The 72,089-nt window shown below is 34.5% G+C and overlaps 4 protein-coding genes across 5 annotated transcripts; 1 reads left to right on the forward strand and 3 right to left on the reverse strand.

The window, feature by feature from the left end:
- Positions 1-29,244: 29,244 nt before the first annotated feature.
- On the reverse strand, positions 29,245-31,717 carry LOC113779029. Of its 2 annotated transcripts, XM_027324437.1 has the most exons (4): positions 31,543-31,717; positions 31,370-31,441; positions 29,565-29,568; positions 29,245-29,480 (listed from the first exon to the last, which is right to left on the reverse strand). In XM_027324437.1, the coding sequence occupies exons 1-4, from the start codon at positions 31,714-31,716 to the stop codon at positions 29,473-29,475; spliced, it is 258 nt and encodes an 85-aa protein (XP_027180238.1). In that variant the 5' UTR covers position 31,717; the 3' UTR covers positions 29,245-29,472. The 2 variants fall into 2 exon arrangements, with proteins under 2 accessions (XP_027180238.1, XP_027180237.1); XM_027324436.1 differs by having other exon boundaries at positions 29,245-29,568.
- Positions 31,718-31,738: 21 nt separating this feature from the next.
- On the reverse strand, positions 31,739-32,448 carry LOC113780198 (protein FAR1-RELATED SEQUENCE 1-like). The gene is made up of 2 exons (XM_027326010.1): positions 31,808-32,448; positions 31,739-31,742 (listed from the first exon to the last, which is right to left on the reverse strand). Exons 1-2 carry the CDS (start codon positions 32,446-32,448, stop codon positions 31,739-31,741), a joined length of 645 nt encoding a protein of 214 aa, XP_027181811.1.
- A 20-nt stretch (positions 32,449-32,468) lies between these two features.
- LOC113780199 (protein FAR1-RELATED SEQUENCE 5-like) lies at positions 32,469-33,644 on the reverse strand. The gene has a single exon (XM_027326011.1). The coding sequence runs from the start codon at positions 33,642-33,644 to the stop codon at positions 32,469-32,471; it is 1,176 nt and encodes a 391-aa protein (XP_027181812.1).
- Positions 33,645-64,742: 31,098 nt separating this feature from the next.
- On the forward strand, positions 64,743-65,633 carry LOC113780200. Its single transcript, XM_027326013.1, has 2 exons — positions 64,743-65,442; positions 65,506-65,633. The coding sequence occupies exons 1-2, from the start codon at positions 64,743-64,745 to the stop codon at positions 65,631-65,633; spliced, it is 828 nt and encodes a 275-aa protein (XP_027181814.1).
- Positions 65,634-72,089: the final 6,456 nt, after the last annotated feature.

Genomic DNA, 72,089 nt, shown 5'->3' on the forward strand with positions numbered 1-72,089 from the left:
CAATTTGGAACCAAATTTATAAGTTAAGGGACCAAATAGACTTTTTCAAAAGCTAAGAGATCAAATAGAAAAATTACTGGTAAAAGTTGAGGAACTATTGAAGCCATTCCCTAGTTTTTTAGAGACCTCTCAAAATTACTGTACAGACCATTTTTTTTAGTGAAAAAGGCAACAATCATGTACCAAACAACTTACATGGATTTTCTCTTCTCGGAAATTTCAAAATCAGTGCAAACCTAAATTAAGAATATGGAACTTTCTTTTTTGCACGCAACAACTTAAAAAAAAAATTTGTTAATGGACGGGTTACTCGAAATACATGTCTTAAGCCTAACTACAGGCTACTGAACCATCGGACAAAGCCAGAGACGAATTTGAAACCCGTCAAGATCAATGAGCAAAGTGCAAAATATATATACATAATAAAACAAGAAAAGCTGGAATTAGCTGAAGAAATGTTCAAAAACAAAAAAAACAGTAGAACCTATACTGCAACCAAACAATTGTTTGATCAACTAGTTAAAAGCACTTGAGCACTTACTTGAGAGGGAATGAATACTCCTGCGAGGCGACAACAGATGCGACAAATATGTAGAAATTCCTTGTATATTGTAAAGCTACGTTCTGAAAACTTTGAATTTAAGCAGAAGAAAATATTTAGATGAATTGAACCAAAGAAAGAAGCTAATTTATATTGGCGAAACCTTTTGCAATGCTGGTGGTCCAGTATACAGGAGAAAGTACTAGTACTACGTAAGGAATCACTATTTATATTGATAAGAAAGCAAAGCTAAGTTCTTGCATTTACTTTCCAGGTTGTGTAGTGCACAAGTATTGAACATTACGTAAAATCAAGCTAACTCCTAGAAGTCTCACAATATATTTTTTTTTTTGAAGGAAAAAATCTCAAAAGTTACAAGCAAAGGATTTGTGACATTCTCCTACAATCTAAACTTGGAATCATTAGGTCCAAATTTTGGCCCACACAACCCTGGATTCTTTTCTTTCCTTTTCAGCCTAAGTGTGAGTAAAAATTGATTCAGTTGATATCGTTAAGACATTTCGTATAAAAAAAAATATTCGAAACCCCCTCTAACAATTATTCCATGGTAGGTAATTCTTTTCAATCTCGTGAAATATCTAACCATCTTAGTTTCAAAACGATATAACTTCTCCTTCTCCATAGCTTTCGACCATTATAGGAAACATGTTTTGCTTAAGAGATTCTCCTATTCTTTCCTACAAAACAAAATAAATTCTTCTTCAGAGAATTTTTTTCCCTTTCCAGAGAAGTTGGATTCACGAGGGAGTTCTAAGACATTAATTAGTTGGATTTTGTCCTCCTAAATTTATTTAATCATCATGCCTTGATTTCATGTTTCTAGTCCTTCGGTCATATTTGGCGGTTAGGTCCTTTATGGAAGTAAAAGGATATAATAAATGTGTACCTTCATAAATATTTATAAAAGAAATGAAAAATCCCTCGCCACAAGCAATCACCCGCAAAGCCTTTAACCGGCTAATGATGCTCACGCACAACTGACACATATGCATTAGAATTGTGAGTTGAGATTTCAAGGTGTAGGATTAATATGGGACTTTGTATATCTTCATCCAGGTGCTGCAGCAAAATTTTTTTTGGCGAAGTGGATTTAGATTTAGAAAAAGTAATTAATTCTGCGACACTAGCTCATCATTATTCTTTCATTATTTTTCTTTCCTCTATTCATTGAATAAATCTATTAGCCCTTATATTTAGTTTATAAATTTCTCAATCTTCAGTCTTTGTTTAAGGAAACTATGCCGCTAATGTCACAAAATGGTTAACTCAAATTACAAAGTAACCATTGGATCCACCATTCATTTTCCCTTCCTTCCACCTTGCAAAGTGACGGGCTTTAAAGCTGGCTCGCGTTCGACATGGTAATTAATCACGCACAGAACTTAGATTCTTATAACTCGTTGGCTCAGACTCATCCCACACAGAGACTTACTGAAAACACTTTCTTGTATAGTTGGAACCATAACTCTTTGGCCCAAACTCATCCCATGCGAAGGGCATGCAAGATTTGCTCTAATACCATCATGCCCAAACTCATCCTATCATTGTATCTCTAAAACTTTTGAAAAAATCTTTTCTTCCTAAACAAACGCCCTCCCCCTTCCTCCAAGGGAAAACGAAAGTTTATAATATAGTTACATTAATGGCCTGCTTTAAACATTAAAAATTCAAAATGAAAATCAAATATTATTTGAATACAAAGGAAAAATTTTAAAATTTTTGATACACAAAAATGAACTTCAGTAGTCTGCACTCGAATTCATATTTCTTGAACTATGATTATCAAGTCCAAAAAACGCTAATCATATCATTGCTTTGACATTTATTGTATGTAAAACTCTTTATGGTTTTGAAAAAATATTGGCATGATCGTCTAATGTGCCAGTTATATATAGTTTTCTGGTACGCTAAAACAGTTCTAGCTCCTGATGCAACCTTCAAAAGTCCATGCCCATGACTAATAGCGTAGAAATATTTTCTATCCTCTTTCTCCTAAAATATCAGGATTGATGGTGCTGTAAGCTTTACATGATAACCGGGAAAACTCATCTATACAGCAAAAATTTACGCAATTTTGTTCCCCTGTAGGAGGTTTATTGGGAGATTTTGCTGTTGGTACCTCCTCTTTGTCATGATCTTAACTGTTATCCTACTGCAGTCGTATCCACTAGACTCATCGTCTACCTCCATGTCAATTGCAATGTACTCTTGTGATGGCCAGTTTGTCTACACGGGATTTTTGGATGGTGAAAGCTTGAGGTTCCAATCTCAGATAGCACCAGCAGCTTATATTGCTTCATCAATTGTCAGGTATCAAATGATGATACTCCTCCTGCTTTCCATTAAAGAAGCTGGTCATGCTTCGTAGTTCTTTTAAGTTTCTGCCATGGTTTGAGTCAGTCAAACAGGTTCAAGATGCACTATGGTCTAAAAATGTCCCTTTGCTAGCGCCCGTATCTCAGTCTGGATCCTTAGTTTGTTGTTTCTAGTGATCCACCCATATGTCTCTGACTAGAAGACTGGAATAAGTCATTCATGAAGTCTGCAGTTGTGTACTTTGAAGACATCCTATTGCATCAAGTATACAACCTGGCATTTCCTGGTCTTTAGAACTATTCTGAATCCCAAAAGTAGAAAGTTAATTGAAAATGTTCATTTTTGACCAATGATTCATTTGTAAAACTTCAATAGTTAATCCTGCTATTTTGCAAAGTCCAATCTCTCTCTCTTCCCCCTAATTCAACTCTTATCTCTTATAATTGGATCTTTCGTTGAGGAAACTTAGGTCACTACCAGAAAGATTAAAAAAAAGAATGTTGACAATGTTGCCATTTCTGCCCCAGGTATTTAAAGACCTTTTTTTTTTAAAAGTTCCTGGTGTCTAAGCCAGTGGAGGAGAAACTACTGAAGTGTTTTTTTTTTTTATACAACTCTTCCTTCCATGATATCAGATAACTTGAAATAATAATTAATTATCATGATAAACCGCAAAGTTCCTCTGTAGATCTGCTCCAAATAAATAACATATTTAAATTCTTGAATCATAAGTCGGTTCTCTTAAGAAATTCAAGGATTAACTATTATTTGTTATGGACCACTCTATGCTAGATATCAGATTAAAAATAATTGATGATTTTTCTTTGAGTAAAGCTATACAATTAATGAAACGCTAGTTTATATATAGTCGTGCAAACATGAAATTTGAAAATGTAAACAATTTTTTGGATGGTCTATGAATTTCATCTAAGATTTTGTTGCTTGAGTTGCATGGAGATATTTGGATGGTCTAATGCAATAATATGGTGAGAAAACATATAACTTTAATCAAACACCAAAAATTTTAGGGATAATTTCGGAAACCTCCCCTGAGGTTTCAGACATTTACACTTACCTCCCCTGTAGTTTGAACAATTACACTGACCTCCCCTGAGGTTACTAATCCTTTACAAATTCAATCCAAATGATTAAAATATTATTTTAGAGAGTGAAATTAGAATTTTGTACCTGATTTGTCCTTTGTACCACATGTCCAATGAATGGCAAAGTATTACAAATTAATTAACAATTAATAAACTTTAACGAGCGTAGTTTATAGGCAAATATGTATTGCCTATTTAAAGTACCAGTTTTTTACATGTATTTTAATTTCAAACATTTACTTTATCACAAATATTATTCTCAAATACAGATTTGTATTTACTCTCAAATATTTAATTTTTGTTAAATACAAAACCTACCAGTTTTTCTTCCATAGAAATATTAATATAACATTTTTTCAATTTTAGTTACAAATATTTATGTATTTAACATAAATTAAATGATTCAGAATAAAATACTCATAAAGAGCTAATACTTTACTCATGTAATGGATGAAAGCCATAAAAAATTAACATTTTATAGGCCATTTCTTTTTTTAAATTTTAATTTATATTAAATAGATAACCTATCGATTTTCTTTTTGCAAGAATATTATTGTAACACCTTTTAATTTTTAATTACAAATATTTATATATTTATTATAAATTAAATAATTAAAAATAAAATACCTGTAAAGAGACGGTACTTTAAATAAGTTATGCGTATTTGCCTATAAACTACACTCCTTACTTAAATCAATAAACTACACTCCTTAACTTAAATCAATAAACTATACTCCTTACTTTAAATAGTGTAGTTTATAGGCAAATATGCATATCCTATTTAAAGTATCGGCTCTTTACAGATATTTTATTTTCAAATATTTAATTTATGATAAATATATTAACATTTGTAATTAAAAATTAAAAGTGTTACAGTAATATTCTTGCAAAAAAAAATCAGTAGGTTATCTATTTAATATAAATTAAATATTTTTTAAAAAATAAATGGCCTCATAAAATATTAATTTTTTATGGCTTTCATTCATTACATGAGTAAAGTATTGGCTCTTTATGGATATTTTATCCTGAATCATTTAATTTATGTTAAATACATAAATATTTATAACTAAAATTGAAAAAGTGTTATATTAATATTTCTACGGAAGAAAAACTGGTAGGTTTTGTGTTTAACAAAAATTAAATATTTGAGAGTAAATACAAATCTGTATTTGAGAATAAATATTTGTAATAAAGTAAATATTTGAAAGTAAAATACCCGTAAAGAGTTGATACTTTAAATATGTAATACGTATTTGCCTATAAACTACGCTTCTTAAAGTTTATTAATTGTTAATTAATTTGTAACACTTTATCATTCATTGGACATGTAACACAAAGCACAAATCAGGTACAAAATTCTAATTTCACTCTCTAAAATAATATTTTAATTATTTGGACTGAATTTGTAAAGGATTAGTAACCTCAGGGGAGGTCAGTGTAATTGTTTAAACCACAGGGGAGGTAAGTGTAAATGTCAGAAACCTCAGGGAGGTTTCTGAAATTATCCCAAAATTTTATTCATCTAATCCATGCTCTTGAAGATGACTAAATTCATACCAAAAAAAAAATTATTGGTGCGAATTTAGTAGGTGAAATTAGGTGTTTTGGGAATATTTATTATTCCTGTATTTAATCGGAGAAGATTCTAATCTTATTTTTCCCCTAGTTCTAGCTATAATAACATGCTTTCTAGAATAGTCAGGCTAGTGAGGTGATATGGCTAGGGTTGTGCATCGAAATCGAAACCAGTAAATCGGAAGTTTGAAATCCGAATGTTTCAAAATTTTGACATGAATTTTTCCGACCGATTTCGATTTCGAAATAGACAATTTCGATTTCGAATTCGATTCCGACCAAATTCCGAATTCACCAAATTCATGGCAACATTAGAGACGAGAGAGGCATATCAATCTTTTCTAGCCAAACCATCAAATAAAGAAAGAAAAAGGGCCAGAAAAACGGATGCTAGGCTGACACATCTTATAACACCTAAACAGTCAAAAACATATAATTTTAGTGCACCCCTTTACATATATCTTTTCTGTACACAAACATGCGTGGATTTGAAGATGCTTCTGATCATTTCCCACCTCCTTTATTCATGCATATAAATAAGATGAGGTTTGACAAGAGAGGCTCATATCAATTCATTCTTTCTCAAAATTTTTAAGATTCCATCTGATTCAAAATGGCCTCAAGCAATCCTCATTATGAACGTACACAGCAAATTCTTGATAGAAATATAGTAAGAAGAATTGTCAATTGTTCATCATATCCTTCCTCTTCTTCTTCTTGTTGGCTCACATATTCGCGTGTCCACTTATGGGAACATCCTACAAGTCCAATTTATCTTCTTTTCATAGAGAGGAAACTCCCCCAACTCTCCTACTCAGAAGCTGTTTGATGAAATGTCTAAGAAAAATAAACCAGAAATATAGATGAAAGCTAAGTAAAATCACTCGCATTCCTCAATTTGTCCTTGAAGATGAAGCTAATGATGGCTTGAAGATCAAGAGTGAAGACTGTCTGTCGGGCTTGAAGATGGCGTGAAGATGAAGGTGAAACCGAGAGTGAGAGAGAGTAAGCTGAGGAAGTAGGAAAGCTGAAGGCAGAATAGTTGAGCTCTTTCTAGTTCTCGGGTCTTGACTCTCGATTGAAGACTGGCAGGCGGTGGAGACACAGGAAGGAAGGTGAGACGGTGAGACAGTGAGACTTGAGTCTTGAGAGACGATGAGGAAGAGGCAGAAGAGTTAACATATTAGGTTTTGCAATTTCAATTTGCAATTTTGCTTTTTTGTCATTTTGGAGGTTGACCGTTGACAGGTTAAATTATATATTACATATATAATATATTGTTAAAAAATATTATATTATATATAAATATTATTAACGAAATCGAAATCATAGTTCCGATTTCGAATTCCTATTTCGAATTCTCCAATTTGAAATCGGTAATTCTAATTTCAAAAATTATATTTTCGAATTCGACCCAATTTCAACCCATTCGAAATCGGAATTACCGAATTCCATTCTGAATTACCGAAATTCCGAATTCGAAATCGGTCAGTAAATTGGAATTTTTCAACGTTGTACACTCTTAGATATGACACTAGAAAATTTTGATTTTATGCCCCTTAATTTGCAGTTATTCATATATACTGTCACATTCACATCCATATTCACGTGTTTTTTGATGGCAGATTGACTTCTAACTCTCGAGTGTTTATAACAGAGGAAAAAAGTTCTTTTTTTTGTTTCATAATAGGAGCCAAATAATAGCATATTTATTCTTCATAAAAATCAATAACATTTTTCATATACATAAAATTGTAGTAAAGAATAGAAAGATCAATCGACCTAAATAGCGTATCCATTAATGGCCAACTTGTCTGAAGCCTTGGAAGATGCCTTATATTTTGCCATTTATAGTTTTACGCCGTGGACCCGTTATTTCCAAATATTGGAGTGTCGAATTTGCTTTATTTTATACCATTCCAGTCCTTCCCTTCGCATCGTGGTCACGGCAGGTTGCAGTCAAATATAATCAACCACTGAGCTTTGATTCAATGGCCACCAAAAAGGGATTAAATCCCTTTTGGATTGAAGGTGGAGGGTTTGAATCCTATCTGCAGTGAAAAAAATTTGAAGTGTTTCGTTTACTTTATCAATTTCCTACATTTGTTGGCATTAATTTTATTTACTCTACTACTCTATTTTTTCTCTTTCTTTAAAATTTCTTTTCCTTGCTCATAAATTCTGTCCACTTAACCGCTCTATTTTTTTAAAAAAATTTTAGAAGTCTACATGTTTGGTTGTGAAGCAACATGTCATCCTTAATAAAAACATGAATTAATAGTTTTCAAGAAGTGGAGAAAACGAAAACAAATTTTTGGAATATTTTAAGTTTTAAGTATCTATTGTATTTTAATTTTTTATTTTATTGGTGATTTTTTAGGGCTGCAGGATTAAACACTTTCATTCTTTTGGACATCTATTATATCGGGGGCCCAGATGGATCTATACTTGGAATTTCTCAAATTTTCTATTTGATCTTGTCAAAATTCATTAGGTTTATTTAAAGCACATATCAAATTCTGTTGTCACTTGGTTTACTAGGTGTTGCTTTTTCCAAGCACATTGTTTAGATATATACCTACAATCCAGCAGGCGACTTGAGACAACACTTGGAAGTATGTTGGTTTTAAACTGTTTGTTGTGTCCGTTTGTGAGTGGTAACTATGCAAATGTCTGGTTGCTGATTACTGGTTGGGTTTTCTAGATTGATGCTCATATCGGTGGAGTAAATGACATTGCTTTTGCTCATCCTAACAAGCAACTGTGTGTAGTGACATGTGGGGATGACAAGATGATCAAGTTGCTAATCTTCCATGAACTAATCTTCCTCTTTTATTTTATGCAAGTCTTTCCTACCAAAAAAAAAACTAATCTTCCATGAACATCTTAGTGTGGTTTTATTTTATCTGTTTTCATGGATCTATCTATGAAAGGTTTGGGATGCAGTTGCTGGTCGCAGGCTGTATATATTTGAAGGCCATGAAGCTCCTCTATATTTTGTCTGCCCTCATTATAAAGAGAATATCTAGGTAACACCTTGAGGTAAGACCTTTTGTAGAAACTTTTTAAAATTCATCATCAATTTGAAAATTTCTCTTGATCCTGGATTTGATGGTAGAGTGGCTCTACAACTGATGCATGTGTGGGTAGCGTCAAAGGTGACGGAAGCCACAGATCACACCGCTGATGCTCTGCACTATATTGGAGTTTTATATCACCTGATTGCGATGTTGTATATAATAGTCATTGCCTCTATCATCTTTTATTTCTGTGGTATAGTCATTGTTGCATTAATACGCAAGTCCTTTGAGTGATGGCTGATGGAGCTTAGACAATTTGATCTGTCTTTACAATGGTTTCTATGTAGACTTGAGACATGGTTTTGGTGTGTTTTTACAGTAGTTTCTATGTAGACCCGAGACATGGTTTTGGTTTAATGTAGTTTTACAAGTTGGATTATTTTGTGAATGTTTTTGATACTCAATCGGTAAAGCGAACCAAAGTGTGATGCCAACCCTATGTCCTGAAATGGCTTTGTTCTTTCTCAATAAAATGATTATCCAAGATGTCGAAATGGATAAGAAAAGATTTTTTTTGTTGAAAGGCTATAGGATTGTGAGTGGAACTGAAATGGGATTATTAGTGCATTGTAAGATTTGGAAAGTGAGTTTTGTGGATGATATGATAGTTAGGAATGCATTGATACATTAGAGAGAGAGGACAGTTGCGAATGCAAAAACAGTTTCCCTTGAGAGTAATGTGAGGGATGTGGTGTCTTGGACCTAGATGAATGGTGGCTCTGTCAGGAAAAATATGGCTGATGAGACCTTGGATTCGTTTTAGAAAATGTGTTCAATTGGTTTTCAGCCTAATGGGGTTACTATTGTCATGGGTCACGTATTTTCCTACAAGCCAACCCCCTATCCAGCACTAGCATCATTCAAGACTTAAGCTATGAACGGTTGGCTAGTTTAGCCTAAACTCAAGTATGAGGAAGTTGTGTGGAAGCATAAGAGTAGTAGGCTAAAATAAAAGTTTTAAGTGGCAGAGGAAAGTTTATATTACACAAAGCTTCTTGTACAAAGGTTGTTACAAATGGCAAGGGGCTTGGCTTATTTATAGGCGAGTCAAAACACTACACATCTCTAGAAATCTCTACCCACTTATGGACACTTGGACTCTAGAAACTTCTACACAAGTCTCATGCTTATCCACAAGATTCAACCTTATCTACAAGGTTCACTCTTATCCAAAAGTGTTCTAGACTGTTCCACATGGCTCTTGAATAGCCTAGAACATCCCACGAGATTCTAGTATCTTCTACACGATTCTAGCTATTTGTGGTATAACCTCCATCCAGTACTTAAGCCTACAAGGTTTGGCACTTGATTGGGGGAGTGGGGTGTGGGGCCTTGTGCCAAGACCACCTAGTGTAGGTTTGTGGAACTTGACCGACGGGGCATAGTCGCGCGCAACTAGGCACGATCAGTTCATGAGTCCCACATCAGACTTTCTGGATGTCATTAGCAAATTACAAGATTATCTGAAGCAAACAATGCTATAACGATTTTTTGCCCATCAGACTTGAATAAATTGGGCATCTATTGCAATGAAAACATTCAGATAGACTCTCAGAAGGTTTGGAAAATGAATCCTGTATTAAAGAATCTCTCTGAGCCTCACTTTCAGAATGATTGTCATTTGAGGCAGCATTCTAGGATATTACCTCTCTATGTTGCTTCCATTCATCTTTCTACTTGTCTAAAACATGATCATACCTTAATTCAACATTCCAAGTATTATTCATCAGCCACCTCTAAGAAAGCAATCGTTCATATCTGGCTCTAATATGAAGGATATCATCAACTAAATAGTTTAAGTATCTAGTGTTTCATGACTTTTTACCTGCTCTTACATGTTGATGTATCTTATTTTAATTGAAAGAGTGTAGTTTTTTAACGTGATGGGCAAACAAGTCATTAAAATTGATAAATACATCTCTTTATCAAATTATGAAAAACTCTATATCCAAGTAGAAAATCTACCTAATATTAATAAATGCTTCAATACATCTCTTTGTCAAACTACAACCATACACTCTATTGCTGGAAATTTTCCATATGGAAGCGGAAATCTACCCAACAAAGACTTCAATTGAAAACCAAAGATATATCATCATTCAACGTATAAAAATTACACTCAGTGCTTGTGGATTTATACAATGTTTTTCTGTTTGTACATATACTACTTCTCACATAGTAATGAGATTGTATAAAATTGATTAAATGATATTAAATTTCTTTGAAGAATACTGTTTTACTCTTGAATTGATCAATTGATTAATCACTGAAAAAAATGTAATGGAAGGATCAAAACAAGAATATAAAATAGGAAAATTTATACTAGTGCTAACCAGTTTTTATCCACTTCCTATCTTCCTCAACTGTTTATCCTTCTGTAAGAATTTTGAATTTTCTTTTCTTTTTCATGTTCCTTATGCTTTTAAGCTAACTATATCCATATGAATGTACTATGTAGCGAAAATCTAAATAAACTTACCTCTAGCCATTGTTGTCAAGCATAAGTTGGTCTTTCCTTGTCTCTTTGACTCCTTCTTTTCTATTCTAAATATATATATATATATATGTAGAAGAAGGAAAAAATAGAAGGAGAATTGATAAGATACGTTTTACGTATTTTAAATGTGTTTTATTAGTTAGTTTTGGTGTATTTTAATTAGTTTTATAACTAATTAACTAAGTTTCTAGTGAAAATATACATTTTGTGATTAAAGTGGTAAAAATTGCATTTCTATGGATTTTAATGGTAAAAACTTCATGTTTTATAGTTTTAATGATTCAATCAACAAATGGTATGAATTGAGAATATATATGGATTATTATTGATGATTTAAAGTAGTTTAAAGAAGACATGAATTGCAAAGATAAAATGCAAGCAAGAACAAAAGAAGCAAGCTTCACAGCTTTAATATATTTTCGTATTTTTGTTGTATCTTGAGCTACAAGTATTGGATTGAGGTGATTCTTGAACCATTTTGAATCAAAAAAATAGATCTACATTCGGTATGGAGACATCAAAATCTAGATCAGTTTTTTTTTTCATTGTCAAAAAGTCGAAATACAGAAGTACAATTCTGTTGTCAAAAGTTAAAACAGAGCTCTAACCAGTCGATGGTATTTTGGTCATATCTCGGTCCACAGAGCTCCAAATTAGATGATTCTTAAGCCATTCGAAAGATACTCAAAGGATTACAATTTTTATGTTTTACACAAGGGCAAGTTCGGCCTCTATCATTAAAAAAAAAAAGACAGTGAAAATAGTGTAGAAGTGAAAATGTAAGATGCCAATACGTGAGTAGAAGTCGCGTATTCTCTTTTGTTTTCTGCAACTTGCTCTACTTTCACATAACTTTTTCAACTCAATTCTAGCTAGCAATTTCGGCTATATCTGATCAAGAAAAGGTTGAAAAGCTGGAGAAACAATTCATAGGAGTTTCAAGAGTCAAAATGACAACTAGAAATAACTCATTTGGCTCTTGAATTCTCTATAAATAGCAGCCTTTGGAGACCATTTTCATAACTTGGAAGTCTAGAGAAACTCACCAAAAATGTAATCTTCACTAGTTTTTCTTAGTTCATTAATATAGCTAGATTAGTATAGTTTTATCCTATTTTGTATCATGCTAAGCAAGGATGAGGATTGAGATTTGAAGATGGAGAAGATATTGCTCACGTGTGACAAGGGGTTCCATCTCTTCAACTTTTTAACTGTTGTATTTGAATCTTATATTTAGTTATAATACAAAATATGGTCTTTTCTTTCTTGTTCTTTATGTTTAGTTAAAGTTTATACCTAAAGTTATGGATAAACTTGTTATATCTTGTTAGTGATGTTTACTTGGTTATTTGATGATATTATTTTGAGCAAGTTATTTATCATTTTTGTTCATCCAATCATGATTAATCGATCATTAATTGTGATTATCTAAAGGTGTTAAGTTTGCAATGAGAATTGAAATTTAACAGTTGACAGGTTATTGAGTCTGTGCAATAATAAAAACCTAACTACCACCAAATGCAGTCAACAATCAATTCCAAGTACTGGAGTAGAGACTCTGGATGTGTAATGGGTTACTTGATTTACCCTGATTCCGAAGAGTTTGCTTAATTCGATATACCAGAATTGATTAACTGACAAAATTACTAACTAGTAGATAGTGGCAAATAGGGTCGAATCCACAAAGATTGGGAATAATTCGTTTCTTCTAGAGTTCAGAGCATGAGGGGTTTTTGGAAAATATAAAATAATTAATTAACCAACTAATAAAACAACTAATAGAAATAAATAGGAATTAATCAATAATCAATACGACTCTAGCCAAAGGTGCAATTTCTCAGACACGGCCTATTCAACTGATCATCGATGCAAAGATAATTCAATTACTCATTAATGGATTGGTTATAATTGTCATACATACGATAAATAACCAGCTTTTCCTTACTTTTTCGATAGTTAAGGTACGACCATTAACTATTTCTCTAACCAAGAATAATCCTAGATATGACCATAGGATTTAATTTCTTGATTGTAATAAGAATTAGAAAAATCTAACTCTAACTACCAAACACGCTACTAGGGTTCGTTTAAATTAGATCATACATTTCTCTGACATGAAACCACTCACGCTAGTCACCACTGGTATCAATCAATTGAACAATTATGGATTCAATCAATTAATCTAATAGTAGATTATTAGGTTAATTCGAATATCGGACCCTTAATATTTAAATAACATAACAAAAAAAATCATAAGAAGTTAAATCAGAAAACATACAAATACCAATGAATAGAAGAAATAAGTAAAATAATTCTATCTCACAAATGTTTGGAACCGCATCTTCAAATTAACCATTGACTAGAAAAGAAACTTAGTTGTGCATGGCCAATTGAAGCAATTCACACCATTTTTCCAAAGCCAGCGGCATAAGTCCTTGATAAGAGAAATACTAGAGAAAAACAAAAGACTCAAAGAAAGAGCCCTGTGGCCCTACTCTTGGTATCCATCCTGCGGGATCCGACCCTCTCTTTTGTTATATGGCCTTGCCGACCAAATTTTCACCGAATCCCCTTCCTGCCAAATCCCTATTTTCTAGAAATAAGTTAACTAATCAATGAATGGTTTTCCTATTATTTTCCTATTATCACTCAATCTCTTCCTCACTAATCGGAAATACTGTCCAATACAAATAGGGAAGTTCTAGCAGCTATAAAACTCGAAATTTGACTTAGATTGGGAAACTCTTGAAAAATCATCTTTTTTATTACTTTTTGCTCCAACTTCCTACAATTGGCACCAAATACTAAATATAAGTAGAATTGATCAATTAATACAATATTTGGCTAGAATAAAAGGAAAAATAATTATAAATTAAATAACAATTTCACACCCTATCAACACTAGTTCAAGAAATTAATAAATCTAGGGAGTACACTTACGAGAGTAGAGGTACATTTATCTGACTTTAATGACTTATTTCATGTAATTTTATTAAAGAAATGAGCTTGTAGTTAATTCAAGAAATGATTTCGAATTCGGAAAAGTATATAAATCCAAGAAAGAGTAATCGTTGTTAGTATTTGTATATACATGATCAATTGGGCTTAATTTATGTTTGTTAACACAAATGCCCATTAGACGCTTGTTAGAAAAATCTTAATTAATAAAATCGATAAAGTAAGGAGATGTTATTTATCAATTTTAATTATTTCAACAATGTATAGCATATAATCAACTAATAGCACGTAATGAGTCTTCTAACGAAGGTGTAGGATATAATCTAACTAATAGCATATTATGAGCTTTTTAAGTGAAATTATTAATCAAAACGTTGTGTTGCTAAACTTGGGTTGGATAGTAGACAATCCATTTCAACCCAAGAATTAGTCCAAATCATTGGTCAAAACTGAAAAAAAAAAATGACAAGAGTTGGTCGAATCTCGACAAGAATATAAAATCAAGAACTCAACTCAACCGGTTCAATTCGAAGCCCATGAGGCCGATAAGAATAGGACTAATTAAACTTGTCGATAAAAGCTCCAAGAGATTAGCCTTAATTGATTATGATTTAGAGCAAGAAAAATAAAAAAAAAAAAGCTAAATTTGATCAAGAAGCAATTAAATAAGATGAAATCCAGGATAACAACTGTATATTCAAAGATTTTGGACAATTCAGTAGTTGCTCTTAGTGGATTAATGACCATATTGAAGATATTAAATTGAACTGTATATAATCATTCATTGACCCTACAAATATTTTACTTGATATGTTGGGAAAAGCAAGAGTGGAAAATCACATTATTGCTCTATTAGGAGAAACGGTGGGTGGCTCAATCTTAAATAATCTTGGGTTTGTTTGCCCATTGCTTGCCTGGTAGGAGGAGGACAATGGTGACAGAAATGGGTTACCTATATTTCTTATACATTTACTCCACAATTAGAACTTCCATTTAGGGGTGTGGGCCTATTTGCCAACGATTTGGTTAAAAGTTTGGCTCGAATTTGATTTGATCGAATTCAAGCTCGAGCTCAAACTACTCATTCTGTGTAATGAGTCGAGTTTGAGCACCAATAGTAACTACTTGAGTACTCAATGAGTTTAACCTAGTATTTATATTATTTATATATTATATAGTTTAATTATGGAATGACTATTATGGGTAGGGGTGTGCAAAATCGAAAAATTCCGATTTACAGACCGAATTCAAATTGAATTCGGAATTTCGAATTCGGTAATTCGGAAAGGAAATCGGAATATCCGATTTCGAATTGATCGAATTCGGGTCGAATTCGGTAATGAGATTTTTCAAATCGAAAATTCCGATTTCAAATTCACAATTCGAAATCGAAATCGGAATCGAAATTCGGAATTCCTATTTCGATTTCAAATATGTTTTTCATATATATATATATAATATAATATAACATTTATATTATAATAATAATTTTTATATTCATGAATTCGGTGAAATCGGAATTCCTATTTCGATTCCAATTTCGTTTTCACACATATATATAATTTTTTTTATATATATGTAATATAATATTTATATAATAATAATAATTTTTATATTCATGAATTCGGTGAAATCGGAATTTACCGAATTCCGAATTGAATTCGGAACGAATTCGAATTCGGTATTGGTGAATTCGAAATCGAAATCGGTCAAAAATTTTGAAAAATTCTGATTTCAAAGTTTCAAATTACCAATTTCGATTTTGATTCACACCCCTAATTATGGGTTCGTATTTTAATAAATTTACATGAAATAATGTTTAGTAAAAAAATGATGGATGACAAAATGGTAGTCTAATAAATCTAAAATGTAAAAAATTAAAAACAAGAACAGAAAAACTCAAACTCAAGTTTGAGCATTTTAAGTTTGATAAGGCTTGCAGTTTATTGGAGTTCACATGAGTCGAGTTCGAGTTTTAATTCCTATTATGTCGAGTTGAATTTAAGCTCAAATTTATATAGTCGTCCAAGTTTGAGTAACACTAATAGCGATCAAGTTTAAACTCGAGCATGGTGCTAATCAAATTCGACTCGATTCAATAACACTCTTACTTCCATTTCCATATTTCCATAGCATTCATTCCCAAGTTTCTACTGGAAGGTATATACTGTTTGATTGTAGGAGTTTAAACTTCTATACACTTGGGGGTTTACGGCAATTTTTGGTTTACCAATTCCATCAGGAAACACTTTGTCAAGTGTCAAACTTGAACTAATCATAAATGCTTTCAGATGGATGAATTGTTCAACCATGAAACTGAAAGCAAATATGCTCCCATATGAAGTAATTTTTTTTTTGTTAGTGCACCATCCCTATGCTTGGCCAAGAAAGATAGAAAAACAAAAATAACTTTTTCAAAGAAGTAAAACGCTTTTATTTTATTCTTTTTCCTTCTTAGACCAGTTGTTTAACAAGAGTCCAATGAAGATGGATTTCAAATGAAAAAGTAAACAATATGGCAAGGATTTGAATGCAAGAAAGTCGAAATATGTCAATATTGTGCATGCATTTAATAAGTAGGTGTGAATTAGATGTACTAATGCTTGTCTACTGAGTCCGATTGGAAAAATACATGATTCTATAGTAAAACGTTCTTAACCTCTTATAAGCATCAAAATTGAAGGATATACTTAAACCTCACAATGAAATGCAAACTTCCCTATTAACAAGATTGTACTATGTGTTACTTCATGATAGATCATGATCATTACATAGAAAATCGACCTGTCTTATCAATGTTTGGTCAGATGAATAAGCTAAATGCCTAGGCCACCTAGAAGTTCCATTCGCATGGATACTAAGGTAGCTTTTGCTAAATGGCACTGAATTGGTTTCCATAGTACAAACTGCAATTATGTGGGATTACTTTTGATCTTTTTCTCTCGGGGCCGATGCTTTCATTTTACTCTGTCCGCAACAATTGGCAACCTTGGTCTGTTCTGGCCATTAGTTGAACAAGGCTGTGTAATTATTGGATTCGTGTACCGAAGGGGAAAACCAAAAAAGGAAAAAAAAAAGAGAAAAAGAAAAAAAGATATGAAAGGAACTAGTTGGGGCAAGAACATCTGATTGAAAGTTTGAATCAGTCCAGAGGCCAAAACTTGCAAGGTTGTGATAGACGAGTTTACCTAATGGTTGTCCAATGAGCAATCGTTAAAATATATCTCAAATATCATATTTTTAAAATATAAAATTAATTAAGAAAAGTAAATAAATACAATGAATAGTAGGTAAGATTAAATGGAGAAAGCATATAAACGCAAAAGAGAATAATAATTGTTATTATATGTATATACATGATAGGTTAGGTGAATTTTAATTGCATCAACGAGTGCTCAATGAATACCCATTAGAAAAAATCATAATGTAAACCAAAAGGAGAGAACATAACATGATAAGGATTTGGTGTATACAGGTTTTGAATGTTATACCATCTCAATCATTTGACGCCAGAGTCAGAAAACATTTGACCCGTTTGGTAAGTTAGTTTTTTGGATATTTGTCAAAAACTTTACTATAGTTTACTATAGAAGTTATGGAAAATTTTTTTAAGTATATAAATTTTTAGATATTTTGAAATATACAATTTAAAAATTTTGAGAAGTTTTGACCGTTGCTAATGTTGTTAAAAAATTTGTCGTAGACAAACTTGGCCAAAAATTTGGTTACCAAACAAGGCCATTAATTAAAAAGGTTCTGTTCACGGAAGTTGTAGTTTTCGCAATTGCAAGAAATTTTTTTTTTTTTGACACTTTAAGTCACTCTTCAAATTTTCATCTTTTGGTGGTGTCATTTTTTGGTGAAAAAGAAACAAGAAACTGGAATCATGAACTTAAAAACACTCAATAATAGTAATTAATAACAATTGTGATGCCTTTTTAAAAAAAAAAATTGAAAGTGAGACATTGATCTAAAGCTTTGAACCATGAATTACGTGGCAGAATGTAACTGGATTTTTTGTTTTATTGTTTTTTGGGTGCGTGGGTGGTTGTCGGCAGTTTCATTGCAGTTGAAACTTGAAATGATATTTCAAGCTGGGTAGTACTTATGCCAGAAAATGTGGTACGTTCTGCAACGAAGAAAATGACACCCTGGAACTTGAAAATGAAAACGTGATTCTAATTCTCTATCACATTTCATAGGTGTCATATGTGGGTAACAGGATAAGGTATTCCCCATTTGTTCCTTTCTTTATATTTCAATTGTTGGACTTTCCCATCCCGCGATTCTTGTTTCACTCACACGAAGGGGTTGGGTTTTTCTGCTCAAGGTTCTGTCCAATTCCGTCCAATTATATAAATTAGCACAAATTTTATGTCAATGAATATATTTTTTGTACGGTCCTAAATTTTACACCAATTCATTTATAGTTCACTTTTATACTAAAATTGTAATAATTTACATCCAAATTCTATAAGTTTAGGTAATAATTAGATGGCATAAATTTGAACTAAGGGGCCCCATTTCCCATGCATGGATGAAGACCACAATTATCATAGTAGCTGCGGGGCCAACCTCCCTCCTAGGAAAACCACGCCTCTGTACCCTGTACTTTTTCACCAATAAATTCCTCCCTGTTCTTAGGCCTCGAATTGCATCGATAAATGCTTTTCATACAAAGTTTATCAATGAAAATTTTAAGGAAAACACATTTTTGGTAATTAAGGATTTTGATTATAATTTGTTTTAGAACAGGTACTTTAATTGATAAAACATCCCGATTTTATTTCTTATATTCTCCCGATAATCCATACATGCTGCTAATATAATTATTACAATTACAGAGGGATGTAACATGAAATAAATATTGATGCTCGGGCCTTTAATATACTCTTTTCGACTAAAGTGTTTTTTTTTAACACTATTAGCGTATATATTAGTAAACGTAGGGGCATTCCTGCATGTGTAAAACCTAAAATTAAAATTAAAATTTTGTAAATGTATCACACGTCTAAACTTGCTAAAGTTATACATCTTCAGTATAAAAAATTTTATATAGCCTTTCATCACTAAATTAATGTTTGATTCATGTTTTTAGAACTTATTATTAGTATAATGGATGGGTCTTCAATGTAAAATGTACAAATTATCTCCTATATTTATTTATGTGATTTACATCTGGCATTGATGTTACACCATCATCAAATCAAATAAATTTAACGTGGACTATAAAAATACTATTAAAACAAGTACAATAATTCAAAGTCAAGTGGATTAAAATGTTCGTACGTAAAAATCACATACAGTGCCAAACAAAAGTTTCCCCCACCCCATATGGTGAGAGAGTGAAATGAAGAGTGCAGGGCTTGATTTGCCATGTTAAATACATTTTTACTAGTATTTTGACCTGTGCTATGCACGGGGTTATATTTCAAATCAAAATAATATTTTATATATTGTGGTACAAAAAAAAATAAATGTATAGATAGACTAAAAATTTTAAAGAAGTGTATGCTTGATATCTTGAAAAAAAATTTAATCTATAATGATTTACATGATAAAAGAATTGTTAACGCATTTAAGGAGAGGGTTAAGTTGGGTGGTAGGGTGAGAAGAGTTTTCTAAAAAAAAAGTCAATTTGTCAATATCCGACAAAACATATTATATTTTACCCATATATCAAAACTTATAATATAAAAAAATTAACCAATTTATTTTCTTCCATTTTTAGAAAAAAAAATCTTTCTCCTATCTTGTGCCGCTAAAATTGTTGACTGCATTTAGATTAGCATTTTTCATAAATTTTAATGAATATTTAAAAAAAATTCTCTGTAATATGTGTTTTAAATTTATTAAAAATCACCATCATTTCCCTCTTCTCTTATACGCCAGCTAATCATCAAATGTCTCCTACGATTTTTATATCTTCTATCATGGTACCATCCTCTCTATTATTTTTTTTTTGTCATCTCTGTCATATCCCTGCAATCCCCTTTCTTCTTTTCTTCCTTCTCCGCCCATCCTTGTAACACATATTTCTTCTTCAACCTTTCCTGCTACTTTTCAACATCTCACCATTTTCTTCCCTCGCTCCTCCCCCATATACCTAATCTCTAAATTCATATCCCTGCGACCCAATATATTTAATTTTACCTATCATAATAAAAATATAAAATTAAAAATTAATTACAATGGTTGCAATTATTAATATTTAAAAATGGAAATGAAAAATTGATAATATCTACAATATATTTTCTTTTTTTTACCCTCCCACTAATAAATTTCAAACCAAATTCCTATATAAGCAGAGCTACTATTTTTTTTTTTAAATTAGAAAGGCATGGGAGCCACTTCTTACTTAAGAAAATGTTATTTGCACTCAATTTTTTATTATTTTGCATTTCCACCATTTGTTTTATCGTATAGTCTAATTAATGAAAATTATATGATCAAAATGATTGTGAATAACAAAAATGGAGTGTAAATAATCTTACTTATTTAAATTAATAAGAAAGCATAAAAGGATGTTATATTTGTTATTTTTTCTTATGGTCTAGTAGAAGTTTTAATTGTTGTAGAATCATAAATAACGCAAGGTAATCGGAAACGTGATGGGTTGAAATTCAAATAGGATAACATGCACATTAACCAATAATTTGAAATGAAATGATTTTAAAAAGTAACCAACAATTTCAAATGTGAAGAGTAGATGTGGAAGTTGAGAGAAATATATTTTATAAATTAAATTAAATGTGAAATGCTAGAAAAATGGAATTGGTAGTGGGAAGATGTGTGGAGGTTTGTTGTTAAAAATCCCTTCTCCAATTTATATAGATATATAGATTTCTAATGTCATGTTTCACAAAACAAGGTGATGGTTTCTTTCTTTTTTTTTTTTCTTTTTGCACAAAACAAAACAAGATGACGTTGATTGCTTTCCATGCACATGATTACAAATGCAGATTACAAATGCAGACCATTTGCCACGTCCTTCATGGATAAAGATCCCAATTTTAATGGCTAAATGTCAAAACTCAGGGATATGGGGAGATTTAGAGGACAAGGGGCTGGAGCGGTTGTCAGACAACCGCTCATAAACTTTTCATGGCCAAGATGTGGTGAGCCATCATCAACGGCCAAAACAAAGCCACGTCACAAAGTTATATGAGCTGAAGAAGACGGCGTCGTTTTATTAAGTGGTAAATAAAAAAATAAAAATTGTAGAAACGGATGGAGCATCATCGTCAAACGGCGTCAAATTTATCCCGCCCAAATAATTAATGAAAAGTTCCTTTTTTTTTTATCAAAAATCCCCATTTCACTTTTCCCCATTTCCCAAACCCTTTTCCCGTTGTCTGCTAATGCAAAAGATCACTCCACAAAAGAACTTCCATTTCACTCCACAAAATCACTCCCATTTCACTCCCCGTTGTCTGCTAATTTCCAAAACAACTGTCTGAATTCGTCCTAAAGAAGACCCACGGTGTATTTTGGAGGAAGAGAAACTGCATAATCCAAGGTAAGATGGAATCTTTTACACTCTCTGCTCCTATGTTGCCCTTGTAATGTACCGACAACATTGATACTCTTCATTTTTTTGACATTTTTTTAGTTCACTCTCTGTATTTTCATTGTTACTAGATTACGAACTAGTAATTTCGTTGTTACTAGTCCGTAATTCATTGTTACTAGATTACTAGATTACGAACTAGTAATTTCGTTGTTACTAGTCCGTAATTCATTGTTACTAGATTACGAACTAGTAATTTCATTGTTACTAGTTCGTAATCAGTAATAATTTCGTTGTTAACCAGAAATTACAGGTTCGTAATGTCTTCTTCCTGATTTTTTATTTTTATCTTGTAACAAACTAGTAATTTCTCCTGTAATGTCTCCATTTTCACTAGGGTTTTTCTTTGCCCCTCTCAATTATGTTGATTGAACTTTTCAATTTTAATGTCAAATTTTTGCTGCCTAAGTTGCTGTGGTTTAATTTCGATTTTAATTAATTTATGTAATTGCAAAATTATTGAAAATATAGTAATCAGTCCAAAGAACTCGCAATATTAGAAGAACGAAAGGAAAAGATGAGAAATTGTCAAAAAAAAATCTGATCCTGTTTTGTTTAGTTTTGCATTATATTCTGTTCAACCTAATTGTAAGTTTTTTTTCTTTTGGCAATCATGATATGCTAAAATATTTGGTTTTTTTGCCTATTGATGGGCAAGCTGAATTTAAGGTTTCCAGAAGCTCGAAAAATTTCTTTTGCCTTTGCCATTGTTGTCTTGTTCATTAAAATTTAAATTTTTCGAGTAGTTGATTAAATCAACTTAAACTCTATTTAAAACCATCGTGGCTTGAGCCCAAAATTATAACTGAAGATGCAGAAAGACAATGAAAATGAGAACTTAAGCTGCATTGCTATCATTTTCAGGATGGTGATGCTGTGCTAAGGTTTTCAAAGCCAAATAAGTATTGGGTTGAAAGCTCGTAGAAAAGGGTAAGTTTTTGTGCTTAAATTTCTCAGACATGAGCTTGCTGAGAAAGGCTGATGTTGTGGACTTTTATCTAGGTAGATGATTACTTATTTTTTTGTGCAAAGCAGTTAGTGAAAGTGTTTTCAATTAGGAGAAATTTTGCTTTTCTTTTATCAGTTGTGGGAAAATTTGTTTCAAATCATTAAAACATTTTAAACATGATAATCTTGGCCACCATATCTTAGCATATGCCCTTATATTTCCTGAAACTATATTCTTCGTTATGTACAGAATAAGGTTTATGTGGGTCTAATATCTAAGAGTTTGAGAATACTCAAATTCTACATAGATATATATGCCTAATATCATTGTAGCAAGACTGAGTAGCCTGTTGGTCCATCACATTAATGATATTTACATTGATCTTGTTGAATTGAAGGTGAATGTTGGCTTCTAAGTGGAGTATTGAATTGTTGATGCTAAGTTGTGATATAATAAAGCCACTTAGGACTCAGATTTCTGAAGTAAAATCTTCATTAAAAGAAATTATAGTAACATAAAGGCGGTGCTTTTTTGTTTTCAGTGATCACTGCATGGCTATGACACAGTTTCAGCAAATATAGCTCCTGATTCTATTTGTTAGATAAAGGATTACTAGATGGAGGGGATGGGTGGAACATCCTATGTGGTTATAATATGGGCCTTGAGTTGTACACTAGTAATCGTTTAGAGCACTGTTTATTATATTTTGACTTGCATCTGATTTGTGTAGTAACAGAAAGTTTGATATCACTTGTAAAGTAGGTGACTTTAATGTTCAATATGGATAACTTATACATGTTTCTTTCCAAAATTTCCAGATAGCCCTTTGGAATTATCTATACCTAATTGAATATGGTAGGCATGGACATAACACTTTAACCTTATTTTATTATGTGTGGTGAAGATGTGACTTATTTGCAGTATGTGCATGTGTATTTGTTTCCCAGGAACATCTGGGCTGCTGCGTTCTTAATTGCCCCTGCCCCGGGTGTTTTGTCATATAAAAGAAGACTAGGCAAGGTTTTCAAACTCTCAAGAAATAAACTTGTTTGGGTACTTGAAATATTAAGTTTTGAACTGACACAAAGATGTTCTTGTTAACTTTATGCATGTATGTTTCTTTGCATATCTTATTTTGTATACAAACTATCTAGGGATGTCTTCATTGATATCTATAATATAAGTGTATTATGTTCAGTCAAAGTGGACGTGATGGGAAGAAAAAAGGGGGGGAGGGGTGAGTTGATTGCATAATTTGGAAACTTCAAGCCTAATGCTGCAAAGGAATCGGTAAGAGTAGGTCCAATGATTTGCTTTTGTATCTGTACCATCAGATTACAAGCCAGTCTGAATGGATACCAAGGATCTATATGATAACTATACAGGTTTAAGGCAGGGGATTCCTCTCTTCCCTTTTTATCCATTCTATTGATGGAAGTATCATGCAACATAGTGCAAAAGTTGAGTAACTGGGAAGGATTGAGGGCTTCATGGTGGCAAAGAGTATGGAAGGGTGATGTTATGCATCATTGCAATCCCTTTCTCTTTTTTATAAGTGTGTTCAGGTTCATAATGCACTATGATAATGGTTACATTTAGTGAAGATGATACATCTAATGTCTTAGCTGATAATTGGGTTCTTAAGTTGGTAAACTAGCTATATGTCTAGTGTCACAGTTTGATGTCTCTAGCTTTACCCCCCAGTGGCTATCCCACTGAAGAAGTCATTGCTAGTGAACTCAATGTTCTTAGTGTTTCCTTTTTTCTTTTTCCATCCACTTTTCGTACTTGCCTTTTTATTTTCTAAATGATATCTACAAGTGCTTGGTATGAGATTTTCAGCTGACAGTTTATTTGTAGAATACAAATACTAAAGGATGGCGCTCTTGAATCTTTAACTTTCCACTTAATTTTACTGTTACCAAGACAGGATATGATGTTCAATTTAAGAAACTGTTTGCTTTTAGATTCTTGTCTATGAACACTTTCTTGTGTTTATCATAAAAACATTTTGAATTTCATTTGAGCACTTTTTTTTCGCAGTATGTACCGTGCGCTGGAGATACAGTTCTTGGGATTGTGGTAGATTCTAGATCAGATGTAAGCACTCCATATTTCTTTTGTTTGGCTTTCATTAAACCTGCATTTATCTTGTCAGTGAAATTTACTCTTTCCTCTCTTCCCTAAACTTGTTGTAGAAGTTTTGTTTTATGAGAAAATAAGCTAATGAGCCAAAACACATCCAGTTTTAGGTTCATAATCATCAGGCAATTCTGTTTATTTCCTCTTTCCTGAAAGATTTTTCTCCTGGTTTCCTGCCACATATTATGATCACAATTAGAAAAATTTTGCTTCTACAAACATCTAGAGAAACAATCTGATAAATAAGAGGGTGCCGTGTCCATATCATTTCTTGAGACCATAACTAGTGACGCTTGTATATCTATAACATGGTATGATTCCACAACTTGTATCTACTAAAACACAATCATACAGGTATACAAACTTTAGATGCATGTATACATTTGATGGCCTCACTGTTACTTGTCCGCTTTAAGCACTTAGTTTTTGACCATAACTGTCATGGCAGAACTTTCTTGTGGACATTAAAGGACCAACCTTGGCATTTTTGCCTGTACTTGCATTTGAAGGTGGAACAAGGAGGAACATACCAAAATTTGAGGTATGATTTTTATTTTATTATTTTTTTGGAGTTAAGTGTTGCATTACATATTGAGTTTTGAATTTTCATTTTCTAGTAATGAACTATCAACTAAGAAGAATAACACTATATTTTTATACATATACGTGTCTTCGAACTAAATAAATTTAAATGCCATAATTAAGTTAAAAACAGCTTTTACTTTTGTCAACATTGGAGGCTGTTTTTCAGACTATTTAGTGTGTTGTGAAAAAAAATCAAAACTCAGACAATTATTTTTGGAATACATTATCTCTCCTAAGTTGTATGATTGAAATTGGAAATATGTAAGTGTATTTTATATTCTTTCTGCAGAGGAAATTCATAATGTTACCCTGGTGTAAATAATGTTTAATTAATATTTATCCAGCAAAGATGTATTATAATATTTTGGAATTCTCAACCTTTCTTCTTTCTGAAGAAGTTCATTTTGAACATTTTGTAACTTTATGTAAACCTCTTGTACATTTGTAACAACAGAAGTGTGTTAATACACTTCTGTGAAGAAACCTCAAGGGATAGGATATTGAAATTATCCCTTATGTTTTTTTCATGTCATTTATTTTGGTGCAGTTTGAAATGGGACGTCGGGGAACCAAGAAGATGAATGTTACAAAAGATAAAGGCAAGCAGGTTGAGGAACTTCATGACAAGAATCCAGTAAAGCCGATGAGGCCACCAACTGATTTCATTGCATACAGGTATATATGACTTTATAGAAGCATTATTGTGTACATTTGGGGCTTTGAATTAGTTAAAAAACTCATGATAAAATCAAAAGTCTATGTATAGGATCTAATCATATTAAATGTTGGTAGGATTGACTTCGCACGCAAGGAAAAAGCAAAGGGAAAGGCATTAACAATGCAGGAGCTAAACATAGCCTCGAGAAATGCATGGAATAAATTGCGTGATGAGGAGAAGCTTGTATGGAAGAATGAAAAAGATATGAAAAAATATAAGGAGCTGATGAAAAGCTACAAGGAGTCTATAGCCGACAGGGGAGAAAGCATAAAGAGTGATGTAGCAAAACAAGTAAGGACGTAGCATACAATTTTATTGTTTTTAAATTAAATGATTTAGAAGTTTCAAAGCGCAAGTGCAAGTATTGGAGTGTTATTTGGTAAATTTTATCAACATTGTTATATTGTTTTTATAGGCATACAGGTTTAGGTGCACACAAGCTAAATTTTTAAGGTTTGTGGGGCGTATTGATGGGGAGAAAATAGCTGCAATCCAAGAAATAGGTTTTGGTGGATTGCTGGAGATCCAATGCCACAACCTTCCAAGTATGATATGCATGTGGTTGGTGAATAATTTCAATCCAACTCACTTTTACATACAACTTGAAGGTGGACGTGTACTGCCTGTAACGTCAGAAGATATAGCAAAGGCTCTTGGAATTCCAGGTGAGGGGCCAGTGCCGGTTGAAGATACTGGAGATGATGGAATTGATAGCGAACCACATTATCCTAGGAAGAAGAAGTATAATTGGCATGATATAGAAGATGAGCTAATATCCATGGAGGTCGGGGATGAATTCAAGAGATTATTTGTTATTTTTGCATGTGGGTGCTTGCTTGCTCCAACAACACGAGCTGAAATTAAAGCCAATTTATGGGAGAGTTTACAATCAACTTCAGAAATAGCAAAATTCAATTGGGCTGAGTTTGTCAGAGCTGATTTGTGCAAAAAATTGTTGAATATGCAAAGCAATGCCCACAAAAATGTTGGAGGTTGCATCCTATTTTTGCTGGTAAGTTAAGAAATCTCAACTAGTGGATGATCTTAACTTATATTTGTTCATTGTATCTAACAAGGATAAGTTGTTTTTATTTTGCAGCTACATTATTATGATCGAGTAAGTATACTCAATCATTGTGTTCGTAGGACCTGCCCTATACCAAAAGCATGGACTGATGCTAATATAATGGAAAGAGAAACACTAGAATTGGGTGGTCTTGGAAAATTTGGCAAAGGAAAGCTAGTAAGTATTACTGAAACAATGATATTTTTGGAATTTGAGTTAGTATATTATACGGCTAACTGCTTTACGAAACTTACAACATACTTTTTTGTCCACAAAGGTAGGGTCAAACAAAACGAACAGAGAAGAAAAAGAGGAAGAGGAACCTACTGAGCTGCCACCGGATGTGATTAGCCAGATGGTGAATAATGGACATGGAGAAATTGCTGTAAGATAACAAATTAAATCTAATACGAATGCAAATATGTCCGAAGTTGTGCGAATATGAGGATTAATTGCATTTATTTTTTATATTCAGGTTCATCTAGCCACTCTATATACAAAAGCGGCAACTGCTGAGCGGATAGCAATCGAGTGTCAACAAAGTGTAATGAATATATCCAGTATCCTTTGCTCGCATCGTAGTGCCATGCCATCATGTTCCCAGACAGCCGTTAGATCCACAAGAAAATGGGTAAAAAAGCGAATGATCGATGATGAGAAGGCAAAGGTTGTTATAGATTCTGATACTGACAAATTTGAATATGAAAACAACCAAGACGAGACGTGTGTTGGGGATAGGAATGAGGATTTTGGTGAAAATGAGGCAAGTGAACCCGAAGATAGAGAAGGAAAAGATGATGCTAAGGCAATTGCAGAAGTTCATTGCTTGGATGCAGGTCTAACTTCCCCATCAGGAGCTACAGTAGAGCAGCTTTCGCTATGTGCTGCAACACAATGGAAGGGTCGGTCTAGATATAAAAAAAGAGAGTGCGAAGGCAAGTTATATATGTTGTAGCTAAAATTCTGCTTTCATTTGTTATTGCACTTTGTAAATGATATAAAAATTGATCATTACAAAAACATTTGCTATTCTTGACTTAATATAGATGCGGAAGATGGTCGAATGCACAAGACATTGCGGACGACAAGGCACAACACCCTCATCAGGTCTACTGATTATCAGCTCCAAATCCAGGCTACTTTGACACAATGTAGTCGGAAGATTGCGAATTTCACATGGCAAGACGCGGGAGATGAGAGGTAAAATCTTTTTTCATGCGATAATATTCGGAGTAATATGCTATTTTTATTCATATTCATATTCACTATGATTGTGGTGTGTTCATAATGAAATTTCTGGAGCACTGGAATGGAAGATTAGGCATACGCATTACAGAGGTATATATATTATTTTGATTTATAGAAATTTTTTTGTAGCAATTATTTTTATGATGACTAATGTATAATATGTGGTGCTGATTATTTCAATTCTTGGATAGGCTAACATGTGGAAGTATCGAGTGCAATATGTGTCTATGTTGGTTGCAACCGAGCATAACGAATGGGCCGAATCCATCCTTGAGTTGTTAAATATCCCTCCCCGACGAAAAAGCCAGTTGTAATAAATGATTGACAAATATTTAGTAATTTATGAGTTGTATTGCATAGAATTTTGTACTTGTGTAGAATTATCTCCTTTTGGGATTACTGTTGGGAGCAAAGTTCATTAGTTATGAACTTTTTACTACTAGTGGGACATATAGAATTTTGTGTTGGGAGCAAAGTTCAATACTGTTGGGACACACTTCATTTTTTGTTTGCGGCAAACAGGGTTGGGACACCGCGATGAATATATAACTTCTTGTAATCAATTGAATAGAAGTAAAAGGCGTAAAACTATTCTGCATTGATTGCAATTCTCAAACTACTATCTAATATAAAAGTAAAACAATCATTTTAATATTACATTGTTCCAATCTAGTTCCAAAAGGGTCACAAGATACATCAGCTTAGCATACATATTCATAGAAGGCAATTAGCTTCTACCCATTTATATCGTAGGTAGTTGCACTTCTTCGTCGCTTAATTGCATGAGAGTACTGCTCTTTGACCTTTCCACAGAGGCCACAATGGGGGTCTGGCAATCATTGAAACAAGCAATAAATTATTTAAATCAAAAGTTCAGTGTTCATAAAAGCATGCCCTACAATAATCTTGTAACAAGGTTAGAATAGTTCTAAATAATAACTGTAAATAATGAGTTTTTTAAAGAATTACTGACCATTAAGAATTCGGTGAAACTTGTGTACTTTGTCTTGCTCACAGGATCGTTGGGAAGCAAAAGTGGGAGATTGTTACGATCTTGAATACGGATATTATGAGCACTCAGTATTTGAGGAGTGATTCCAGCTTCACCGGGCTACCATTAAGTATTGTACTGAATAAGATACTGTAAATTTGTCCAAAATCTTGATTATCCATACAACTGCAATATCTGACTTACCATCCTACAAGACTGCATATCTGAGTGAATAACTGGGGAAGATCCAAAATTTGATTCACTGAATGACTGTTATCACGAGTAGCACATTACATTAGTTGCAAAGTCATGCTAACACTGTGTATAACAGCAAACTAACTAATTTGTAAAAATTAAATACACATTATGTGAAAATTTTAAGATGTTAGGTCGTACGAAAATTATGATGCAAATGTGTATATAATATATAACAACGTGTTCAACTGAATTAACAATATGTAAACAAAAATCAACCAAAAGTAATCTAAACAAAAATCAAAATTCAGTACATACGTGACCATAAATGAATACATTGTAAAGTTATACTATAAACTTATGGGCTACTATGGATATAACACATAACCAATGCATTAGATTGAAGTAACTATGAAATAGATTTCAAATGATATGGTTTGTAATGTACAAGATAAAATACACCATGTACCAAAATAATAACACGATGTCAAAATTAAATAACGGGTGATAAATAATTGTAACTTCCACGATTGAAAAATTAAATGTGAGCAAATAAATTAATAATGTGTAAAAAATTTTATCCAAATGTGTAATCATGTGTCCAAATGGAATTATTCATATTTCAAGACAAAGTAACCAGTAGTACATGATATCAATCAATGCGTACAACATATATATCAGTTTGTACATATAAAACAACAATATGTAAATGCTATTAAATCAAGAGATCTCTGTATTGTGTACCAACTAATATACACCGTGTACCAGAATAATAACACGATGTCAAAACTTAACAACGGATGATAAATAATTGTAACTTGTACGATTGAAAAAATAATTATGAGAAAATAAATTAATAACGTGTAAAACATTTTATCCAAATGTGTAATCATGTGTCCAAATGAAATTATTCATATTTCAAAACAAAGTAACCAGTGATACATGATATCAATCAATGCGTACAACATATATATCAGTTTGTACACATCAAACAATAACATGTAAATGTTATTAAATCAAGAGATCTCCGTACTGTGTACCAACTAATATACACCTGTGTACCAGAATAATAACACGATGTCAAAACTAATCAACGGGTGATAAATAATTGTAACTTGTAATTGAAAAAATAAATGTGAGAAAATAAATTAATAACGTGTAAAAATTTTATCCAAATGTGTAATCATGTGTTCAAATAGAATTATTCATATTTCAAAACAAAGTAACTAGTGGTACATGGTATCAATCAATGCGTACAACATATATATCAGTTTGTACACATCAAACAACAACATGTAATTGTTATTAAATCAAGAGATCTCCATACTGTGTACCAACTAATATACACCCGTGTACCAGAATAATAACACGATGTCAAAACTAATCAACGGGTGATAAATAATTGTAACTTGTACGATTGAAAAAATAAATGTGAGCAAATAAATTAATAATCTGTAAAAATTTTTATCCAAATGTGTAATCATGTGTCCAAATGCAATAACGATATTTCAAAACAAAATAACCAGTGGTACATGATATCAATCAATGCGTACAACATATATATCAGTTTGTACACATAAAACAACAACATGTAAATGCTATTAAATTAAGAGATCGTCGTAATGTGTACCAACTAATATGTACAAAATATGATATTACTGTGTCAAAAATAAATAACATGTGATGAACATCCTATCACTAATATGTATACCTTAATAACCAATGTGTACAAGTAAAATATTAATTTGTAACACCTAAATAACTAACAGTGAACTATAATGCACATTATGTAAAGTATAAAAATAACTACTTACTGCCACAGAATTATTCGATGACAAACATTTGCTTGATGTTTGGCTTTGGATAGGTTGATAGGATTCTGATGACTGACAAGAGAAGAATATACAACAACTCAGTCGGCTTATGATAGTAGAGTCAATTGAAATGATATAGTTATGTAAGTCCAAAAATAAGATTCGGTACTAACCATCTCAGGAGTGCTTGCCTCAGACAATCTAGAGTTTTTCTTTTGCCTGTGAAACCTGTCCACCCAACTACGCAATACTTTCTTAGTTTTTCTGCCACTTCGTTTCTTCAAACCTGTTGGAGTCACAAAGTGACCAGCTGCATTCTGCACCTGTATTCCCTTACATAGATCCATTGATGCACTATTCTGTGTTATTTCATCTATTTCTCCACAAAATAGCATTTCGACTCTCTTTGACAATTCAGACATTGCGCTACTGACTAACTTTGTAGCGGCTTCTGACATGGCAGCCCTGGTAGCAAGTCTTACCATTTCGGGTGCTAATAGCCTATATCGATGGGAAATAGAGAGAGACGGATCTGATGATATTTCTCTACCCTTGCAATCGACGCTGCCTCCGGACCTTGCCTTCTTTGTCCACCTCTTTGTCACATATTGATCAGGAATAAACTTTGTTCCAACCATATCATACACTTTTAAAGCATGTGAGCATAGGATTCCTTCCTGCTCAAAAAGATTACAACTACAAGTAATGTCTTTAGTTATTGGATTCAATATCAGTCTTCTTGCCCTTCCTCCATCATAGTGACTGACACTGTATTCCACATGCATTGTAGTATGCTTTTGGTCCAAGATCACCATTGTAGTGGATTCATCGTATTCATTCTGGAATGCAACAAACATACATGGAGAGTATATAGAAGCTGCCTGGATCAGTACGGGAGTCTGTTGCAATCCCAACATTGGCAGCTTCTGTCGACTGTGATACTCAGCTCTTAGTTCATTATATCTTTTTTCATCCACAACTCGGTCAAAATGTTTGAAGAATTGAACCAGGTCATGATCAAGTTTCAGATAATTTTTTATGGAAGCATTTAGACTCTCACTTAGTTGGGTGCTACGCATACCTGCAGTCCAGGCGCCTTTCATGAAGCATTTTGCCCATTTTTCTTTCGACATGCATAAATGCCACACAACCATTCATTTGTTTCGAGCTTGTGTTCTTTTAGCATTGCATCCCAGGCCATGATAAACTCATTTTCATCTTCTATCTCATACATACATTCAGCAAATCTATATGGGAGATTACTACCATCCTTGTAATAGTTCCCAAGGTGTTTCATGAAGTTGACTCTAATATGAAAAGTGCACAGACCATGGTATGTTGAAGGCATAACAGCTGAAATTGCAGCGGCCATGGCTACATCCTGATCTGTGAAGATGGTTTTTGGGTGCCTTCCACAAACTGCCTCTACAAATGTACCGAACACCCACTTGAATGATTCAATGGTCTTATCATACAATAGAGTTGCTCCAAAAATAACCAATTGTCTAAATTGATTGAATCCCACAAATACACCCAATGGTCTGTACTCCTTGTTAGTTTTATATGTGGTGTCAAATGTAATCACATCTCCAAAATAGGTATAATCCATCAGCATTGATGCATCAGCCCAAAATATATTTGTAATTTGTTCTTCACAATCAAGCTGCTCTGCGTGGAAGAATGACGGATTTTCCAATTTTTGTTCTTCAAAGTATCGTAGCATTGCACCAGCTTCACCATACTTTAATCCTCTCTCTCTTTTTGTACGTAGATAGCGTTTTAAGTCATCACGAGTGTAGCCAATATTGCCTAATCCACCTGCCTCTTTTCCCATGAGTTCATGGGATTGTTTCAAGGATATTCCTGCATCATTTGCAATCTCAGCTTGGGCTCCTTGAGAAATACTTACTTTTCTTTGTGAACGCATCATATGAGCACATTCTGAAATGTGTAGTGTGTGATTATGCTCGATTACCAGATCTCGAACCTGATACTTCATTGTTTCTCTGTTCAAAATTATCCCCATTTTAGCTTCACATCCGGTTTTTGTTTCAGCTCGAGTTCTCTTTGGTTTTACATCTCCTTCGTACTGTGGTTTGAAACCTTCTTTGCAACATGTGTACCTTCTCGATGTAACTACACCGTCTTTATCCTTGTTCAAGTAGTCTTTCCGAACACTGAACCCAACAACTAATCCATACCTATTGTAGAAGTTGTATGCCTCATCTTCTGACTGAAACTCCATGCCGATCTTAGGACACAATGCTTCTTCCATTGTCCTGTATTCGACAAAAGCATTTTTTGCTATTGTTTTTCAGGACAAACAATTATATTTATTTTTTATTTCTTTATTCACATCATAAGCACTTAATTGTTTGTATTCACATATGTACATACTTTATAACGACGTGTACACACCTTACAACATTTTGTAAAATAATTTTTATGGATGCGTATCTTCTTTGTAATAGGTAATCATATAACTCTAATAATTTGCATAGCATATTTCACTACAAAATATATACATTTCAAACAAATATTATAACCAATTTGTGCATAATATCAGTATTTACATACTTTACAATCATATGTTCACACTTTATAACAATGTGTACACCCTTTATATCAACTTGTAACATAACAAATGCATGTATGCATCGTACACTTTTACATAGCGTAAGGTTTGACAGAATTCTCAAAATCTATACATTGTCACCTATACCGTTTGTGTAGTTATTTAAGTTGGTCACATTGTTAAGTTATTTTTACGCTTATGTTATTTTATTTGTACACATTCTCATTTATATTTTGAAATTCTGTACGGGATCTTTATTGTACAAGTTAACCATTCTCTCTAAAAGGATAATGACATACTTCTCATAATTTTTAAATCATGCTTCACTAAATAACACATTTATTACAATCAAATTACATATAATATTAGCGTTTACCTTGGACAGAGTTCACCATGCAGTAAATTTCAGATGGGCCGCTCACAAGTCTCAGCTATGCATTTGTTACTCGATGAATATCTATCTCAGTCATCCACTACTTAAATCGGCATGTATTGTTGCTGCAGCGGATCTTCACAATTATCTTGTACACACCTCAGAAAAGCTGCCCGTTTTGATAAGGTTTATTTAAGAGTTGGATGAGAAGAAGACAAAAATTTATGTCTATGTTATGCGAAATAATTTGTTGAGAGGAGAATAACAGAAGGAGTTTGTTGAAAGAGGAAAAGCAAAAGGAGCTACAGCAACAAAGTATTCAGACAAAATCCATTACCGCCATTTTCTTCCCACATCTTTTAAGTTGAAAGAGTTTTAAATCCCGCGCGGTCGTACCAAAAGTTGATTTTCAAATTTTGATTTTGAATTTTTCATACCCTTAACGGCTAGACCAAACGGAGTTAAAAGTTAAGCTTGTATTAAAGCAACAATCCTCTACACTCATCTCCATTTTGTTCGCTTTCATTTTGGCCGTTGATGATGGGCCCACCACATCTTGGCCATTAAAAGTTTATAAGCGGTTGTCTGACAACCGCTCCAGCCCCTTGTCCAGATTTAGAAGCTTGCCAGTGAAAAGTCTCCCTCTTTGCATTAAACATGCTGGGTAAATAGCTGAAACCGGGTCCTATGTTTTCGAGAAGTGACGCTTATCTGAAATGGGTTTTGGTTGGAAATTAATAGATACAAGGACAAATCACTTGAATTCATAAATAGGTGTAAATTTTTTGCCCTCCTTTTGAAATCTTAAACAGCAATTTACTTGTCGAAAGTTCAGATTATATCATACATTCGTTCGTACCTAATGTTTGAAATAAAATAGTTTCTTTGATGCGTGAATGAAAAAGTGGATAGATTTACATACTCCATAAACTCTTTCTTAGGAGGATAAGGACTTGATTGATACTAGCGCGAAAGGCACACGCGAACTGTGTGCAGTTTTGCGAATTAATTTTACATAAAATCTTATTATTGACGCAAACTGTGGCAATTTAACCTTTTTTTCCCATCAAATGATGGTTGTTTTGATAGTTGCAATGCTTATAAGCAATTATTTTATCAAGATTTGTTTAGATAGTTATGGTTAAAAATAATTACAAGCAGTTATATTAGCAATTCGTCTGTATATAGTAAAGTAATAAATGATCTTCCCAATTCATGCGTAAGTAATAGGTGATTTTCATAAAGATAAAGTTCAAAGTATATAAAATGATAAAAAATAGGGATAATTTCGGAAACCTCCCCTGAGGTTTCAGACATTTACACTTACCTCCCCTGTGGTTTGAACAATTACACTGACCTCCCCTGAGGTTACTAATTCTTTACAAATTCAGTCCAAATGATTAAAATATTATTTTAGAGAGTGAAATTAGAATTTTGTACCTGATTTGTCCTTTGTACCACATGTCCAATGAATGACAAAGTATTACAAATTAATTAACAATTAATAAACTTTAACGAGCGTAGTTTATAGGTAAATATGTATTGCCTATTTAAAGTACCAGCTCTTTACATGTATTTTACTTTCAAACATTTACTTTATCACAAATATTTATTCTCAAATACAGATTTGTATTTACTCTCAAATATTAATTTTTGTTAAATACAAAACCTACCAGTTTTTCTTCCGTAGAAATATTAATATAACATTTTTTCAATTTTAGTTACAAATATTTATGTATTTAGCATAAATTAAATGATTCAGAATAAAATACTCATAAAGAGCTAATACTTTACTCATGTAATGGATGAAAGACATAAAAAATTAATATTTTATAGGCCTTTTTTTTAAATTTTAATTTATATTAATAGATAACCTATCGATTTTCTTTTTGCAAGAATATTATTGTAACACCTTTTAAATTTTAATTACAAATATTTATATATTTATTATAAATTAAATATTTAAAAATAAAATACCTGTAAAGAGCCGGTACTTTAAATAAGTTATGCGTATTTGCCTATAAACTACACTCCTTACTTAAATCAATAAACTACACTCCTTAACTTAAATCAAAAAACTATACTTCTTACTTTAAATAGTGTAGTTTATAGGCAAATACGCATATCCTATTTAAAATATCGGCTCTTTACAGATATTTTATTTTCAAATATTTAATTTATGATAAATATATTAACATTTGTAATTAAAAATTTAAAAGTGTTACAGAAATATTCTTGCAAAAAAAATCAGTAGGTTATCTATTTAATATAAATTAAATATTTTTTAAAAAATAAATGGCCTCATAAAATATTAATTTTTTATGGCTTTCATCCATTACATGAGTAAAGTATTGGCTCTTTATGGATATTTTATCCTGAATCATTTAATTTATGTTAAATACATAAATATTTATAACTAAAATTGAAAAAGTGTTATATTAATATTTCTACGGAAGAAAATCTGGTAGGTTTTGTGTTTAACAAAAATTAAATATTTGAGAGTAAATACAAATCTGTATTTGAGAATAAATATTTGTAATAAAGTAAATATTTGAAAGTAAAATACCCGTAAAGAGTTGATACTTTAAATATGTAATACATATTTGCCTATAAACTACGCTTTTTAAAGTTTATTAATTGTTTATTAATTTGTAACACTTTATCATTCATTGAACATGTAACACAAAGCACAAATTAGGTACAAAATTCTAATTTCACTCTTTAAAATAATATTTTAATTATTTGGACTGAATTTGTAAAGGATTAGTAACCTCAGGGGAGGTCAGTGTAATTGTTTAAACCACAGGGGAGGTAAGTGTAAATGTCAGAAACCTCAGGGGAGGTTTCTGAAATTATCCCTTTTTATAATTAAGAAATATTTATCACTAAACTAATTCTATAACCACCCCTATAAATGAGCTTTGCAAATTACAATCACGTTTCAAAAAAATCACAAATGTGCAACTAAATATAAAGTTGAGGGGATAAAGTGCAACTAAATGTAAAGTTAAGGAGTTTACTATATTTAACCCTAAAAAAAATCGCAAGAACAGAACAACTATTTTTTTCCCCTTTAGGATGGCCGGACATCCATGTGCAATGACCAAAAAAATTTCCCTTTCTTAATGAATGTAAGATGGCCAATTTATTTATTTTTTAAAAATGAATAGGGATGTTTCAGATCCAAAAAAAAAAAAAAGAAACAAGCCCAGGTTCCTCCATTGTTATGATTTTCGTCACCATTATTCTAAGAAATTTGTTAAATTGAGTTCTTTGGGGGTAAAGAATGAGATGTGTGACCAGTCCCCTTTTTTTTTTATTTGCGCTACCAGCCTATTGTTGACAAAAGTCTAAATTTTTTAAGAAGTATACAAAAATTAGGGGAGATAATATTAGGAGTTTATAGTAAATTTACCACACTTCTGGTGTGGTTTTCGCCTGTCCAATACCATGAAAGAATAGAATAAAGCCATTATCAATTATTACACGCTAAATAGAATTCGGAAGCATACAACATGATCAAGAAACAGCAGAACCAATTAGGACTAGATTTTGACCCAAAAAAAATTAGGACTAGATGCCACTGGCATGTTGCCGTAAATTGCAATGCCAATTAGGACTATTTAGCCTTTTCTTTTTTTTGCAAGGAATTAGAACACTGTAAAGCTTATTTAGGCAAACTCTACCTCATCCGTGATTTGAGTATATTATCAAGTTATTGAGTATACTACAAATCCTATAATCATACTCACATTTTCCCACATTTTTCCCACGTTTCCTACTCCAATCGCGAGTTATCACTACAACAAAAATGACCTTTAACGGCATTTAAAGATGGCAGTATAGATTATCTAAACTGACACTTTACCTTTTCTCACACCTCGGACGAGTGTTGTCCCTTCCAATGTGAGGATAGACTTGTACTATTCAAAGTGTCAGGAAAACTATACTGTTATAACATTTCATCTGCCAACAAAAATTTCTTTTCCTGATAATCAAAAGTGTCAGGATATTGTCGAAGTTGTTGAGCTATGCAGACACTTTTAACTGCCAAGAGTTTTTTCTTTTTTTTTTTAAATAAAGAAGCAACTTGGTTGTGCTCCCTGCTATACAGTCCGTCAATCAGATACACAAAGGACTTGTAAAATTATCCCAAAGAACAAAATGCATGTAGTAATTTAAAAGCAAAAATCAATGCTCAAATATCATTTATTGAACTAAAAGTCAACAATAAGTACTAACATACTAATCGAAAAAGTTGTTTAAAGTAGAATAGCAATGTTAAACAATGCCACTAGCTAAAATTAAAGTAAAAGACTCTTCTAATATAAAAAGTTGAAAGAACTTGTAATAGCTTCCAAACTTTCCAACCAAATGAGAACCTTCAGTCATAACCACAAAGACACCATCAATCTTTAGTTGGTACCACCTGTGCACAAAGTACTTTGGTATAAGAAATAGACCTAACCATAAATATTTTAGTTTGAGCTACAAGCAGAAACGAAGCTTCAAAAATAGGAATCAAAGATCCAACAAGTACAAGAATCAAAGTCATGCTAAAGTTGCAAGCAACTCCAAAGTTATAGCTAGAGAGCCAAATAATTATTTGTGACAGACATTCCTAGATTCCACTTGATGAGAATAATCTAATGTCCGGGCTCCACTTCCTTTTTTTTTTAATTATCAGACAGCTTTATTGGGAATGAAAGTAAACATCTAATAAAGTAAAAGCCAAGAAGCAAAATTCTGTACACGAGTATGAAGCAAATTTAGATAGATAGAAAATCAATGCCTAATCCTTTTGTCATCTCCCATTTTGTCATCAAGACTGAATGTATCCTTGTCAAAAACTTGCTGCATTGCACACCATTAAGAGCAAGGCTAAGTATCTATGCTGATTGAATTAGCTTTAACATGGTAAGAAAATTAAGTAAATAATGCATCAGCAAAAATTTGGACCTTGACCACGCAGATGACAGGAACCCAATTATCTAACTGGAGCTATACATCTGGGGATAGAGTCAATCAATGATCAATATGCCTTAATCCTTCGTAGAATATAATGTAGATTTTATTTTTCAGCCTTCGCAACAAGAAACTAAACTTTTCAAGGACTGCAAACACTAATCCAACATAAGTTATTTCAAACAGAAGACTTTGTTCCTACTTGAGCATCAGTGGTGCAACAACTCTCGTCATACAATTCATTTTGTATTGAGAATGAACCTAATGTTTCTCAATTTCCAAAAAGGCAAAAAACTTTACAGTTCATAACTGCACCTTATTCAAAAAGCACCACTATAATAAACTTAAAAAAAAGTATGATACTTACTAGCTTGATTGGGATGCTTGGATCTGCAATTGACAGTGTACGGTCTTCATTCCACTCAGGATTTACATTTTTCCTCACCACATGCGTCTTCAATTTCTGCTTCACATATACAGTTAAGAAAAAATCAGCAGAAAGTTCAACCTACGTGTAAGTTGAAATAATAATCTATTATATAAACTGAAAGTCATATCCAGAAATTTAGTCCTCGTATACGGTTGGTCTGCTTCCTTTTGTCAAGAAATTAAACACCCTCAGTGCTCAAACAGGACTGGAAGTAGTAATACACTCTAGAATGGAATTAATGACATCATGCACATTGCATGGGATTACCATCATCACAAAATGCAAGGACAATATCCACAATGCAAAAGGAACTGCAAGCTTTCACTGTGCAGAGTCCAGGAGCCTGTCATACAACCAAAAATTACAACATAGCATGTAATGCTAAAGAAAAGGTGAAAGGGGAAAGACTGATAAAATTCTAAAGTACAGAGAATAGTATACCACTGACAGTAGAAAATTAGTAACAAGACTTATTTCTAACTTCCAACTCATTGGTGCACATAGAAATTAGAAATCCAGAATCTTTGATGATATTTTCACCTAAATATCACTTCTCATGACAACCTTCAGACCTTCAATTTCCTCTCCAAGTTCTTTAGCAGAATCCTCTGCAGATTTGTTATAGTAGTTCACCTCAAGTAGTGAGGGGGTAGGAAGTTCCCCAAAATTTTATATAACCTCTGAACAAACTTTTTTTACAATGATGTGTGTTACATAAAGATTTATATAACCTGTTATTAGGCACAAGCACTTTGACATGTTTAGCTCCTCAAACATGAGCTAGCCATAACCCAACAATCACCTAATAAATTTATGTTTGTAAAAGTCACCGGACCTACTACTTAACAGGGCCAAATAACTACCTCAATTCTTGAAGCTTTCTTCCTACCCTGAGGGCTTCAAAGCCAGTCACAGAATGATAATAAGAAAGGATTTAGATATCTGAAACATGTAAAGTTAATCAAGGGCCAAAGCAAATCAATACAATTTACGAGATTAACAGTCATTCAATGCTAAGTAGCAATCATTACGCAAGTGTCTTGATGCTTGGGAGTTGGGACCATAGAAGGCTAATGTCCTATAGATGAAAAGTTTCCCCCAATCACTCTAAGTAAACTACTGGCCTATGGTTATACAAATCCTTGATGAATAAAGTCAGGAAAGAAACATATACTGGCTAGTAATCAAGATGCATAGAGAAACATCAGCAAATTTGCACCAATTAAATCCCAGTGCCATCTACCTTGTACTGATACGACAGATGGTGCATATATCCTATATCAAAATGACTATTTTATTTTCAACTTGAAGACAACGAAGATTAATTGGATATCAATAAGAATTTTGCATTAGCAAAGCCCTCCAGGAGTATTTAACTAAGGTATCAGTTGACCAATACCAGCAATGCAAAAGCCCCAGAAGAGAACAAACAGATGAAAATTTGTGCCGCTTCACCCAAGTTCCCAAACCCAAACCCAGAATACATATGTTTCCACTTTGTAGTCAAAAGGAAAACAAAATTATCACCGACAGCAGAATACACATCTCAATACCCAATATACATATCTATACTACAAAAGTTTACTTTCTAAAAAGGGCCAAATTTTTTCATTCAAAATCTTCTGATCAGAAGCTTGAAACACCCTGACATTATCCAAAACCGCATAAAAACATTTAAGATCTTGTAAGAAACAAAAAGTAGAATAAAAACATCATACCACTATCAAAAATTAAAACATTACTCAACACAAAGATCAACACAGAACCCTGTTTAACAAATTTACATAAAAAAATTCAATCTTTGCACAAAGTCAATGAAAATTGACCACAAACAGAACCCATAAAGAAAATATGTTTATACATAAAAAAAAGGAAAAAAATCTGCAATAAAATAGAGAGAGAGAGAGAGAGAGTTGTTGGAATTTACCACTAAAAGTAGGCAAGACAGAGACTTTACAACCGAAGTTGAAATCTCAGCCAACAAAGCCACCATTGCAGAGCTCAGAAGGCTTTCCTTCCAACACTACTAGACCACAAGACCTCCATCTCCAACCCCAAAGCCCAAATGCCAAAAGAGAGCAACAAAGCCTAGGTTTTGACAATGAGGCTAGAGGCATGAGGGGCTCCGAACATAAGGGTTGGGGAGAAAAATCCTCTGAGGGATCAGCAGAGAGATTCCTAAAAACCCCAAAGAGTTCTTGCCAACACAGAACCCTGTTTAACAAAAAAGTAGTGAGACGAATCTCATCTTGTAGCGGCGTCTTTGTTTATGTGCTTGATTCACTTGAATGTGAGAAATGAAAAGTGAATCCAGATCCAAGCCTTTCACCTACATAGACAAACCTCTGCATTGCTTTCAGCATTCTTGAGCAAATCCAAAATGAAGCTAGCAGATTTAACAGGCCAGCGACCTTGTCCATTTGAATGCCTATTCTTGGCCTGAGCAGTACACCCAACACCTCCACAAAGAGAGGGGCAGGGGGGGCTGGAAATGGTGGAGCTGGAAAATGAAATTTTTGAGCAAGTGCTTTGACCAAGTGTTTTGGCCGGTAGAATGAAAATTTTGAGTGTTTTAGAGCAAATGCATCTTCCGCCAAAATCAAAAGATGATGTTTTGTGTCTTTCTTTTTTTTTTTTTGGTACATCTCACATTTTTTCAAGTGTCATGTTAGGTAGTCTAAAGGTACATTATTATTTTTATATCTGATAAAATAAAAAAAATTAGAGTATATATTATTGAATTGCTAATAAGTGCCATAATAGGAGTGCTATAATGACATAAACCAGCAAGTGTCCTTATAGACATATCAGAAAATGTCATTTTTGTTGTAGTGTATGTGTAATTTAAGAAATGTTTATCTCTTAACTAATCCTATAAACGCTTCTAAAAATCCTATAATCATGCTCACGTTTTTCCTACATTTCCCCCACTTTTCCACTCCAATTAACAACCCTCCAATTTAACCACTCCAATTAAAAGTCCTCCAAAACATAGCATCTTCATTGAATTTTCTTGCGTGTTCACTCCAATTAAGAGAACTTTCTTGCATTTTTCTCAAGAATTTATTATCTCCTTCAACTTTTTTATGATTTATGCATCTTAGCCCTTAACCTAATTTCACTTTGGAATTTGCTCGCCTACAAGCATTTCAACGACAGCTAAATTTCAAACTCGCAAGATTGCAAAGGAGAAAACATTTGTTTAGCACGATTTTACACAGCAGTTCGAAAAGTTTCAGCAACTTTGCGTTGACGGAAGAGAAATCTCACATCAAATTCGAAGGACAAAATCCCAACTACAGCGATTAAAACGTCGTTCGCCTCAAATTAGAAATTTCGGTACTGTTTATTCTTTAAACATTTGCATTTCCTTTTTTTTAATATTATTCCCAATAATGTAATATTTTAGATTGATTATTGCTGTTTTTGTCTTTCGTCTTTAAATAGAAGTGAAATGTTAGGTAACAGATCATCGTTTTAGACTCATTTTTTCATGATTCAATAACAACTTATTATGCAACAATAAACATAAAAATTTATTTTATGGTAAGAGCAATAGATATCTATCACTGTTTTTATGTCTTTTTTTTTTCTATGGCACAAGTTTGGTATTTGACTTTTGATGGAATCAAATTCCCTCCAGATATAAAAATGATGGAATTTGATATGAGAAATTTCTTACGATAGAAAATTTATATCTTTAGATTGTTTGCGACTTAGTTTGGATTCTTGGAGTTCGATAACTATGTATAGCATTTGATATTGTCATGATGACAGTTTCCGTACCTTTAGGCCAAAAAAGTTAATGTTTCTTATCACAAAAAGATTGTCATTTTCTGATTCTTTGTCACTTTGGTCTGCATTGTAATGACGTGATCGACACTGTTGTTAGGTAATGAATTTCATGAACTTTTAATTTCAACATATTTTTCTGTATTGTGTATAACATTCTATTTGTCAAACAAGTACAATATTAACATACAAATCAGAGATTCCAGTGGTAACATGCATCTTAATCTACAAGACAGACATGCACGATTCGTATTTGGTTATCATGCTTCTTATCTCAGAAAATTACAAAGGAAGGTGGAATTTTTTGATATATATTTATTTTTTATAATGCTACTTTTAAACTATGTAAAAAAAAATACACTAATTTTGAATTTCGTACGTACTTAATTCTCAGGAAAATGGTGATAGGTTGTTCAATCAACGAATCAATTCATGCAAAGATCGTGCATTTTCATTTGTACGCACTCCACAAAATTCAACAGAATTAATTAAATCACCAATTTTGTTTTTCGTACTAAAAGTTGGTTGGTATGAAGAGTGTTCGCACCTTCATGCAAGATTATCAAATCGAATGCATAATATTTGTAAGTATTTCATTTTAACAACATTCAATTACATTCATTTTTATTCATATATCATTCATTTTCTAATATCAATTTCTAGTATTTTTTCAGTATCTATCTTTCAAAAAAAGACAGTTCTTGAATGATATACACATTCTATCATATTTCAAATTATTGTTAGACAGATATTACATTTTAATTATGTTGGTACAATTTTTTAATCTTTTTTATTCACAATTTTATTTTCATTTTTTCAATAATATCACACCATGCGTAGCACGGGTATTCATACTAATGTATTAGTATTGTCCTCTGCTTGAAAACACATGAAAAACAAAATTTTAATTGATTGGGCCAAGTGCAAAATCATTAGACATAATTGTTTTCCTTTGTTAGAAGGGAATTCAACTTTGTTAGTCACTCTTTAGCTAAGTTTGCTCTAAAGTTAGATGTAGTTGTTGATTGGAAAGCTAATTTTCCAGTTTGGTTGCTTGACTGTGCTCAGGCAGACGTAAAGGAGCAGTTGCTCCAGAAAATGTAACTTGTTATCTGATGAATGAAGTGTTGCCGTTTTAGACAAAAAAAAAAAAAAAACTAGGGGGTTCGACGGCCCCCACCAACCACTCCCCCCCTCTTTTTCTATAATCTTGTACCAAAAAAAATGAAAAAAATGAAGAAGTTTGATCTATTCCATCAGTCATGACCAGCAGTCAATTAACTACACTTGGCTTTGTGCCCACCACAGACGGCAGCCAGATTTGATTATGCTCCATTGATATTTGACTTTTTGACTAGTTAATTAAAAAATCTTATGGAAGTATCAGGAGAAAATTAATAATCTGTTATGAAATAATTATAAGATGAGAATTTCCGTTTATATTCTCAAGAAGGAAGATACATGTATTCTTCCCAGGTTTATTGGTACATTGGATGAACCCATTTATGGATGTACTTGAAGTACTAAATTCATGTATTAATATTTAATAGGGTTCATGTATCTTTGATTTTAGATCATTTATATATAGGGGTGAATCATACTTCATTTGTAACCTTAAAATCTGAAAGTACTTTAATTAGTGAATAGAATAATACTATAGTTCATCTCTCTTTCTCTCCACTTTTCACTCTATTATTCCAATCCCTACTTTTGATAGTTTATTTTATTAGTTTCACAACACGTTATTAGTACGGGTTTCTACTTTGAGCGAAGGAAAAGTACGAGTCTCTACTTTGAACGTAGGAAAAGCACGAGTCTCTAATCTTTGAACAAAAGTGAAGCACGAGACGCTGTCAAGGTTCTGCTCGAACAACTTTTGATTACTTATCGAGGTAAAATTTTGTCCTACGAATCTATTGCATGTTCTTATGGCTAATCTCGCAAAATAAGAGTTTGTATCTCTTGATATTTCTGAAAAAAATTATTTATCATGGGTATTAAATGTTGAAATTCGTCTTGAGGCAATGGGTCTTAGGAATACTATTGTTGAAGAGAATGATGCCTCAAACCAAGACCGGGCTAAGGCCATGATTTTCCGTCATCATCATTTAGATGAAGGATTAAAAGTAGAGTATCGTACTGTCAAAGATCCTCATGTCCTTTGGCAAGATTTGAAAGAGAGATTTGACCACCTGAAGTTGGTTGTTCTTCCAAAGGCCCGATATGATTGGCTTCAATTACGGCTACGAGATTTTAAATCTATCAATGACTATAATTCAGCCATGTTCAGAATTATTTCTCAATTAACATTATGTGGTGAAAAAATTACTGATGAAGACATCTTAGAGAAAACATTCTCTACTTTTCATGTCTCTAATATGCTCCTGCAGCAACAATATAGAGAGAAAGGATTTAAAAAGTATTCTGAACTTATTGCATGTCTCCTCTTAGCTGAACAAAATAATAAATTATTGATGAAAAATCATGAGTCTTGACCAACTAATGATAGTCCAGTCTCGACCAACTAGTGATAGTCCATTCTTTGAAGCGAATGCCACTCAATTTCAATATTTTGGTCGAGATCGTGGACGTGGTCGTGGCCGTAGCCGTGATCGTAGTAGATTTGTGTCCCGTGAAAATTATAACTGTGGCAAACAACAAAATATTTTTCAAAAGAGAGAAAATAACTACGATCAAAAAAATGAAAACAGAAAATTTATGAAGAAAAATGTTACCGGTGTGGTATGGAAGGTCATTGGTCCCGTACCTGTCGTACAGCTGAGCATCTTGTTAACCTCTACCAAGCATCATTGAAAAATAAGGACAAATATGTCGAGCCAAATTTTATCGACTGAAAGGATGCTTATGATGATGATGATGCTGACATGATACACCTGGATGTTACCAATTTCTTTGAGTATCCTGAAGATGCAAAATGATCATATATTAAGTATTTAATATTTGCCCAGATACTTGATATGTTGTTAGTTTTATCAATTTACTTTGCAAATATCTATTCTCGCATCTTTTATTAATGTTTATTTATTTTTTTCTTGAAAAAGAAATGGATGCCAAATATTTGGGACTATATAGTGGTGATGATAACATTTACCTCATTGATAGTGCTACTACGCACACTATATTAAAAACTAAAAGATATTTTTCTTCTTTGGAGATGGGAGAGACAAATGTTATACCATCAGTGGTGGTGCAACATTAATTGAGAGTTCCGAAAGAGCCATTCTATTTTTTCCTGAAGGAACTAAAATTGTCATAAATAATGCACTACTCTCTCCCAAGTCTCGAAAAAATTTATCCATCCAAATGGATATCAAATTGAGACATTAAATGAGATAATAATAAAGATCTTGTTTAGAAATCAAGTGAGATAAAAGTTAATTATATCATAATAATCATTCGAGAGAGAAATGATTATTGATATAGTTGTCTTCATTCTCATTTGATTTATAATTATCACCTATAGTAAACCAAAAGTTTACTGATCCTAATGAATATATGATTTGATAAAAATGAGAATATTTGAATGTCGACAAGTATTTATACATACCCCTTTATATTATACATGGCTCAAAAAGAAATTTATGTCGGATATGCATCACCTAGAAGAGTGATCTATTGAATAATTTAATTATTCTGATGAGTTACGATTCCCGACATTAGGGAAAGGAAAAAATCAACTGAAGGGAAATCATAAAATTTGGATTTTCTCGATCCTCATACAAAATAATGTGAACTAGAAAGTTATATTTATCGACTCCAGAAGAGTCATTAAATCAACTATTCCTGCAAGAAATACTCTTGTTAAAATTGATATCCCTGAAGGGCATGTACAAGTGCTATAAATAAAGGCTGGCCTACCTATATAAGGTATAAATTGATTTCAAATATCTCCAGAGATTAAATAACTGTCATGACAAAATTTCACCTCCTGAAGAGCCAACTCCTGAAGAGAATGAAATTATAGAAAATTTAATTGGATCATAATGAAATGTAACACTTGATATTATAAAAGTTGATGAGGATCATGAATCTAGATCGGTTGATGAATGTCGGCATAAAAATAATTAATCAAAATGAAAAGATGCAATACAATCTGAATTAGATTCACTGGTTAAAAGGAAGGTTTTTGGACCTGTAGTCTAAACACCTGAAGGTGTAAAGCCAGTTGGATATAAATGAATTTTTGTGAGGAAAAGAAATGAAAAGGATGAAATTGTGAAATATAAAGCAAGACTTGTAGTCTAAGATTTTTTACAAAGATTTGGATTTGATTATGATGAAACGTATTCACCTGTAGTGGATACGATTACATTTAGGTATCTCGTGAGTTTGCAGTGCATGAAAAACTTGATATTCATCTAATGAACGTTGTCACTGTTTATTTGTATGAAAATCTTGAAAATGATATTTACATGAGAATCCCTAAAGGATTTAACATGCCTGAAGCATGTAAATCAAATCTTAGATATGTGTATTCTATTAGAATACAAAAATCTTTGTATGGGTTCAAGTAATCTGGACGTATGTGGTATAATCGTCTCAATGAATGCTTAATTAAAGAAGGTTATACCAATAACCCAATATGTCCATGTGTTTTTATCAAGAAAAATGGGTCAAATTTTGTAATTATTGCTATATATGTTAATGATTTCAATTTGATTGGAACTCCTGAAGAGATCCAAAAGGCTGTCGAATATTTGAAGAAAGAATTTGAGATCAAAGATTTTGGAAAGACAAAATTCTGTCTTGGTTTACAAATTGAACATTTAGAAAGTGAAATTTTTAGCCACCAAACTGCTTATACCCAGAAGGTATTAAATCGATTCTGTATGGATAAAGCACATACATTAAATACCCCAATGGTTGTCAAATCATTGGATCCTAATAAGGATCCCTTTAGGCCACGAGAGTAACATGAAGAAGTATTTGATCCGAAATACCATATTTCAGTGCAATTAGTGAGCTTATGTACCTTGCTAATTGTACAAGGCCAGATATATCATTTGTTGTGAATTTATTAGCAAGATTTAGTTTTTCGCCTATTAGACGACATTGAAATGGTATTAAATATATTTTTCGTTATCTCCAAGGAACAATTGATCTTGGTTTGTTTTATTCAAATAAATCTAAACTTGAGTTACTTGGATATGCTGATGTTGAGTATTTATCTGACTCACATAAAGTACAATTTTAGACTGACTATCTCTTCACTTGTGGCGGTACAGTTATTTCTTAGCGTTCTACAAAACAATCCTTAACTGTCATTTCATCAAATCATGTTGAAATAATAGTAATTCATGAGATCAGTCGAGAATGCGTTTGGTTAAGATCAATGACCCACTACATCCGGAAGAGTTGTGGGTTATTCTCCGAGAAGAAAAATCCTCCAACAACTTTATATGAAGATGATGTAGCTTGTATAGCTCAATTAAAAGGAGGATACATTAAAAGAAATAGGACGAAACACATTTCACCGAAATTCTTCATTACTCATGATTTGCAGAAGAATGGTGAGATTGATGTGCTACAAATCCGATCAAATAATTATTTGGCAGATTTGTTTACCAAGGCATTGCCAACTGCTACATTTGAGAAACTGGTGAAGAATATTGGAATGCTTTAGCTAAAATATCTCAAATAATGTTTGTATCAGGGGGAGAAATTATTACATAAGAATGGTGTACTCTTTTTCCTTCATTAGGATTTTTGTCCCACTGGATTTTCCTCTAGTAAGATTTTAACGAGACATATTCTTTGTGTAATGGACATTCAAAGAGAAGTGTTATGAAATAATTATAAGATGTGGATGTCTGTTTATATTCTTAAGAAGGAAGATACATGTATCCTCCCTAGGTTCATTGGAACATTGGATGAACCCATTTATGGATGTACTTAAAGTACTAAATTCATGTATTAATATTTAATAGGGTTCATGTACCTTTGATTTTGAATCACTTATATATAGGGGTGAATTCTACTTCATTTGTAACCTTAAAACCTAGAAGTACTTTGATCAGTGAATAGAATAATCCTATAGTTCATCTTTCTTTCTCTCCACTTCTCACTCTACTATTCCAATCCCTACTTTTGGTAGTTTATTTTATTAGTTTCACAACATAATCTTAGTAATTAAATTGCTCGAGCCATTTAATGCAACTTCAGATTTATTTATCCTAGTTTTTTTTATTAACGTTACGACACATCTAGTTTAATTTAACTTAACCTACTCTTCCTCCTAAGGGGGAGCCACAACTAAGTCAGGAAAACCTAACGGGGACTGAACCATTATCAGATCAGACGGATGCACCACACATCCGTATGAATTTAGAATAAACATCAGATAGAGGTATATTGATGAAAGATAAGGTTTGAATCTTGATCTCCCATCTCACAATTAATGTGATGGCCAAATCCTTAAGAGGGAGTTGGTTTTATTTATCCTAGTTTCTTGACTTGTACTTGAAGGCGGCCAAAAGTTGGAAATGTTACACAGGAAAGAAAACTTTTAAGATGATTTGATCAAAGATTCATTCAAAAAGATGGTGATAAGTATTTTTTCTTAACCTCGGCCTCTCCTATAACCCCCGTCCCTGATAGGGTGTTAATTATTGGTTATTTTATTATTAATCTCCCTTTTTATCCTTGCCAAATATTGCTTAATTGTTAATATTTACTCATATTTGGTATCTGGACTTAATTTCAGGAATGAAGTAGAAAACTACCAAAAAGGAGGGATTTTATGGAAAATATGGAAACTTCTAAGGGTTTCAATTCTTGGGCCCTTGAATTGGTGGGGACCACAAGCTAGTGAAAGGCATTTAGTCATTTGGGCTCTTCAAAAGAAGCTACGTAGAGAGACTTGGAGAAAGAAGTACTTTGGAGGCTTTGTCCACATGTGTGGGGACCACCTAGATAGCTTTTAGTCATCTTTCTTTTGTTGCTTTAAAAGGGGACAACGTACAGAAGCAAAGGACATCTAGGGCTTTAGTTTTAGTTTTTTAGTTTAGTTCTATTTTCCTTTCTTTGGACTGGCCTCTGACACACGCCAGGTGTTCGACAATATTCCCCAACGGGGAGATTTTCTCATGAGGCGTGGTTAAGCTTTTCTAGTCAAGGGGACAACTGACGATTTGGTTCGACAATTACTGTGAGATCGAATTTATTTTAATTGCTTCCTTAATTTATTGGTATTTATATGTTTCCTGCTTTTAATTGCTATGGCCTTGTGTATGATTGATTAGTGCGCAATAATTAATTATTCATATAGGCTATTTTTGCTAAATAGGGGTAATTGAATCCGTAATTGTTCGTTATCTCTACCTCAGTAGCAACTGGCGTAATTGGGTTTATGTCAGGGGGGCATATGATCTAATTTAAACAAACCCTCGTAGCGTGTTTGTTGGTTAGGATTGGGCCTTTCTAATTATTAATGCAATCTAGAAATTAAATCCTACGGTCGTACCTAGGGTTATTTTTGGGTTAGAGAAATAGCTAACGGTCGTACCTTAGCTATCGAGAAATTAAGGAAGGGTTGGTTGTTTATCGCGTGCATGACAACTATAACTAATCTATTACTAAATGTTGGAATTATTTCTGCATCAATGATCAGTGCCTGAACCATTTCTGAAGTGTACCCTTGGCTAGAGTTTCCCCAATCATTTCTTTTAATTAATTATTTTCTGCAGTTAATTTATTTAGTTAGCATTTAATCCAAAACCCCCCATACTTTGGACTCTAGAAGAAACGAATTATCCCCAGTCCCTGTGGATTCGACCCTACTCACCGCTATATACAAAATCTGTATTTTTCTCGAGTAGGTATTTATTATTGCACAGGTTCGGCACCTGTCAGTCCCCCAAAAAAACACCCCTCGGCGGCCAAATTTTAACCCATCAATCAAGAAAACAAAAGAGTTTAACAGATTGGACGATGACCGCAAGAATTTTTCTGGTGCCATCATGGCATCACCTATCAAAGTTTGTCAACACCATGCCAGTTCCATTTTTTATATGTTCAGTGAGTGCAACTCTGAATCTTCTGTGAAACTTCTACCTCCACTTCTCCGTCTTTTTTCTTGATAGATCATGCAAGTATGATTACCATTTTGACAAAAACACACTTGTTCCATCGTAGCTGTATTTGGCATGGCCCAACCCCTCCACGTTCAACCAAACCACCACTCCTCGAACTCCCTAGTAAAAGGGTAAAAACAACAGACGACTGCCTCGCCTAACTTCTTCCACTTGATCTATACAGAACAAGGCACTCTTGGGACAGATAACATCTCAAAGAGCTCAGTACAGCAGATTGGCTACATTGGTGGAAGATATCTAAAGCATGAAGGCGTTATTTCGAATGTGTTCCTTTTGTTCAGTTAGGTAAGATAGGAATGTGATTAGCAATAGAATTAGTTATTATGTTTTAAACATGTGTCAAGATAAGAAATGGATAAATTTTCAACGGCTTTGAACACGTCTTGTATAGTTTTAGTCAAGCCTTTGCTCGTACGCTTCTTGTGTAATTTTGATCAAACCTTTGCTCGTTACTATAAAATTTTTATAATCAATACAGATCATCTAATGTTTCCAAAAAAAAATGTAATTCCTTTTCTTCCATCTTTAAGAACAATATCCATCCCCCTTGCCATTGCACTTCAAATCTCTAAATAGCTATTCCAACCATCATGGGAAAGGTCCCAAACAAGAATGGAGCTAGGGTGGGGATGGGGAGGGGCCACCTCCTCCAAGTTTTGAAAATTCATGTTTTGTCCCTTGTAAAATGTTGAGAATTTTTTTTCAAAGTATTCTATATATATTTAGATGTTCGCTCCCCCAAGTTTTAGAAAGTCATTCTTTCTCTTCCTAAAAGTTTGAGAATATTTATAATTTCCTATTATTCCACAAAACTTTTCAAAAAAACTTTGATATTAACTCCTAAGTTTACATATGTATGCATTTCGCCACCTCAAATTAAATTTTCTATTTCCGTCATTGGTCCCAAGTAACACAGCAAAACAGGATAAATCTCAAATCAACAAAAATCAGTCAGCAAATTAGAATGGATGAAACAAACACATTAACCTATGGCAACAATATTAAAACTAAAAATTAAAAGTTAAACAATTTTTTTTTTGGTGAAGGAAAACTGAAGAGGAAGTCTTAAGTCATCACCACATATCACGCTCCGAGCCCGCACGCGCCCGTCACATGACATCCGCCGTATTCTCAAGTCCTGCTCAAGAATACAAGGCTACATTAATTAGACTAATTTTAAAAGTACTAAATAATATAACTAAATAAAGTACGGTACAGATCTCATATAAAAGGTAGTCTATGAATATCCAATACGTTCGTACATTTATTCTCTGATTGAAATAGTAGAAATGAAAATAAACAAGACTAACAACTAGAAATAGCTTGCCTGCCAACTTCTATTCATTTAAAACTAATAAAAGTCATTCTCAGGGTCTTCTACGTAAACCAACTCATACTCTTCAGAATTTGCAAAAATGGTAAAAAGTGGGTTGAACGACAAATCGCTCAGTAGGTAATATCTACCCATCTGTTAGATCATGCACTCATAACTTTATATATACATAGATATATATAAATCAAATTATTTACACATTGTTCATATCCATAATTATGAAAGTAATGTTATTTATAAAACAATCAGTAGTTACGGGTGGCAAGCAATTTAAAAGCATCTTATTGATAACTATACATGAAAAATCATAAAGTCATAAATCATCTCATATCAATTCATAAGTCTCTTCATATCCATTCATAAATCATTTCATATGAGGTCATACCAAGTATTTGTAATAACCGGCTACTGAGTACTCAACCTAGAGATTAAAACCCTCCTAAGTGGGCGACTAATAGGTTTCATGACTACCGATTAGTCTCATTATATATATGGGTCAATCGGCCGGACTTTATACCATGACCTTGTCAATTGGCCGGACTCTCTACCAGGCTACCATGACCTTGTCAATCAGCCAGATTTTATACCAGACTACCATGACAATTAGATAGGACTATAACCCCTACCGTCTATTCCATGACCGTTTTGAACTTTTCTTGACATAAATTCATTTCACACGTTACATGTATAGTTTTGGGTTTCATAAAAGATACAACTCATTTGGTATATAATAACATATCAAGAAGTTTCAAATAAGTCATATGGTCCATTTTTATATAGTAAAAATAGAACTTGTGTAAATAATCAAGTAAATCATTTAATCAATACAATTCAGGTTAACACATAAAAATATAATTGATAACAAAAATTTCACTTCAAACTTTTGAAATCTCAGAAGGATAAATACCACCTACCTTTGTCTGACTGCTTGAGTGGAACTACTTTGGATCTTTTAAACTTGTGTCATACCTATCAAATGTATAGGTTTCCTAATTAGTTGTTATTTCCTATAAATGTATAAATAAACGAACTCCGAGCGTGTAGAAAATTCATGTCTAGACCATTATATGCATCTTAGCAGCATTTTCCTAAATTGGATGATTTCTATTTTTGAAAAGTTTTCTAAATTGAAAATTTTCTATTTTTAGAAAGTTTCTTAATTTAGAAAGTTCTCCTTTTTGTAAGTTCCTAATTTAAAAGAAGATAATTATTCATAATCATGTTTATTATCTTGACTATTATCTTATTATACATATTTATAATTTATAATTTATAATTATTCATTATTATTATTATCGTTCTCGTCATCGCTACTTCATTTTATTACCGCTTATATATATATATATATATTTGTTAATTAGTTACTATTACCTTTCACTTTATTTCTACTTTTATGCGTGTGTAGGTGTTATTATTATATATGTATACATGTACATATGTGTATATATATATTGACTTATTATAGTTATTGTCTTAGTTTGTTCCACTCGTATTTATATTTATATTTTCATTTCTATCCTTAATTTATTTCCTCCATGTCTATATTGTTATTATTTTTACTATCATTGTTTTATTAATTATTTTCTACTATTATTATTATTATTATTAGTGTTATTGCTAGCATTATTATTTTATTTATTTTTTTACTATTATTATTATTATTATTATTATTATGATTTTAAGCATTTCGTTTAATAATTTAGAACTTATTTTACATTGTCTAAATTAACCTAATAAGGTTAGATTAAGATGTTTTAAATTTCTATTTAAGTATTATAGACTTAATCAATTAAGTATAATTTAATATGACTAACCCTTCAATTCTAACAACTACTTTAAATTGGATCCTGAATTTTAATACCCAAGATAAACTATAAAAATGGACTAGTTATATTTAAAATTTATTTATTAAACATTTACTAATTTTATATCATATTTTGGTCCACATCTAAATTGCCAATTGTTTTTTCTTTTTCGGCCAACCCATGAAGTCAAGCCATGGTCGTCGGCAAATGCTGACAACCTTTCCACTTTCAAGTTTTTTTCCCTTCTTTTGTCTTGGCTTGGCCGAAAGGCCAGCCGTTGACAACTCCTTTCTCTGCCGCCAGTGATGGCGGGCCCCCCTTTTCTTCTTCTTTTTTTTCCTCTATTGTGTTGCTTCAGCAACGTCTAGCAAAACAGAGCAGTGGCGGCTTTCCCTTCCCTCATCTTTTTTTTTCCTTCAATAGATTTGGATAATCTATTCATCCCAAGATTACAATCTATCACCCTATTCCTACTAATCCAAATAGGAATCTTCCTAAATCTCGTATAGAAATGTATAATATATATATATATAACAATAATACATATCCCTAAAATCTCTAGGACAATTAATACAACTAATAGAACTTAAAAGAGAAGTTTCATGTGAATTTGGGACTTACAGGTTTAGATGCTTAGTTGTCTGATTGATTGACGGTGACACCTACTTCTCCTTCTCTACTTTTTGACGGCTCTTGTTTTAGGGGAGGCAGATGAAAGAAAGGTAGGGATGGTGTTATTTTTCTTTCTATGGTTTCGATAAAATCCTAAATCCTAGCACTACCCACTAGTAGGTAGTTTAGATAAGAGTTTTAGTTGATTATGAACTCTTGTCCCGTCCTATAGTTATTTTATTTTATTTTCTTTTTTCTTTTACCCATAATAATTTTACCTTTTTAATTAATTGGGAAAAACAAAATAATAAAAACAGGTTCCAAAAAAAACGTGGGTTTTACACCTCAAACCCCTCTGAATAACTTATAGTAACTTGCTAAGTGGGAAAGAGAAAAGGTAACATGGAAGCAGTAATAATGACTCTCAAGGAAATGGGTACAGAATGAGATGCTGGAGAAAAGGTTTTCCCTTTCTTTTTTAGTTCTTCTTTTTTTTCCCATGCAAATAAATTCTGCTAGTTAACTTCATCTATCTGCCTCCCGTGACAAGCGGCATTCATTATTTGGTCAAACCTCGAAGTTTGATTCATAATTTAGATAAATCTCAGGGGTAGCAAACGTAATTAATCCCAAATTTCTTTTCTCTTCTCATTTTAAAACGAGTGATTGACTTGGAATTTCTAGAGAGTGTATTAACTATTAAGAATTGAAGCAGCAGAAGTAATTGAGGTTAAAGAACTTCTATTGCCTAATTACCTAGGAATCCGGGGTTAATGCATCATTTTCTACTTATCCAAGTGGAAAGTTACCATTGAAAATTCTGCACTGGCCGCCAAATCGACGTGGGGATCGGCTTAAAGATGTGTGTTCTTGTCAACATTGCTAAACCTGAAGAATTTTCTGTTGCAGACTAGCACAAAAGTACTTACTGCTTTTGTTAAACATTGTATTTGATCTATTCATTAAAAAAAAGGGAAAATTTGTCAAATTGGTCCATAACATTTTCACAAAAAAATTTTTTAGTCCCCAACATTTAAAATCAGCCAAAATCATCCCTAGCATAAAAATTATGATTTGTTTTGGTCATAATACTCGTATTTGCTCATTTCTCCGACTGAAAATAGCACGCTCCTCTCATGTGGGCATATTTTTAAGGGCAAAACCGAAAAACACACTTCATTCTCGGTTGAAAGTAAAAGTACCCTTTTCACCTTTTTTCCTAAAATTACAGTTACAAAAAACCTTAGTTTTCCCCCTGAATTTTGGGAGGAAGCATATGGAGAAGGCACTGTGTGAATGGGGCCCCCTTTTTCTTTTGCTTTCATGCCAACCAAACACCAAGCACCATAAGACCAAATTGCCAGAAAGCCCACGAATCCAATTGCCATGACAACTCCATCTTCATGACCCCACCATTTCTGGATATTGTGATTGCAATAATATTTGGAGCAGGTGTAGTTGATCTTGCAGTGGGTTTCTTAGGGGGAATTGTTGGTAAGACTGAGCTAATTGGAGCATTAGCTTGGGATGTATTATTCCGGGAGGCAGAGGGAGAAGGTAGAATAAGAGATGTGGTGATGGGAGGAGGAGACGCCACCGAAAGTGGAGGGGGATTTAACAAGGGTGGAGCCTGGGAAGAAACTGGTGGTGGTGGATGAGGTAATGCAGGAGAGGGAGGGCTAGTGAACAGTGACTTTATAGTGGAAGAAAGTGGAGAAACTGGGGTAGGTGGTGAAGGGACTGCAATTGGCAGAGGAGGAGAGGGTGAAAGAGCTAGAGAGGGATGTGCTGTGCCAAAGGGAGAGGAAGGTGATGCTTGTGGGGGGAGGAGGGGGGTGATAAGTTTACAGACGGAGGGAGGCAGCAAGGGGTGACGATGGTGGCACAGACGGAAGAGGAGGGAAGGACGGAGAAAGTAAGGAAGGGGAAGGAGGCAGTGTTGATAATGGTTGTGGTGATGATTGGGGTCGAGAAGGAGGGGAGAAAGTAGGACGGGCTGGAAGAGAGGATTGAGGAGGTGGAGTGGAAGAGGTTGAAGGGGTAGAAGAAGGTGGAGCATCGGGAGTCTGATTAGGCTACTGTGACACATTGGGAGGAGGAGGTGTAATGCAAGCATTCGAAGGAGAAGAAGTTGGTGGGATTGCATTAGAAGGAGAAGAAGTTGGAGAAAAAGAGATAGAGCTGCTATTCGTCCTCTATTGCGCAGCCATCTAGCTGCAGCTGAGTTTTGGATTTGCCGGTTGGTCTTTTAGGGTACTAGGGTTTTTTGTGACTGTAATTTTAGGGGGAAAGGTGAAAAGTGGTGCTTTTGCTTCCAACCAGGAATGAAATGTGTTTTTTCAGTTTTACCCTTAAAAATACTTGAGGGGTCAGAGAAATGAGTAAATACGAGCATTAGGATTAAAATGGATCATAATTTATATGTTAGAGACAATTCTAACTGATTTTAAATGTTAAGAACTGAAAAATTTTTTTGTGAAAATGTTAGGGACCAATTTGGCAAATTTTTCAAAAAAACCTTATTTTTAATTAAGTGAAAGAGTGCCCCACGGATAGTTTGACTGATTTCGTAACCTGATAGTTACCGGCGAGTCCCGTCAATCCGTGATCGACTCCCGTATGCTACCTCTAAGTGACAAAAAAAATTAAGACAATCCTTAGGGCATTAGTTTGGTTGAAAGGTTAGGATACCCTTAAGTGAAAAAAAAAATTAAGTAAAAGAGTAGATAGGTTACTAGTTCTTAAATGAATGAATATATTCTCTAGATTGCCCACAAATATTAAGGCGATCTTAAACCAAATGTTAAACCTAAAAAGAAAAGGTTAAAAGAATAAAGCTACACGGGCAACCTATAAATCTTCATGCTTAAAAGATATAATTTGATGAAGAGTTTTATATATTTAATGACATTAATTAAGTACAATTATTACGCAAATGACATAAAACTAACTACCATGGAGAGTTCTCTTAATACACGCTAATACCGCATTAAAAGAATTAAACGACCATTTACTGAAAGGTAAACATACTAGTATTAATATAAAAAAAATACAAGTTTTCCTTTTTAGGAAAAAAATAGGGAATTGGGCTAATGCTAGAAGATCAAGCCGGGGAGAGTGTGGGCTGAACCGTGAAAAGCCTATGTGGTTTTCTATTAAGCACTCCATACCAAGGAGGCCTTTGTTTTCCTCTTTAATTCCTGATGGGGGGTTTGGAAACTATGGCCCATCCTCCTTAATCTCCACATTTGTATTAAAAAAAATCTGACAACAAATTCAAAAAATGAGGGGAAGCCCCGGTAACATTTAGTAACTAAAACTAAACTAGGGTGCTGCCTTTTGCTTTGGCATCAGTCATGTGTAGAGAAGGTGATAAACTCTGAATTATTGTGACAAAAAAATACTCAGCTCTCCCCTTCTACTTCTAGTTGATGAATTAAAGAAAGAACCAGAATTATTAATGTTTGATTCGCTCACACAAACTGGCTTAGTTAGTAAGGATGAGCCATTTCCTTACGCAAAAGGTCCTATGTTTGAATTCTGTTGTCGATGTGAGGACTGTGCTAGTGAAATAACCTATAGTTTATAGTTTCGAAAATATGTCTTGACTCGTAATAGTGACTGAAACCGAATTCTTAAAGGAGTTTATACCCAGAGAGAGAGAGAGAGAGAGAGAGAGAGAGAGAGAAATGGGTAACATGTACTATTGCGTAAAGCGTGAAAAATAAGTCTCAACCTCCAAAAATTTCTTATTATCAATATAATGTCTTAAAAGGTTAATTACAACAATCATCCTTATAAACTTCCGATCTATACCACTTTGATAAAATGCTCCTAATTGCACCCAAATCAGTAGCTGTAAAAGAAGTCCGGCAAAGATTCCTATGCAATTCAGATTTTTCGGGTAGCATTCATCACGTCTCATAGTCCTTTTAAGAAATATTTCAGTGCATAACTCACCTTATTGAACAGGTAAAGATTTCTTGTGCAACATGTACTTGGAAATCTCAACACCATGACATAATATTATGCTTTCTGCCGATCTTGTTCATGAGGAAAAATAATGAAGATAATCGAATGCAACAGTTGTAAAAGCGACTTATTAGAATTTCTAAATTATGTTTCTAAGCAACCAATAACTATAGATCACTACCAAAGATTCACCCATCTATACATTTTTATTTTCATAAACTTCGTTAACAATTTGAGTCTTAAAGTTTAATATCAAATTTTATAAATTGTACGCACATAAGATAGTACTTTGATCACTTGTCTTGGGAATGGACAAGTACAGTTGGTCTTAAGTGCAATTGATACAATTATTGTGCTCTTTTTATGATTTGGTATATATTTGCATAATTTTATTTTATTTTATAATCTGGTGTGCACTCACATAATTTTATTATATTTTACGATTTGATGTATATTCACATAACTTTTATTGTATTTAATAAAATATAATAAAATTACGTAAATATATACCAAATTATGAAAAATACGACAACCGTTTCAACCGCACTTAAGGCCAACCCTACCTGTGCCGAATCCTTTTGTTTCTAGTTAATGGCGAATAAATGGATATTACTACAAGCCGAGGTCGAGGAAAAATTCGTGCCCGTGTCAGCGCCTGATCCATCCAGGCTTCACATATGATGGCCCAAGCTTGACCTTTAAGTTCATTGGGCGCTTGGCTTAATACGAGTTAACCAGAATTCAAATGTGTCACAAATTTTTAGTATTTAAAGTATAATGTTTTCTCCTTCACAAAAAAAAAAAAAACGTTTCACTAAAATTTTAAGATTTTAATTAAAGAATCGAAATCTTATATAATCAATATACGATTATTTCAGTTAGTATCACAAAATAATAAGTAAAACATCTTTGTTACTTTGTATAACAAGAAAGGCCCCTTGATACAATAATCAAACATATGCATAAAATATCTTTGTTACTTTGTATTGTCACGTTTGGTGCAAAAAAACCATATTTGATCCTTTTAATAGACCCAAGGATTTGGTGCATTTTTTTATCTCTAATGCTGCTGAGTTTTACTTTCTTGGACCGATCAAATAAGGTCCTAATCCTAAAGTTGAGAAGCTTGTTGCTTGGGAATGTCCTTTTCCCAATGTGATTGCTTTGCGGTAGAAATATTGGCTATGCTACTAATGCAGTAGCTGAAGCACGGGCTTTTGATAGTGTGATAATTGTGCGCTTTATTCGTCGATGTTTGGTCTTGATTTTGTCCAATTATTGTGCAGAGTAATGGGTTTCTACTCATATTTGGTATTTGTGTTATTTTCAGCCGATGGGTGTTAAAAATGACAAAAAGAGCCATATACCAGAAGACTAATCATTCCAGAGCGTGCCCACGCTAGAGATCGCAGAGCTGCATTAAAAAGCCGAATCGCGGGTCCTATCCCTGGAGCTACTGTTATTATTGGGAGACATATTTGGAACCTGCGTGGGATTAGGAAATGGATTCAAAGGAGACCTTTTGGCAACAACTCAAGAAGGAAAAAAATAAGGAAGCTACCATTTGGAAACAAACTCTTGTTTTTGGAGAAAGAGAGGCGGCAGCAAGAAGCTTTAAATAGAAGACAGCAATAGACTAGAAGGGATCTTTTTTGACCTTTTATCTTGTTCACTTTTACCTTAGTTTTCTTCTTCGGAACGAGAGTTCTAGACGAGGAGTCGAGCCACTCTTTACTTTTCTACAATCGACTAAAGTCCATGAAAACTTGCAATTGCTTCGTCGTTATGCGGCAAGGCTAAACGTCTTTTATCTAGTTGAGGAATAATCAAGGTCCGGTGCACGAACAATTGTAAGATCGTTTTGATTGTTCTAAATTCGACGTTTGTGAGTATTTAAGTATTCTTTGCTTGAATAGCCTATTATTGTTGAGATCTATTGGATCAATATGGCCAGTTGTTCAATTGTCTAAATAATATATTACCAATTAGGATAGGGGTGCGTATCACTTGAATATCTTAAATTAGTGGCAAACGGCACAATTTCATTGCCTCGCAAGCAGTCTAATTTGTTCCGTAGGAATAATTAATCTAGTTTAAATGAATCGGCATGTATGTTTGTTAACTAGGATTGGGTCTCTCTAATTCTTAAAATTGTGAATAGATTAAATCTTTCGAGTGTCTCTGGGGTTATCTATTTTACAAGGGAGTACTTTAAGAACATCTCTGGACTACCGTATAATTAAGGAGAGATTGGTGGTTTGACAGTTGTTGAATTGTTTTAACCAATTTATTTGTGAACGTGTGAATTAATTCAAGTATCTATGATCAGTTGCATGAACCGGTGCCGAGATTATCTCCTTGATTAGGTTGTGTTAATTAATTGTTTATTACATTCGTTAGCTACTACACTTTTGCGATTTAGAGATTCGGTACCCTTGCATCTTTAATTTATTTCTTTTATCTTCCTTCCAAAAATCCCCCAAATCATCTGTGTGTGATAAATCCACCGGTTCCCTGAAGAGACGACCCTACTCGCTACTATACTCATTCAGTTTTGGGAGTAGATCTCATTATAAATTTTATTTTTGGTAGTTTGACAGCCACCAAATTTTGGCGCCGTTGCCAGGGAGCTGGTGCTTGAAGTAATTTATCACACATGCTTGTTTAGCCTTTATTTTATGCCTCGATCTTCCCGCACAGGAAGATTCGAATTTGATCCCGAGATTGAGAAAACAGTAAGGAGGTTGACGAAGGAGACTAAGCTACAAAAGCAATAAGCTTCAGTGGCTCTACCCCCTGGATTTGAACAAAATTCTGACTTAAGTGATTCATTAATTGAATTGGAAACAGACTTGACTAGATTCAACGAAACAATGGCAGCTCAAAGGACCTTGAGGGAGCTTGCAACCTCAAATGTTAACCAACAACCTTTGTGCATTATGTATCTTGACACTGAGGAGGCTTTTGAACTAAAATCTGGTTTGATTCACTTATTACCTACTTTTCGTGGTGTTGTAGGTGAGAACCCACACAAGCACTTGAAGGAATTCTATGTATTGTGTTCAACCATGAGACCTCAGGGAGTTACTAAAGAACCAATCAAACTGAGTCTGTTAATGAAATATCCTGACGATACTGAGTCTGTTAATGGTGTTTGTCTTACCAATTCAATTGTGCAAGATGATTTTGAGCAGAATTTTATGAAAGACAAGCTGGAATTCGTGTTGCAACAGAGCAAGACGAATGAGGAGGTGGAAAGTGTGAATGATGGGGATACTGCAGAAGCAATTATGTCGCTACATTAACTTCCTGCATTTTTCGACAGGGCAGTACACTCAGTTTTACCATTGCGCACTTCTAATGAGAGAATTTTACCTTCCGTTAATCAAGCACCTGAGTTGGAACTGAAGGAATTGCCAAGGCACTTGAAGTATGCTTACCTGAGAAATCATAACACCCTCCCGGTTATCATTGCAAATGATCTGACCGCGGTACAGGAAGAAAACTCCTACGAGTTTTACGGGAGTATAAACCGGTAATCGGATGGATGCACCATATCAAAGGTATCAATCCATCAGTTTGCATGCACCATATTCTACTTGAGTCAGAAGTGAAACCGGTATGAGAACGTTAGAGGAAACTCAACCCCGCCATGAAAGAGGTGGTAATGAAGAAGATTTTCAAACTATTGGAGTTAGGAATAATTTTTCCTATCTCTGATAGTGAGTGGGTAAGTCCAGTGCATGTTGTCCCTAAAAAAGATCGGTATTACTCTTGTACGGAACAAGAAGAATGAGTTGGTGCCAATGAGACTCCAAAATGGATGGAGAATGTGCATAGATTTCAGGAAGTTGAATACGACCACAAGAAAAGATCATTTTCCATTACCATTCATCGATGAGATGCTCGAGAGATTGGCAGGTAAGTGTTTCTTTTGCTTTCTTGATTGGTACTCTGGGTATTATCAAATCACTGTTGCACAAGAGGACCAGCACAAAATCACTTTCACTTGCCCGTTTGATACTTTTGCTTACCGCCGTATGCCTTTTGGGTTGTGTAACGCTCTTGGAATGTTTTAAAGATACATGATGAGTATTTTTTCTGATATGATTGAAAACTGCATTGAAATATTTATGGATGATTTCACAGTTTACAGTGATTCGTTTGATCAATGCCTACATCATTTAACAAGAGTTTTACAGAGGTGCATTGACACGAATTTGGTCTTTAACTACGAAAAATGTCATTTTATGGTGAAGAAGGATATTGTTTTGGGCCATGTTGTTTCACCTAGGGGTATTGAAGTCGATAAAGCAAATGTTGATTTGATTATTAGCTTGCCTTACCTCACTAATATCAAGGAGATTCGTAGTTTTCTTGGTTATGCAGGATTTTACAAACGATTCATCAAGACCTTCTCACGAATTGCACAACCATTGTCTCAACTACTTCAAAAGGAAGCAACATTTGATTTTGGAGAGGCGTGTAAAGTGTCCTCTGATACACTAAAGAGTATGTCAACCACCACACCGATCATTCAACCTCCAGACTGGAGATTGCCTTTCGAGCTTATGTGTGATGTCAGTCAGTATGCGGTAGGAGTTGTATTTGGTCAAAAAAGTGGAAAGTGTAGCAATGTCATTTACTATGCTTCAAAAACGCTGTCGCCAACTCAATACAACTACACCACCACTAAGAAGGAGCTTTTAGCAATTGTTTTCACTTTTGAGAAATTTCGATCTTATTTATTAGAATTGAAAGTAACAGTTTTTTCTGATCATGCAGCCCTGAAATACTTGCTGGCAAAGAAGAAGTCTAAACCAAAACTCATTCGTTGGATACTCCTACTGCAAGAGTTTGACTGGAAGATCAAAGATCGAAAAAGGGTAGATAATTCAATGGCGGACCATTTAAGCTGATTGATTCGAGAAGAAGAGGGAGTGCCCATATCTAAGATATTTCCAAATGAGCACTTGTTTCAGCTGTGAGGTGAGGAACCCTAGTACGCTGATATTGTTAACTTTTTGGTCAGTCACCAATTTTCAAGTGGTATGAGTAGGAATAAAAGGGATAAAATAATTCAGGACTCTCAATATTACATTTGGGATGAGCTCTATTTGTGGAAAATAGGCTCTAACCAGATCATTCGTCGATGTGTTTCAAACGAAGAAATCCCCTCTATACTTACTCATTGTCATAATTATGCATGTGGTGGTCACTTTGATCCTAAGAGAACTGCTAGAAAAATACTTGATTGTAATGTTTATTGATAAACCTTGTTTCGTGATGCTTATTTGTTCTGTAAAAGATATGACAAATGCCAAAAGTTTGGGAGTTTATCTCACTGGGATGAAATGTCTCAAGTTCCTATGTTAGTTTGTGAAATTTTTTATGTCTGGAGTATGAATTTCATGGGACCATTTCCTAGTCCTTTTGGTTGTCTTTATATTCTTTTAGCTATCGATTATGTGTCGAAATGGGTAGAAACCAAGGCTACCCGGACTAATGATTCACGAGTTGTTGTAGGATTTCTTAAGTCCAATATTTTTAGTAGGTTTGGGGTGCCAAGAGCAATCATCAGTGACCAAGGTACTCATTTCTGTAATCGCACCATTGAAGCACTGATGCGTAAGTATGGAGTTCACCATCGAGTGGGTACTACCTACCACCCGCAGACCAACGGGCAGGCTGAGATCTCTAATCGGGAGATCAAGAGTATTTTGAAGAAAACGGTCAACCCAAATCACAAGAATTGGAGCACCCGATTGGATGATGCACTATGGGCATACCGCAGGGCGTACAAAACACTAATCGGAATGTCTCCGTACAAGTTAGTTTATGATAAGATGTGTAAATTACTTGTGGTGATTGAGCATCATGCGTTTGGGGCAATTAGGCAGTGCAACTTGAACGCTGAGAGAGATGGCAAGGAGAGGAAGCTCCAACTTCAAGAGTTAGAAGAAATCCATTTGGAGGCTTACGACAATGCCGAACTTTACAAAGAACGCACAAAGTCTATCCATGACAGACTATTGTGCACTAAACAATTTTCTATGGGGCAAAAGGTACTTTTGTTCAACTCATGGTTGAAATTCGTGCCAGGTAAGTTGTGATTCTGATGAATTGGACCATACGTTGTTGTCAACGTTTTTCCTAATGGTGCAGTTGAAATTCGAAGTTTAGAGACGGACAAAAGTTTTAAGGTTAATGGTCACCGTCTCAAGCTGTGTATACATGTTTCAGATATTGGCACTGTGGAGGAGGTCCATTTGCTCGACCCTGAGTCTCATTAAGTGGTTAATCTCCTCTTCGTCGACCATAGATGTTAAATAGAGGCGCTGCTTGAAAGGCAATCCAAGACTTTCAATTTTTGTCATTTTTGTTTTTCATTTCAAATTTGTGTGTTCTAAATCGGGTTGTGGGGTTCCTATTGACAAACAATCTTTATTGTAGGTCATGGGTGCTTTTATGCAGTTTTATTTTGGGTTGGGGGCACCAATTCGTGGACAGAAGACTTCACATTACAAGGCGTGCCCGCGCCTTGTATTCACCACAAGTGGACACTTTCAAAACAGTTGTTGGATAAAGGACTTATACTTCTGAGGCGTGGCCACGCTCTACAGGGATGTGCCAGATGAACAGGTCCAAGAAATTGAGGGCCGCATGACTTTCGACTCCAAGGCGTGCCCACACCACACAGCAAATCGTGCCAGTCATGTTACTATGCGATGGTCAGACGACTTTCCCTTCCAAGACATGCACATGCCTTCCAACCGAATCACACTTAAAATAGGGAGACCCTACCCTACAACTTTACTTTCTTTTCTTTTTCTTTTCTAGTCTTTTCCCTCTTATTCTTCCCTAGTCGTCCTCCTTCCCGTTTGACCTGCTGCGCACCGCATGCCCACAGCCGACCACCGCTCGCGCCGTCTACGTGCCCAAGTTGCCACCCCGATCTTCGCTGTCTCTACTGCTGTCCGCTATCACCTTCTCTCTCCCTCGCTCTCGCGCACGACGCCACCGTCGCCGCTGCATACCGACGCCATCGCCGCCGCTGCCTCCATTACCCACGATAGCCGCCGGCACTCCTGCTGTCGCCGTGCCGCCACTCACGACTGTCCTCGCGTATGCCGCACGCCACCACCACACCCACGACACCCGCGGCTATCTACCGAGCGTTGTCGCTGCCGTCTCATTACCACCGAGCGCGCCGTCGATCTGCGTGGCCCACATACATTTCCTTCTCTCGCCGTGCATCTGCACTACGGTCTCCTCCAACGTGGCAAACTGGTACCTCTATTTACTATATTTTTGCCACTGGTGACTCAGATTTGGAATTTTGTGGCTATATTTGACTCAAAATTGGGCTGAAATATCTGTGGGTTCTGGTGGGTCTGAGATTTGTTTCACGTAGTTTGGTGATTTATTAGTTTGTTGGTTTAGTTGACTGTTAATTCCACTTGTTGGGGTATATTATCTGTCATTCTTTACTCTGATTTACCAAAATGACGCCAGTGGGCCTCTTTGTTTCTGAATCGTCACTTGTTTGTTGACTGAGGGTGTTGTTACTTGTGGTCCCCAATCTCTCCATTTGGTGCATTCTTGTTGGCCTGTCTCTTGAAATTGATATTTTTGCCCCTACATGGCTCCAAAGAAAGCTCCTACGTCTGAGGCATTGGATTCCAACTCTCGTAAGAGGCAGACCCCGATCCAACCCCCTACTGGGTCCCGTTTGGATCTGTCTAGGAGCACTTTGTCTCCTGGGGTGTGGGGGGAACCTCTGAAGGACCTCCCTCCTGCACAGAAGGAGCGGTTGGGCTCTTTGGTGGTCCGTCCGTTCGCTCCATGCAAATGTTTCCATCCCCCGACTCTAGACCAGTTGAATATTGCTCAGGAAGTGAAGCAATTTTTCTCTGCCATTGGTTGGGAACGATTTTTGGTTATTGACTACCCCGCCTACGAGGAGCTCTGCTATGAATTCTATGCTACCTTCGAGTTTGAGAAGTCGGATTCTCTAGCTTTAGACTCTTCGGGGGTTATCAAATATCGGCTCAGAGGTACCCCGCAAACACATTCTCTTAATGAATTCAACCTGATCCTGGGGTTTGTGGGTGAGGACACCCTCTCCTCCGGTTCTTATATCAACAGTGCTTGCGATTACACCTAACCCTTTGCAAGCAATTATATCGAGATATGGAGAAAGTGGTCAATAGACAAGCAATTCTATGACCCAAGTCAATCTAAGGTCTCCTATCTCAAGGATCCGGTACTGAAGGTCATTTATCGATTTCTGGCCTATAACTTCTCGGGTCAAAAAGATTCCTCCGGCACTCTTGCCAAAGCTGAATTCCATTTCCTCTAATGCATGCATAATAAGGTTCAGGTCAACTTTGGCCGCTGGGTGGCCTTTCAGTTGCAGTTAGTTCTCAGCAAGCGTCATAAGCCCTTGATTATGGGCTCCTTCATCACTCATTTGACCGTCCGCTTGGGAGTGCTCGACCTCGATAAGGGGTATAAGCTTACCTTGGCTCGCGAGCTTGAGTCTTTGGACCTGCGTAGCCTCGAACGGATGGGGTCATTCGCAAAGTGGGGGATGCTTATCAGTTCACACCTCCTGGTGAGAGTGTGCCCTAGCCGCGGGTTCCTACCACTGCACTGATATCGGAGGAGGGTCAAGTGGGTCCTTTTTCCTGCACTGCTCCATCTTCCTGGTCCATACTCTGCAGGACTCCATTCATGAATTGGGAGGCCGAGTTAAGCGTCTGGATGACCACCTCGCGGCCCTGCAGGTCCATTCTACCATTTAGACAGACAATCTGGCGGCTTTCTTTGCTCACATTAGCTTCTAGCCTCCTTATCCTCCTCTCCCATAGTGCTATCGTGCCTTCGTTGACCCTCAGGGAAGCTCCTGTTCCTTTCTTTTTCCTTTTTTTTCTTGTTCCATTGAGGACAATGTAGATTTTTGGTGTGAGGGAAGTAGTTCTAATTCTTTTTTTTTTTGGTTAGTTCTTTAGTTCTAGTTTAAAAGAAAAAAAATAAAAAAAAAGATGAAAAGTGAAAGCAAAAAATCCAAAAATATGTACTTAATTAGTTAGTTTGGCTTCAGTTGAAATGTCTGGAACTTGATGCTGTGATGATGATTGCAATTACTCTACTAGCATGAGCAGTGTTATTATGTGGTTAAGTGTCTTGTCTTCTTAATAATGGAATTGAATGATGAATTTTGCAAGATTTGGCAATTAATGTCCTGCTGTGAGCTGTCGAGCCAATAAGTATTGTATTAATAACTGCTCCATTTTCTTTTTTTGAGTGATATCACACATGATTTGATTGTTCTAGAACTTACTTTGTTGTGCATGTCAAGATCACATCCCTGAGTTTGATGCATTAAAATGATAAGGGCACTTAAATTCACCATTTTTAGATTTCTAAAGACCAATCCTAATCAGATCCCCCCTAATTGACCATGATTGAGTGTAGACCTTTTCTTTGTTTAAAAACTCATTTTGTCACCCCTAAACCTCTGGTGTTCGACCTTCTTTGTTTCTACCCCATGTCAAATGAATGCCTTGATTTCAGTGCATGATGATTTCGAATTGTGTTGAAAGGAGATGATTGAAATTAGCAAGTGTGCCTATATTTCCCTGTGGTTGTGTGTATTTGAAAAAAAAAATAAAAGAGAAAGAAGGGAGAGCAGAAATAAGGTCTATTTTAGCTTTATCTACCTCTATTCCCTTAGCCGACACAACGTGCCCTAAGACAATGCCATGATCTACCATAAAGTGACACTTCTCCTAGTTGAGCACCAAATTCGTCTCTATACATCTTTTCAGAATTAAAGCCAAATTCTCAAGGCATTCATCAAAACTGTCCCCGTACACACTAAAATCATCCATGAATACCTCAATTATTTTTTCCACATATTCGGAGAAAATACTTACCATGCACCTTTGAAAAGTTGCCGGAGCATTGCAGAGACCGAAAGGCATCCGGCGATAAGCGAATGTACCGAACAGACATGTGAATGTAGTCTTTTCTTGGTCTTCTGGTGCTATCGCGATCTGAAAGTAACCTAAAAAGCCATCCAAGAAACAATAGTAAACACGACCCGCCAATCGTTCAACCATCTGATCAATAAAAGGGAGGGAAAAATGGTCCTTTTTAGTCATAGCATTTAGCCTCCTGTAGTCGATGCACTGACGCCAGCCAGTAGCTTTCCTGACCGGGACCATATCACCTTTTTGGTTCTCTTCTACGGTCACTCCCGCCTTCTTCGAGACCACTTGGACAGGGCTCACCCATGGGCTATCCGAGATAGCAAAAATGATCCCCACCTCTAGGAGTTTGAGTATCTCCTTTTTCACAACTTTCATCATCAGGGGGTTCAATCTTCGCTGTGCTTGCCTCACTGACTTTGCATCATCCTCGAGCCTTATCCGGTGCATGCACAGGGACGGGCTGATCCCTTTGATATCGGCTATGCTCCACCCAATTGCTTCCTTATGCTCCCTAAGGATTCGCACCAGTCTGTCCTCTTGACTTGGAGATAGATGTGCAGAGATGATCACCGGGAGTGTCTCCCGATCTCCTAGGAATGCGTACTTTAGATGTTTCGAGAGAGGCTTTAGTTCTAACTCCGGTGCCTGCACAACTGAAGGGAGCAACTTTGCCTGAGCCTCTGGCACAAAAAGAGAGGTAAGTTCATACCTTGGGGATACGGGTGGAAGTGAGTGTAAGGTTTCAACAGCATGGAGCAACTCTTCCCTTAAGTCCACATCAAGAGTCACACCCAACTCAAGATGCTTGGTTAGGGCCACTTCTAATGCATCTTTGCCATCTAATTCGAAGGTTTCCTGTACAAAAGGCTCAATAACGCTCAAAACAAAGACTGAGTTAGATTTTTCTGCATATTTCATCGCCTCAAAAATATTAAAATTCACAGTTTCACCATCAAATTCCATTGACAAAGTACCCTCATTCACATCTATCTTAGTCCTGGCAGTGCTAAGAAACGGTCTACCTAACAAGATAGGTGACGGGTTTAATGATTTCTCATCTCCCATGTCCAAGATATAAAAATCTGCAGGAAATACTAATTAATTTACCTGGATCAAGACATCCTCAACTAGCCCCTCTGGATAAGCATTTGTACGATCAGCTAGTTGGATTATGATGGCTGTTTCTTTAAGTACCCAAGATTTAGAGAGGCAAAGATGGTCTTTGACATCACATTGATTGACGCCCCTAAATCCAACATTGCTTTTCTAATTGGTGTATTTCCTATTTTGCACGGGATCGTGAACATACCTGGATCTCCACACTTGAGTGAGAGCTTCCTTTGGAGCATGACTGATACATTCTCTCCTACCGCTACTCGTTCGTCCCCTCTCAATTTTCTTTTATGGGTGCATAGATCCTTGAAAAATTTCGCGTATTTCGACACTTGCTTAATTACTTCCAACAAAGGGATGTTGATCTCCACTTTTCTGAACACGTCCAGGATCTCCTTCTCCTTCTCTGCCTTCTTCGTCTTTGCCAACCTGCATGGAAAAGGAGGTAAATTAGATTTAACGGGTATTGATGGTATAAGAGTTACCTCAGGACCTCCACGAATGTGTCCTTCTTCCTCTATCCCCTTCTCAATCTCGTCTTCACTTTTATTTTTCAAGTCCGTGACCTTTGGCCCCTCCACTTCCTTGCCACTCCTTAATGTCATGGTATTTACATTTTTGGGATTTACCTCAGGTTACGATGGCAATTTCCCATAAACGTGGGACTCCAGGCGATTTATGGCAGTTGCTAGTTGGCTTATTCGAGCATCTTAGTCCTTCTTGTCCGCTTTGGTGTCCTGCTGGAGTTGCACGGTATTCGCTGCCAAAATCTGATCTCCTGTTGAAGTTGGGTAGTAGTCGTGGCCAGGTTTTTGACTAGGTCCTCCAGGGAGCTTCCTGAATTGGAGGACGGGGGTTGAGATTTTGGTTGCCATGGCTGGTGGAATCCTGGTGGACGATTCGAAAATGAACTTTGTTGCCTGTTCCCATAACTGAAATTGGGATGGTCCTTCCAGCCCGGGTTGTATGTATTGGAGTACGGGTCATACTGCCTACGAGCGCGGCACGCCTCCGGCCATGTTTACCTGTTCCGCCCCTTCCTCTTGCAAAGTGGAGCACGTGTCCGTGCAATGGTCCATGCTAGTGCAGATTCCACATACTTTCGCTCGCGGCGTGTCTCTCATAGCTAATTGCCTAACAACAGACGTCAGCTCTGACAGTTGTTGCTGTATGGATGAAGTCTCTACCTTGTTGACTCTACGGGTAGGGTTGTTTTCACGGAAACTGAATTGTTGAGAGTTCTCTGCCATGGCCTCGATAAGCTCCCACGCTTCTTTCGGTGTCTTGTTTGCCAGTACTCCCCCACTCGCAGCGTCAATGATACTCCTATCAGTTGATTGGAGTCCTTCATAGAAGTATTGGATTAACAGTTGTTCACTAATTTGATGCTGGGAGCATCTAGTGTACAACTTGTTAAACCTTTCCTAATATTCATACAAGAACTCCCCGGTATACTGTTTAATGTTGCAGATTTTCTTCCTCAAACTCGCAGCCGGGATGTAGGGAAGAATTTTTCCAAAAATTTCTTTTTCAACTGTGCCCATGTGGTAATACTACTTGCTGGTAAGTAGTACAACCAATCTTTAGCTGCATCCTTAAGAGAGAACGGAAAGGCTCTCAGCCTAATTTGCTCTTCAG

Source organism: Coffea eugenioides, chromosome 8 (assembly GCF_003713205.1).
Source record: "Coffea eugenioides isolate CCC68of chromosome 8, Ceug_1.0, whole genome shotgun sequence".
In the NCBI taxonomy this organism is placed as follows: Eukaryota; Viridiplantae; Streptophyta; class Magnoliopsida; order Gentianales; family Rubiaceae; genus Coffea; species Coffea eugenioides.

What these genes read in the sequence shown, in the direction of transcription:
- LOC113779029 (XM_027324436.1), bottom strand. Translation starts at nt 31,716, where the DNA reads ATGGATCTATGTAAGGGAATACAGGTGCAGAATGCAGCTGGTCACTTT. An exon ending in AGGCAAGCACTCCTGAGATG is followed by an intron (nt 31,442 to 31,542) that starts GTTAGTACCGAA and finishes TTCTCTTGTCAG; the next exon opens with TCATCAGAATCCTATCAACC. An exon ending in CATCGAATAATTCTGTGGCA is followed by an intron (nt 29,569 to 31,369) that starts GTAAGTAGTTAT and finishes GCAGTCTTGTAG; the next exon opens with GATGGTAAGTCAGATATTGC.
- LOC113780198 (XM_027326010.1), bottom strand. Translation starts at nt 32,448, where the DNA reads ATGCGTAGCACCCAACTAAGTGAGAGTCTAAATGCTTCCATAAAAAAT.
- LOC113780199 (XM_027326011.1), bottom strand. Translation starts at nt 33,644, where the DNA reads ATGGAAGAAGCATTGTGTCCTAAGATCGGCATGGAGTTTCAGTCAGAA.
- LOC113780200 (XM_027326013.1), top strand. Translation starts at nt 64,743, where the DNA reads ATGAATTTCATGGGACCATTTCCTAGTCCTTTTGGTTGTCTTTATATT. An exon ending in ATGGTTGAAATTCGTGCCAG is followed by an intron (nt 65,443 to 65,505) that starts GTAAGTTGTGAT and finishes CTAATGGTGCAG; the next exon opens with TTGAAATTCGAAGTTTAGAG.